The following is a 72089-nucleotide window of genomic DNA, read 5'->3' on the forward strand; positions in this document are numbered from 1 at the left end:
GACTCCCACACAATAATAGTGGGAGACTTTAACACTCCACTGTCAATACTAGACAGATCAACCAGACAGAAAATCAACAAGGATACCCAGGGATTGAACTCAGACCTGGAGCAAGCAAACCTGGTGGACATTTACAGAACTCTCCACCCCAAATCCACAGAATACACATTCTTCTCAGCACCACATCACACCTACTCTAAAATTGACCACATAATTGGAAGTAAAGCACTGCTCAACAAATGCAAAACAACTGAAATCATAACAAACAGCCTCTCAGACCATAGTGCAATCAAGTTAGAACTCAGAATTCAGAAACCGACCCAGAAACGCACAGCTTCATGGAAACTGAACAACTGGCTCTTGAATGTTGACTGGGTAAACAACGAAATGAAGGCAGAAATAAAGAAGTTCTTCGAAACCAATGAGAATGAAGACACAATGTGCCAGAACCTCTGGGACACATTTAAAGCAGTCTCTAGAGGAAAGTATATAGCAATAAGTGCCCATATGAGGAGAATGGAGAGATCCAAAATTGACACCCTATCATCAAAATTGAAAGAGCTAGAGGAGCAAGATCAAAAAAACTCAAAACCCAGCAGAAGACATGAAATTACTAAGATCAGAGCTGAGCTGAAGGAGATTGAGACACGAAAAACCCTTCAAAAAATCAATAAATCCAAGAGCTGGTTTTTTGAAAAGATCAACAAAATAGACAGACCACTAGCCAGATTGATTAAAAATAAAAGAGAGAACAACCAAATAGATGCAATAAAAAATGATAAAGGGGAAATCACCACAGATTCCACAGAAATTCAAACCATCATCAGAGAATATTACAAACAACTCTATGCACATAAACTAGTAAACCTGGAAGAAATGGATGAATTCCTGGACTCCTGTGTCCTCCCAAGCCTAAACCAGGAGGAAGCTGAAACTATGAATAGACCAATAACAAGGTCTGAAGTTGAGGCAGCAATTAAGAGCCCACCTCACAAAAAAAGCCCAGGTCCAGATGGGTTCACAGCTGAATTCTACCAGACACACAAGGAGGAGCTGGTACCATTCCTTCTAAAACTATTTCAAACAATCCAAAAAGAGGGAATCCTTCCCAAATCATTTTATGAGACCAACATCATCCTGATACCAAAACCCGGCAGAGACCCAACGAGAAAAGAAAACTTCAGGCCAATATCCATGATGAACATAGATGCAAAAATCTTCAATAAAATATTGGCAAGCCGATTGCAACAGCAAATCAAAAAACTTATTCATCATGATCAAGTAGGATTCATCCCAGGGATGCAAGGCTGGTTCAACATACGCAAGTCTATCAACGTAATTCACCACATAAACAGAACCAAAAACAAAAACCACATGATTATCTCAATTGACGCAGAGAAGGCATTTGACAAAATTCAACAGCCCTTTATGCTAAAAACCCTCAATAAACTCGGTATCGATGGAACGTATCTCAAAGTAATAAAAGCTATTTATGACAAACCAACAGCCAATATCATACTGAATGGGCAAAAACTGGAAGCATTCCCTTTGAAATCTGGTACTAGACAAGGATGCCCTCTCTCACCACTCCTATTCAATATAGTACTGGAAGTTCTAGCCAGAGCAATCAGGCAAGAAAAAGAAATAAAGGGTATTCAAATAGGAAAGGTGGAAGCCAAATTGTCTCTATTTGCAGACGACATGATAGTATACCTAGAAGACCCCATAGCCTCAGCCCAAAAACTCCTGAAACTGATAAACAACTTCAGCAAAGTCTCAGGATATAAAATCAATGTGCAAAAATCACAAGCATTCATCTACACCAATAACAGACTTAAAGAAAGCCAAATCAAGAGCGAACTGCCGTTCGCAATTGCTACAAAAAGAATAAAATACCTTGGAATACAACTCACAAGGAACGTAAGGGACCTCTTCAAGGAGAACTACAAACCACTGCTCAACGAAATCAGAGAGGACACAAACAGATGGAGAAACATTCCATGTTCATGGTTAGGAAGAATTAATATCGTGAAAATGGCTATACTGCCCAAAGTAATTTACAGAATCAACGCTATCCCCATCAAGCTACCATTGACCTTCTTCACAGAACTGGAAAAAACCACCATGAACTTCATATGGAACCAAAAGAGAGCCCGCATAGCCAAGTCAATTCTAAGCAAAAAGAACACAGCGGGGGGCATCACACTACCGGATTTCAAACTATACTACAAGGCTACAGTAATCAAAACAGCATGGTACTGGTACCAAAACAGAGATATAGACCAATGGAACAAAACAGAGGCACCGGAGGCAACACAACATACATACAACTATACAATCTTTGATAAACCTGACAAAAACAAGCAATGGGGCAAGGATTCCCTGTTTAACAAATGGTGTTGGGAAAACTGGCTAGCCATGTGCAGAAAGCAGAAACTGGACCCCTTCCTGACACCTTACACTAAAATTAACTCCAGATGGATTAAAGACTTAAACATAAGACCTGGCACCATAAAAACCCTAGAAGGAAATCTAGGCAAAACTATCCAGGACATAGGAGTAGGCAAGGACTTCATGAACAAAACACCAAGAGCATTGGCAACAAAAGCCAAAATAGACAAATGGGACCTAATGAAACTCCACAGCTTCTGCACGGCAAAAGAAACAGTCACTAGAGTGGATCGGCAACCAACAGAATGGGAAAAAATTTTCGCAGTCTACCCATCTGACAAAGGGCTGATATCCAGAATTTACAAACAACTCAAGCAGATTTACAGGAAAAAAACAAACAAGCCCATTCAAAAGTGGGCAAAGGATATGAACAGATACTTTACGAAAGAAGACATATATGAGGCCAACAATCATATGAAAAAATGCTCATCGTCACTGGTCATCTGAGAGATGCAAATCAAAACCACATTGAGATACCATCTCACGCCAGTTAGAATGGCGATCATTAAAAAATCTGGAGACAACAGATGCTGGAGAGGATGTGGAGAAAAAGGAACACTTTTACACTGTTGGTGGGAGTGTAAATTAGTTCAACCATTGTGGAAGACAGTGTGGCGATTCCTCAAGGCCTTAGAAATAGAAATTCCATTTGACCCAGCAATCCCATTACTGGGTATATATCCAAAAGACTATAAATCGTTCTACTATAAGGACACATGTACACGAATGTTCATTGCAGCACTGTTTACAATAGCAAAGACCTGGAATCAACCCAAATGCCCATTGATAATAGACTGGATTGGAAAAATGTGGCACATATACACCATGGAATATTATGCAGCAATCAGAAATGATGAGTTCGTGTCGTTTGTAGGGACATGGATGAATCTGGAAAACATCATCCTCAGCAAACTGACACAAGAACAGAAAATGAAACACCGCATATTCTCACTCATAGGTGGGTGATGAAAAATGAGAACACATGGACACAGAAAGGGGAGTACTAAACACTGGGGTCTATTGGGGGGAAAAGGGGAGGGCCAGTGGGAGGGGGAGGTGGGGAGGGATAGCCTGGGGAGAAATGCCAAATGTGGGTGAAGGGGAGAAGAAAAGCAAAGCACACTGCCATGTGTGTACCTACGCAACTGTCTTGCATGCTCTGCTCATTTACCCCCAAACCTATAATCCAATAAAAAATTAAAAAAAAAAAAAAAAAGAACTCATAGATAATTGGAACTAAAAATTCAGAAAGAGACCAAAGGGCCTATGAAAGTGTCATAGTGCATCCAGGCTGCTACAACAAAATATCTTAGACAGAGTGAAAATGAACAACAGAAATATATTTTTCACAGTTCTGGAGGCTGAACGTGCAAGATCAAAGCAGCAGCAAATTTGGTGTTTGGTGAGAGCCCTGTTCCCCATAGATGGTAACTTCTTGCACAAGGGACAAAGGCGTCCCCTTTAACCTCCTTTGAAAAGGCGTTTATTCCATTCATGAAGATGAAGCACTCTTGGCTTAATCACTCTCTCAAAGGCCAGATGCCTGATACTCTCCACATATGAATTTGAAAGGGGACCTAAACATTCAGGCCAGAGCAACAATTTAGTAAGCAATAGAAGCAACGTGGAGAGTGGCATCAGTAATACTTCAGGTGTAAAAATGTGATGCTCTTAACACAAAAATGATTTATTATTCATGGCATATAACAAAATAAAAGTCCAATGAAATTATATTTTTCATAAATATAAATATGTACGGCAAAAAATTAATTGTTGATAAGGTTAATTCTACAGGTGGTATCAGGATTTCCTAGGTTTCTGGGGATGGGCAAGGCTCCAGAGTTTTCTTCTGTGATGTTTTCCTGGAAGTTGCCAATGCTCTTATTCAATTTGAAAGCAGATTAAAATGTTTGTTTCTATTTCAACATTTACTAAATTTAAAATTATAAGACCAATTTATGCATAATTCTGAAACAATTATTCATCAGTGGTGCTGTGCTGAGGAAGACACAGACTCTCACACGCAAACACGGGTGCTTTTCAGTCAAATAGATTTTTCCCCATGCCAGAGTCACATAGCTTACACTTGATGAGAGGCCTACACAGGCAAGCATTGCTCTGCAGCCCTACCACAGACTTTAACCCTGAAAATCTGACCCAGAGAGTAATGGATAAACACCCACCCTAGTGTTCTGACCTACAGGAATCATTTCTTAAGAATCCCTTACAGGGATCTGGAATCTTTTCTGAATTCATCAGCCACACACAGCTAGACTTGAAAATTTGGAAGAAAGGTTTTATTCTCACTGGGACTCCTGCCCTGTCCTGCCAGCTTCTCTAGAAGTACACTTTTCTAATCACTCCTGAGAAATTCTAAGGAGTTATCTCTTTGTGTCAACATTATTGATCTCATAAAGTGGGATGAGAAATAGTTTAGAATCCAGCTATGCTGGGGCCTGTGTCCAGGATTCCTTACCTGACATGTTTCTGATTTACCTAAATATTGATAAATACAGATTTATCTTTAAAAGGTAGAAAAACTGAAGAAGAAATCACTCCTTTCAAATGCATATGTAGACTTCTCCAGGATGGGTTGTATATTAGATCTAAAATTGAATCAATAACAGAAGAAAAACTAGAAAATTTGCAAACTTGTATAAATTTAACAACATACTCTTAAACAACCAGTTCATAAAGAAAGACCTAATTGTTTCTAGATTGGGTCAAACTTAGTTTGACAGGAGTTCTGTGGCAAGCTCTTAGCTGACTTTAAAATCAGTGTAACCAGTAATAGTGTCAAGATGGCTATGAGTCCAAAAGCCAAAAGAATAGCTCTAGGTGGAGGCTAATCCTTTACTGAAGGCTCTAAATGTCAAAATCTAGATTTGATGGGCCTCAGGATGAATTGTACAATGCAAATCTCCCCAAATATTTTTACTAAACCTTAACTGGAAAGTAAGACTCCAGATTGTTCAACCCTGACAAAAAAATAAATTTCTGATCTTTTCACCTGGGATCTATGTGTGTGTGCTGGAGCCGCCTTTACCAACAGGCATGAAGTTACAACTCCCCTAGTGCCTCTACTTTGTACTTGTGCAGACTTTCAAATACAGAGGTAAGAGCTTAGGGTTTCCTGGTCTTTTGTGAAGCATGACCCTGAGCATCCCCATTTTCTTCTATTATTAGGACTATAAGTAGGGTCCTAATTCCCAGCAGCTTATTCTCCTAGAGCTTTTCAGTACGATTATTTTCAGGCCCAGTTGATACCTTTGTTCCTGGGGCACTGTGTAGTTCATTTCAAAGTAAATGCTTTTACAAACCTCTCAACCTATTAATTTAAGTTTTCTCTGCTTTTTAAATGAAGTAATTCTGCTGTTAGCTGTCCTTATAACTTGAGAGTTATAAAAAAAGAAAGTATAAATACTTCATACAAATATTTAAAATACAAATAACATAAAAAGAGACTGGGGATGACTATATTAATAGCAGACAAAATACACTAAAAATTACAAGAGAAAATAAGACATTATATAGTCATAAAATGTTCACTTGGCCAGAAGATAGTAATATTTTAAACAATTACATACCTAATAACAAAACATTAAGATATAGAAAGGGTAAGTTCATAGAATTGAAGGCACAAATAGACAGTTCTAAAATAATAGCTGAAGATGTTAATACTTCACTCAGAGTAGTGAATAGAATAATGAGACAGATGATAAATTAGAAAACAGAGAGCCTGACTAACATAACAAACCAAACTGATCTCACAGATATATACAAGATGCTCCCTCCAACAAAAGGGTACACACTCTTCTCAAATGCATATGTGGCATTCTTCAGGATGGGTTGTATATTAGATCTCAAATTAAATCAATAATAGAAAAAAACTAGAATATTTGCAAACTTGTATAAATTTAACAACAAACTCTTAACCAATAAGTAAAAGAAGAAATCACAAGGGAAGTAGAAAAATACAGAGGAAGAAAATGAAAACACAACATATCAAAAGTTATGGGAAGCAGCAAAAACAGTGCTAGGATAAGAAGTCTGCAGCTACAAAACCTTTAAAAAGTACAAAGACATTAAATCAATAATAACTCTGTCACCTATCAATTCAGAAAATTAATACCAAATTAGATTCAAAGAAAAAGTAAAATAATAAAACTTTTAGCAGAGATAAATGAAATAGAGATTATACAAACAACAGAATACCAAGAAACCAAAAGCTAGTTCTCAGTTCTTCAAAAAAGAATTAACAATTGGCAAATCTTCAGTTACACTAAAATAAATCAGAGTATTTACATAACAAAAAGAGAAATAAATATGAGACATTAATATAATCTCTAAAGGGTTAGAATGCTTTAAAAAGTGTACTATAAAGTATGAGAGGACAATAAATTGAAAAATCGAGATTAAATGGGCAGATTTCCATGTATACAAGACTTGATTACAAAGAATTACAAAATCTGAATATACCTACAACTATTAAGGAAATGGAATCAGTCATTAAAAAGTTGATGAAGAAAAGCCTTTGATTTGTTGGCTTCACTAGTGAATTATATCAAGCATTTATAGAACAAAAATTCTTTCCAAACTCTACCAAAACTACTCAGCCAAATCCTAGCTAGCCACATTAAGCAGCATACTGGCAAGATTTCACCCCATGACCCAGGAGAATTTATTATTGGAATGCAGAAAAGTTTTAGCATATGACTGGTTTCTGTGCAGTGCTGTTTATAACTGATTGATTGCAACCAGTTACAAATTTCTTTACTCCTTCTCCACTCCCACTGCTTCACTTAGCTAGCCTTTCTTAACAAACATTTCAGCATATAAAAATTAATCAATGCATACACCACATTAACAAATGTTTTTATAAAAATCTCATTAATACAGAAAAAGTAGTTTACAAAATTCAAAATATTTTTATAATAAATTAGGAATTTATTGTGTTTAAAGAAATAAAAGGAAACCATCTTTGTAAAATTCACATATAAAAACCCACAGCAAACAACATATTCCAAAGGGAAAGACCGAAAGGCTTTTCTCTAAGCTCAGAAGCAAGGCAAGAATGTCTGCTCTTGCCACTTTTATTCAACACAGTTTTGGAAGTTTTAATCAGAGAAATTAAAACAGAGAAATAAATAAACTGCATCAAAATATGGACAGAAAATATATCCTTATATGTAGAAAATCTTAAAGATTCCACACAAAAACTATTACAATTAACGAATTCGGCAGAGTAGAGCATTTAAAATCGACATAGAAAAATAAATTGTATTTTTAGTTGGCAACATAAATAATCTGAGAAGTAAACTATAAAAATAATTTAATTTACAATAGCATGAAAATAAGAAAGTACTTAGGAAGTAACCAAAAAGTAAAATTCCAATGACTTAGTGTGGACATTAAAAACAAATCAATTTTTAAGTTTCTGTGAAATCTCAAGGGACCCTAAATTGCAAAAGTAATTTTGAAAAAAAATTCCAAAGTTAGAGAAGTTACACTTACTGATTTCAGAACTCAGTATAAAAGTCTAAAATAGTATACTACAAATAGACCAACAGAATAACATGGAAAGCCAACATAAATAAACATGCTAAAGTGCAATGAAATATATATTACAAAAAAATTAAATATTTTAACATGTTTTTTAAAAAATTAAAAAATAAAAATGAACACGCATATATATGGTCAAATGATTTTTATGAGAAAGGAACTGTCCTTACAACTGGTGCTAGGAAATTGGGTACCCACATGTAAAAGAATGAAGCTGAACCCTAAGAAAAAAATTAACTAAGTTGATTAGAAACTTAAACATAAGAGCTAAAACCACATAATTCTTAGATTACAATATAGGTAAAACATGTTATAACATTGGATTTGGCAGTAATTTTTTTAACAGGACACCCAAAACTCAAGAAAAAACAAACAAAAAATAGACAAATAGAACTTTATCCAGAATACACAAAGAAAAATTCAGCAACCATGAAACGAACTACTTGTTTAAAATATAGGAAAAAAAGTTAAACAGACATTTCTCTAAAAATTATGTAAACTGGCTAATAAGCGCTGAAAAAACACAAATGTAATCCCAAATGACATATTACTTAATACCCATCAGCACAGCTACTACCAAAGGAAAAAGAAGCAAACAAACAACCGAATCACAAGTGTTGGTTAGGATGTGGCGCAATTGGAACATTTGTACACTGTTGGCAGAAATGTAAAATGCTGCAGCTGCTATAAAATAACAGCATAGTAGTTACTAAAAAAGTTTACACATAAAATTACCGTATGACCCAGCAATTTTACACCTGGGTATGTAGTAAAATATATGAAAGCAGAGACACAAAATAATACACGTACACCTAGATTTATTGCAGCATGACTCACATCACCCAAAAGGTGGAAGCAACCCAAATGTTATTTGAAACATCATTAAGAACAAACAGAAAAAAATGGGACTTATACATGCAGTGGAATATTATTCAGTTAAGTAAAGTAAGGAAATTCTGACACATGGTATATCATGCATAAACCTTAAGGAAATTGTGCAAAGTGGCATGAGCCAGTCATAAGGGACAAATACTGTATAATTCCACTTATGAGACACTTGGAGCAGTAAAATTCCAGAAACCCAAGTAGAAGAGCTGTTCCTAGGAGCTAGAGGAGGAGTAACAGGGAGCTGTTATTTAATGGATATAGAGTTTTGGTTTTGCAAGTTGAAAGAATGTCCTTATGCATGGGAATGATAGTTGTAATACAATGTGGATATACTTATTTTTTCTGAGCTGCACACCTAAAATAGTTAAAATGGTTAATTTTATGTATACTTTACCATAATGTGAAAAATAATTTTTTATTATACTTTAAGTTCTGGGGTACATGTGCAGAATGTGCAGGTTTACTACATAGGTATACACGTGCCATGGTGGTTTGCTGCACCCATCGACCTTTCATTCTACATTAGGTATTTTTCCTAATACTATCTTTTCCCTAGTCCCCATTCCCCTGCCAGCAGGCCCCAGAGTGTGATGTTCCCCTCCCTGTGCCCATGTGTTCTCATTGTTCAACTCCCACTTATGAGTGAGAACATGCAGTGTTGGTTTTCTGTTCTTGGGTTAGTTTGCTGAGATTGATGGTCTCCCGCTTCATCCATGTCCCTGCCAAAGACATAAACTCATTCTTTTTTTATAGCTGAATAGTATTCTATGGTGTATATGTGCCACATTTTCTGTATCCAGTTTATCATTGACGGGCTTTGGGTTGGTTCCATGTCTTTACTATTGTGAACAGTGCCACAATAGACATATATGTGCATGTGTATTTATAGTAGAAAAATTTAATGTCCTTTGGGTATATAGCCAGTAATGAATTTGTGGGATCAAATGGTATTTTTGTTTCTAGATCCCTGAGAAATTGCCACACTGTCTTCCATAATGGTTTAACTAATTTACACTCCACCAAAAGTGTACAAGCATTTCTATTTCTCCACATCATCTTCAGCATCTGTTGTTTCCTGACTTTTTAATGATCACCATTCTAACAGGCATGAGATGGTATCTCACTGTGGTTTTCATTTGCATTTCTCTAATGACTAGTGATAATAATCTCTTTTTTGTTATATATTTGTTGGCTGCATAAATGTTTTCCTTTTAAAAGTATCTGTTCATATCCTTGGCCCACTTCTTGATGGGGTTGTTTTTTTCTTGTAAATTTAAGCTCTTTGTAGATTCTGGATATTAGCCCTTTGTCAGATGGATAGAATGCAAATTTTTTCTCCCATTCTGTAGGTTGCCTGTTCACTCTGATGATAGCTTTTTTTTCTGTGCAGAAGCTCCTTAGTTTTCTTAGATCCCATTTGTCAATTTTGACTTTTGTTGCCATCGCTTTTGGTGTCTAGTCATAAAGTATTTGCCCATGCCTATGGCTTTAATAATATTGCCTAGGTTTTCTTCTAGGGTTTTAATAATTTTAAATCTTACATTTAAGTCGTTAATTCATCTTGAGTTAATTTTTGTATAAAGTGTAAGGAAGGGATTCAGTTTCAGTTTTCTGCAAATGGCTAGCTAGATTCTGAACACTGTTTGTACATAGGGAATCCTTTCCCCATTGCTTGCTTTTGTCTGGTTTGTCAAATATTAGATGTTTGTAGATGTGTGGTGTTATTTCTGAGTCCTCTGTTTGGTTTCATTGGTCTATAAACACCTCTATGCAAATAAACTAGAAAATCTAGAATAAATGGATAAATTCCTGGACATATACACCCTCTCAAGTCTAAACAAGGAAGAAGTTGAATCCCTGAATAGACCAATAACAAAATTGAGGCAGTCATTCTAAAATTGAGGCAGTAATTAATAACCTAGCAACAGAAAACAGTTAGGGACCAGATGGGTTCACACCTGAATTCTACCAGAGGTACAAAGAGGAGGTGGTACCATTCCTTCTGAAACTCTTCCAAACAATAGAAAAAGAGGGACTCCTTTTCTATCTCATTTTATGAGGCCAGCATCATCCTGATACCAAAATATAACAGAGACACCACCACAACAACAAAAATTTCAGGCCAATATCACTGATAAATGTCTATGCGAAAATCCTCAATGAAATTCTGGCACACTGAATCCTGCAGCAAATCAAAAAGCTTATCCATCTCGATCAAGTCTACTTTATCTCTGGGATACAAACCTGGTTCAACATATGCAAATCAATAAATGTAATCAATCACATAAACAGAACCAATGACAAAAACCACAGGATTATCTCAATAGATGCAGAAAAGGCCTTCAAGAAGATTCAACAGCCCTTCATGCTAAAAACTCCCAATAAACTAGGTATTCATGGAACATATCTCAAAATAATAAGCTCTATTTCTAACAAACTGAATGGGCAAAAATTTCAATATCATACTGAATGGGCAAAAACATTTCCTTTGAAAATTGGCACAAGACAAGGATGCCCTCTCTCACCACTCCTATTCAACAAAATATTGGAAATTCTGGCCAGGGCGATTAGGCAAGACAAAGAAATGAAGTGTATTCAAATAGAAAGAGAGGAAGTCAAATTGTCTCTGTTTGCAGATCACATGATTTTATATTTAGAAAACCCCATTATCTCAGCCCCAAACCTCCGGAAGCTGATGAGAAACTTCAGAAGTTTCAGAATTTAAAATCGATGTGGAAAAATTACAAGCATTTCTATACAACAATAACAGACAGAGAGCCAAATTATGAGCGAACTCCCATTCACAATTGCTATGAAGACAATAAAATACTTAGGAATACAATTAACTAGGGATGTGAAGGACCTCTTTAAGGAGAACTACAAACCACTGCTCAAGGAAATAAGAAAGGACACGAACAAATGGAAAAACATTCCGTGCTCATGAATAGGAAAAATAAATATTGTGAAAATGGTCATACTGCCCAAAGTAATGTATAGATTCGATGCTATCCTCAGTAAGCTACCATTGACTTTTTTCACAGAAAGAGCCCACATAAAAAATAATTTTTTAAATGAATAAACTATATCTATCTGCAATAGCATAAATATAATGTTGTATAAAAGAAAGTAGATGTAAAAGTGTGCATATTATATTTCACTTACATAAAATCCAAAAAGTGAACAAAACTGAGGTTCTGACTTCCAGTAATATTGAAGTAGTTTGTTGAATAACTATTTCACAGATAACTATAATAAAGCTTAATAAAATATTATATTTTGCTATATAGAAGTGCACATCTATGTAAAATACATATATAATAGGCATGTTAGGAATAACTGAATGAGGATTTCAACTATGTCACTGTAACAGATGTAAGAATTGAAGTTTGAATCTATTCAAATTAACTCCCTCTTAAAATAATAACAATTTTCAAAGATATACAACAGAATTCAGAGTCCCTGTAGTTCCTATTACACAATTTAAAAATTCATGAGATGTGTGAAGAAGCATGAAAGTGCAATCAATTCACAAGATAAAAAGTAGACAACAGAACCTATTCTCAACATGGCCAGGATGCTGTAATCAGTATATCAGTCTTGAAGAAAGCTATTGTAAGTATGTTCATTGGGTAAAGAAAAATATTATCACGACAAGTGAACAGATCTATAAGAATACACTCCCAGTCCTTTGGTCAGAGGGCTGCAGGACTACAATCCCAGCATGGACCGGGCTCAAGGACAATGTGCATTACTGGAGGAAGAGGCGAGGCTGTGTGCATGTCATTAGGCTTGCTGGGAGATGTAGTCTTATAATTACTCCCATCCCTTTTGTCACAGGGCTACAGGCTGATTCCACCACGCACCGGGTTAACAGACAGCGCACCTCTCTGGAAGAAAAGGGGAGAGGTTATAAGCACCTTTTGGGCTTGCTGGGAGATGTAGTCTTACAAACACTCCCAGCCATTTGGTCACAGGGCTGCAGCACCACAATTCCAGCATATACTGGAATCAGGAACAGTACACATCGCTGGAAAAAGAAATAGGGCTGTGAGTGAATTGCTGGGCTTACTGAAAAATGCCATCTCATGAACACTTCTTCAGGGATCGTGTGCATCACTGGAGGAAAAGGCGGGGCTCTGCATGCCTCGCTTTTCTTGCTAAGAGATGCAGTCTCATAAATACTCCAAGCCCTTTGGTCGCAGGGCTGCTGGACTACAATCCCAACGTGCACCCGGCTCAGGAATAGTGTGTGTGACTGGAGGAAGAGGCAGGGCTGTGCGTGCCTCCTTCATCTTGCTAGAAGGTGTAGTTTTATAAAAACTCCCAGCCCTTTCATTACAGGGCTGCAGGGCTACAATTCCCTTCTGTACCAAGATCAAGAATAGTGGGTGTCCCAGGAGAAAGAGGCGGAACGGCATGTGCCTCGCTTGGCCTGCTGGGAGATGTAGTAGTCTCATAAACACTTTCAGCCCTTTGGTCACAGGGCTGCAGCACCACAATGTCAGCATACACCGAGCTCAGGGACAATGTACATCAATGGAGGAAGAGGCGGGGCTGCGTACACCTCCTTGGTCTTGCTAGGTCACTCCCAGCCCTTTTGTCATACGACTGGAATACTTTAACACAGGGTCAGGGACAGTGCACGTCACTGGAGGAACAGAAAGCGCTGTGCACTTCTCACTATGCTTTTTGGGAGATGTAGTCTCATTAACACTCCAAGCTCTTTGGTTACAGTGTTCCAGAACTACAATCCCAACATTCACCCTGCTCAGGGACAGTGTACCAATCACTGGGGAAAGAGGCAGGGCTTTGTGAGCCTTGCTGGGCTTGCTGGGAGATGTAGTCTCATGGCCTCTCCCTTCAACTTTGGTCACAGAGCTGCAGCACCATAATCCTAGCATGTAGGGGGCTCAGGGACAGTTCTCTAGTCACTGGAAAAAGAGGCGAGGCTGTGCGCACCTGGCTGGTTTTGCTGGGAGATGCAGTTTCTTAAACACTCCCAGCCTTTTTACCACAAGGCTGCAGGAGTGCAATTCCAGCATGCACTCGGCTCAGGAACAGTGTGCATTACAGGAAGAAGCGGAAGAACAGTGAGTGCCTCCTTCTCCTTGCTGGAAGTTGTAGTTTTATAAAGACTCCCAGACCTTTGGTTAGAGGGCTGAAGGACTACAATCCCAGTATACACCTGGGCCAGTGATAGTGATCATCACTGGAGGAAGAGGCGGGACTGTGTGTGGCTCTCCCCAGGCTTTCTGGGAGATATATGCTCATAAACACTCCCAGCCCTTTGGTCACAGGGCTGCAGGACTACAATTCTAGCATGCACCAGTCTCAGGGACAAGGCAAGAGATGGGGTTGTGTGCGCCTCCCTAGGCTTGCTGGGAGATGTATGCTTATAAACGCTCCCAGCCCTTTGGTCAAGCAGCTGCAGGACTACAATCCCAGCATGCAACAGGCTCCAGGGCTTTGCGCAGCTCTGGAAAGAGGAGCAGAGTGGTCGCATCCCACCTAGTCATGTGCTGGGAGCTCTAGTTCCTTAACTGCTCTGAGCCTGTTTGTAGGTAGGCTTTAGAACTCTAATCCCACCATGTCCCAGGATCTGGAGTGCATAGCCCTGGAGGGAGGGGCAGACCGGTGTTGACTTCTTGGTGTACAAAGTACTGTTGGACTCTGAATCCTTGCCGACTCTTTGCCAAGGATAGTGAGTACAAATGTGGACGTTAAGGGAAGGTCTGGGCTGGGCACTGAGGAGGGCATTACCCTACAAAGATACCTTACCTTTGCCCAAATAGGGCGGGTTGTTCTCACCCGATTGGTCCTGTCCTGCTCGATTTTCTCTTTCACCTGCACCCAGGGTTCTTTCCAGAGCATTGCATCTTCTGCAGCTCAGGGCGCTGCCTTCTTTCCTAAACTGTTGGGGAAACTGTCCTGATATCCGAGACACTCTCCATTGTGCCACGACCCTCTTTTTCCTCTAGCCAGAGCGCATGCTCAACTGCTTTTGAGAGAAATCTTCCACCTGGCCTGATTATGAACAGCTTCAGAGCTCTGTAGAGCAGTGACCAGGACTGTGACTTCCTGGAAATGTCACTCTCAATGGCGGTTTTTTCATGAATGTGAAAGTCGAGGCATTAGGAAGGTTAAGTGTAGGGTTGCACAAAATCTGTTAAAAGTAAAGAAGAAAGCCCCATTTCTGAGGCAGGAGTCTTGTGAGCCATTTTTATTAACTCATTAGAGTGGACAAGCTCCAAAATGCAACCTGAAGCTGCTGACGACTTAGGCATTTTACAATTGAAATCATCGGTCCATCTCAAGTAGGGCGTGATTTGCCAGTGTCTCAGAGACACAATTGGGATCTGATCCTTCAGGAACAGACAGCTTTCCAGCTTTGTGGTAGCGACTTTTAAGATGTGGAGTAGTTGGGGGTCATTTGAAACCTGTCTTCCGTAGGGACTTTTACTTCTAGAGAGCACGTGCATTTTTATTTTACCTGTCCTCAAGCTGACGCTTTGCTCATTTTAATAATAAAAAACCCACTCTTGGGGGAAGATTTAAGATGCCAATGAGACAGGCAATGTATGCACAAATATGTAGAGCTGCTGCACATGTGCACAGAGAAGACCAGGCAGAACATGCTTAGTGTAACACTTCTTTCCACCTTCCTATGAATAATCATGTAAAACTCCCCATAAAGAGGGGTTCTCCACCAATAATTAATGCTATCTCACCCTTATGAGCAGGCAGCCCTGGAATTTCTTTATCAGAGTGTACTGTCTATTCTGCATTTAATTTTCAAAATATTCTTTTTTTCTTCAATAAATTACTCTATGCTATAATTCTTTTGCTGTGTGTCTTGTTTAAATTCTTTTAAACTAAGAAGATAAGAACCAAGGTATTACATCAGCCATCAATGTTTCTGGTGCCATGGCCCGGTGAGAGGTTTGTCAGCTTCATTAATTTCACTTTCCCTTTACTTGCAGTGAATACTATAGCAGTTCCAGACTACCCGGTTCACTATCACTGCTTGTTCCAGTGCCGTTTCAGTAAAGTTCCGAGGGAAAGGTTTTTAAGTCACCAATATTCCTTAGAGAGAGAATATAAGTTTGATCTCCTTCTAGCTGCTACTTCTGTACTATCCATAAATACACTAACCACACGGGTCACTCTCAGCATTTCATATTCGGGCTACATTGGTGCTTAGTTTCACATCTTTCTGGCCACACTTCAGACTCGGCTTACCGTTTGCTGTTCCTTCAGCAATACTCGATCGCCACCTAGTGGCTATTGTAATTTATTTTCTGATCAGGTTTTCTGTATACAAAATTTTTGTTTTGTTTTGAGGGGCAGAATAAGAGCACCCTGTCCCTTTGGGCTTTACGCATTTTCCAGCTCCTTAACATTGTTTTTCAACAGGCTTTCTTTGCTGAACAAAAAGTGCAGTCATGTAGATGCCCGGACGTGGGGATTGCATCTGAGCGTTCCAGGTATTAATAATTGAGCATCACAAATGGCAAACCAGTGAATTAAGAAAAGACTTGTCAGCCAGACATCTGCCCCAGAGCCAGCAGTGGGAGTCATCTCAGTAGGGCTGGAAATGTCCAGCACTGGTGAGAAGTAGGAAAGTGTGTGGCAAATGCCTATGACCTCCTAGAGCTTTAGTTAGTGGGTTTTGAAGGGATGCTCTGGACACCTTGGTGGTCCCACTTGGCTCATGGCGATGCCCGTGGCCTCCTAAACTTCAGTACATGTTCTGTCTTTGCTGGATTCTCTCAGCACTGTGGGGAGCCTTTACCTCTACTCTCATTGAAACACCACTGGGATATTACTGGAACGGCTTTTGGCTAGAGGAATTAAGAAAAGGCTTATATTCTTTTGTAACACTATTTAGCCTGTGTACAGATTAGCTAACAAAACATGACTGGAGAATTAGACTGTGAATTTTAATAGCATCCTACAGCAAGATCTTTTCTGTAGAAATCAGGGAAGATCGTCTGAAGTATCTTATGTGCAAGCCTTTATGGCTGAGAACAAAACCCAGCTCTATGCAGCACCTGTGGGCTAAAGCCTAGTAAAAAAGAAAGCCTCTCAGACCCATTAGAGGACCCATTCTTATTAAGGGGAAGAGACTCCAGATCTCAGAGCCTAACACCAGCTCCAGATAGGGGCTCTCAGGAGCCCATGTCTTTTTTAGAATCCCCACCATCCCACACACTATCAGAGCCTCCTGTAGAATCTAATCTTGTTTCACCTCCTTTTTACACTCTTCCTTAAAGGCCTTTGTCAGGTACAATAGAGACCAGCCCAGCTGCAATACTCACAGTGGGACTTCATACCATCCAGGGCCAGCAAAATTGCTTCTCCTACAGAAAGTCCCAAATGCAGAGAGGACCATCAGAGTGCATGTTCTATTCTCAATAAATGATCTAATCCAATGTAAAAAACAACTCTGATGGCTCTTAGAGAACTTCAGTGTGTTTACTGAAGACTTCTTTGTCCATCACTCAGCTTTATCATCCATAAACAGACCCAATTACTGCTGTCAACTTGGCTGCACAAAACTTTTGCTTATTGGCAAAAAAACAGAAAACACTAAAACTTTCACTGCATTCACCACTTTAATGCAAAATACTTTTTCAGCACAAATGTCACCATAAGGTGGAGCCTTGGGAATCTAGTATAAAAGATCTCAGGAAACCACAATGGCTTCCCAACAGCAGCAGAGGGACTCAGTAGACTTCAACAACGTCTGTGCTTGGTGGCCACTGTAGTCCTACAGACCAAAGAGCCTGGGATCTTCTCGCAGCCAGGCTGTGAGAAACATGTTTGTATCTAAAAGAAGAATGCTGTTTTTGAAATCAATTAGTCTAGTTCATTCCAAGAAAATAGTAATAATATCACCACCCAGACAGACAAAATTGAATCTCTACGAACTTTCACTGGAACATGAAAGCAATGTCTATTACCCGCCTTGCTGTCTTTAATAGAATCAGTCATTACTATACTTTCGGCTTTAACTTTTGTTCCAACTCTGTTTAAAATGTTAACTGATTTCTTGCTGTCTTACTTACAGCAGTTCCTTTTTTGTATGACGGTTTTGCGAGGCTTTCAACGTTTGGCTGCCAACATCTTACCGGCTGGTTCCATAAATGACATGGTTTACACCCTGTTAGATCACACAGGAAGAAACTCTAGGGCCCAGGCTTGGCAGAAGTAACACCCACTCAGCAGAAAACAGCTCCAGTAAAAATGACCTAGCCCCTCAACCTCCAGTGTGATTATGGCTCTAAGATCTCTTAAAGGGAAATTGAAGCAGAAAAGATAGTCAAGAAAATAGCCATGATCTCGGGATATAGAAACCGTGGTGACTGCACAGCCAACACAATAAGCCTTAGCACTCCCATCGGGCATACTCAAGCAAAGCTATCTTCATTAAGGACTCTCTGCTCTAGAGAACATGTGCGTTTTGATTTTGCCTGTCCTCAAACTTAACTTCTGCTTATTTTAATAGCAAAAACTGCAACCCCCAGTCAGGCACAGTGGCTCAGACCTGTACTCCCAGCACTTTGGAAGGCTGAGGAGGGTGAATCACTTGAAACCAGAAGCTCGAGACTAGACTGGCCAACATGATGAAACCCCATCTCTACTAAAGACACAAACACCAGCCGAGTATGGTGGTGCATGCCTGTAATCCCAGCTACTCAGGAGGCACAAGAATCGCTTGAACTCAGGAGATGGAGGTTGCAGTGAGCGGAGATTACTTCAGCCTGGGCAACAGAGTGAGACTCCATCTCAAACAAACAACAAACATACACTCCTGGGTGAAGATCTAAGATGCTGATGAGACACACAACATATGAAGAAGCATGTAAAGCTACTGCACATGTGCACTAAACTAAGAGAACCAGAACTGAGGTATCACATCAGCTGTCAACACAGCAACAAGTCAGTCTCTTTCCTGTGAACATAGCCCATGCAGAAAAGGAGAGTCACATCACCTATGTGCTGACCCAGAGAAATGTCACAATTTACCTTATGCACAAAGTTAAGGTCATAGAAGAGAGTCGTATTAAATAGTTTCTGGGCCCAGAGATATGTCACAATGCCGCCTGTGAGCAGAAATCAGGCAGAATAATTACATAACCAGTGTGCTGGACACAGCGATGTTATTCTTTCATCTGTGGGCATGACCCAGGAATGAAAGAAGAGTCACAGCATTTAGGTGATTGGTGCAGATGTGTGTAACAATCTCTCTTATGGGCAAAGCCCAGGTAAGAGAGGAGAGTCATCTCCAAGGTGATTAATGTAGAAATATGTTACAAGAAACTTTTTAGGTATAGCCCATGCAGAGTCTCCTTATCTTCCAGATGTTAGGTCCAGGGATATGTTAGAATGCCCAAAATACACAGGGCTTAGTCAAAAAAGGAGAGTCACATCACCTAGGTGCCGGGTCTAGACATATGTCACATCTGTTTCATGGGGAAAGCTCAGATAGGCCCAGAGATATGTTCCACTGCCTCCTGCTTGAAGTGTCTAGGCCAAAGACTCACATCACCTTGGTGCTAAGCCCATGTTTCTATGTAAACATTCAACCACAGTTGATAGGGTGACTCATTGTTTTTTCTTTTATTCTGAGACAGAGTCTCACTTCATCACCAGGTACCAGGCTGGAGTGCAGTGGCACAATCTCAGTTCACTGCAATCTCTGCCTTCTGGGTTCAAGCAATTCTCCTGCCTCAGCCTCCTGAGTAGCTGGGACTACAGGCACGTGCCACCATGCCCAGCTAATTTTTGTATTTTTTTAGTAGAGACGGGGTTTCACCATGTCGGCCAGGATGGTCTCGATTTCTTGACCTCATGATCTGCCTGCCTTGGCCTACCAAAGTGCTGGGATTACAGGCGTTAGCCAGGGTGACTCATTTCTAAACCCAGCTCACAGGCAAGAGAGAACTCTCCTATCTTGACCTAGTTAATTGTAGTGATGTTGACTCTCATACCCAAACTTAATGCCACAGGTACAATAATGAGTCCATACCAGCAGGAAGGTCTCAAAATTGATTGCAACTCTCATTCATACTGTATAAGGCACGGGATAGTATACAGAGTGTGCTAACCGGGCCAAGCACAACAGGTGAGATTGTGACACTCATATGCACACCCAGCCAACAGTAATTATTGTCATCCTCTGACATAAACACACATCACTGTTGAGGTTCTGAATCTCACACCTATAGTCAGTCAAAGACGCAATAATTGAGTCATACATAGATACATGTAGGTTGGTGACTCTCAGATCAAGATGCAGCACACCTGTGAGACTGTGACTTCCCTAAGGAGACACAGTCTGCACAGAAATTGATGCTGTCATGCACAAATCCAGTTGGCTGTTGAGCTGGTTACTCTGGGGCTTACACCCAACATACAGGAGGTATTGAATGCCATACTCAGTATTGAACTCAGTTGTGGGATTGTTCATCTCATTTCTGGGCCATTCTGCAGGTTTGACTGTGAAATCTGCCAGTGCTTAGCACCTGAGTGACTTGATGCTCTTGCATGGACCTAGCCCACAGATGGGATATTAACATATTGCTGGATCCAGCACCTTGAAGATGTAACTCTGTTCTTTTTCCTTGGCACTGCCCACAGTGAGCATTTTTACATATCACTAGACGTTGCAACCAGGTGATGTGAGTCTCCTTTCCTTTCTTGTCTCTGCCCTCAGAAAGCATTGTTGTATCTGGCTTTGCCTCACCCAGGTTATGTGACTCACCTGCTTGTGCACTTCCCATAAGGGACACTTTGGTATATCCAACACCCAGGCGATGTAACTCTACTCCCTGGGCCCTGCCTACAAGGGGCATTATGACATATCTCTGTGCTCATCACCAGGTAATGTGATTCTCTTCTCCTGCCTAGTCCCTTTGCACAGAAGGGATTTTGACATGTTACTGGGCTTAGCACCAAGTTGATGTGAATCTTCTGCCTGGATCGTTAACAGAAGACATTGTGATGTACCTCTGGGTTCATCACTTAGATGATGTGACTCTTCTCTCTTACCTGAATATTGTCCATAAGAGAGATGGTGACATATTTCTGGGTCTAGAACTGGGATAATGTGACTCTTCTCCCCTGTCCAAGTCATGCCCACTGAAAGAAGTGTGACTTATAACTGGGCACAGCACACAGGTGATGTGATTCTTCTTTCTGGCCCCTACTTACAGGGGTCACTTTCAAATACCTCTGGGCCCATCACTTAGACTGTGTGACTCTCTACTTCTTCCTATGGATTGCTCACAGTAAAGACTGTGACCTATTCATTTGCCCAGTACATACATGATGTGACTTTCCTCTCATGCCTGAGCCCCACCTTGCGTGGATCACCTGAAGTCAGGAGTTCAAGACTAGCCTGGCCAATATGGTAAAATCATGTCTCTACTAAAAGTACAAAAAATTAGCTGGGTGTGGTGATGGGCACCTGTAATCTGCAAGAGCAAAACTCTGTATAGAAAAAAACATTCTAGAGTCGTTATTTAATTTTCATGTATTTGTATAGTTTTGAGGGTTTCTTTTGGAGTGGATTTCCAGTTTTATTCCGTATTATGCCAGTTAGAATGGTGAACTTCAAGTTTGGCCATTTTTACGTAATCCTATATCCTTTCAGACTGTTTTATTTAGATTTTTTTCTTTATCATTTCTAATCAGTCTAATTTGAAAGACTTGTTTTTAGCTCTAAAATTATTTTTCCTACTTGTTCTAGTCTATTGTTGAAACTTTCCACAGCATTTTGTATTTCTCTGAATGTGATGTTTATTTTCATAGGTTCTGACTGGGTTTTCTTTGCAATGTCTATCTCTAGTAAGTTCTTCATTTATATGTTGGATTTTAAAAATTTCTTTATGTTTTCACCTTTCTCTGGTATTTTCTTGAGTAACTTAATAACCTTATGAATTCTTTATCTGGTAGTTTAAAGATTTCATCTTGGTTTGGATCCATTGTTGGGGAGCTCATGTGTTCTTTTAGGTGTGGTATAGAACCCCATTTTGTCATATTACTAGACTGACTTTTTTGGCTCTTTCTCTTTTGGATAGACTATTTCTTCAAACAGTTTTTGAATTTATTTTTTATTTGATGGTAATTAAAAAAATTTTTTTCTCTTAAGGATATGACTTTACTGTTCGTAGTTTATTACGATCTAACTTGATTCTTGGTGCTTTTAGGGGTTAAGGCTCTGTGTGAGTTTCTTTGTTATAGAGAGTCTTTGTGCACTGGATTTTCTAAATGCTGGTTATGTACTTGGTGTGTAGGCAAGTTTACTTTACTACCTCCTATGGGGATGAAATGTCAAGGATCTCTTGAAGCTTCTCTCATTCTACGATGGTGTACACTTTTTGAATTTATTTAATTTTCCCAGTATTTTATTTACTGAGTTGCCGATTGAGGCTTCAGGCCAATAGGGGAAGTATCCCTCGGTACACACCAGTTGTAGCTAAAGTAGATTGGTAGGTGTAATACCCAATGGAGGGCAGAGGTTCTAGCCTTGATAGAAGTGGCTGGGAGAGCTCTAAATTATATGTAGTGAGGTTTTATTAAGGTAAAGCATGGGAGCTACATCAGCTTTCCTGCCAGGCCAGCAAGAAAGCTATCTGCTCCCAGCCTCACTCCCATCCCAGTGTTCTAGCTGTTCGGATTAGACAGGCACCACGTTTCATCTCTAGAACTGTTGATGTTCAAGTAGGGAGAAATTGTGACTCTGCCTCTTGTGATAGCCTGAATCCAGGGAAGTGTCCTATGGGGATACAATTACCCCGAATTGTTCCGGGAAGGGTGTCTATAGCTACATCTGTGGTGTATTGCCATGGGAGCAGCTGCTGTTTAGTTTGCAGTGTTGTACCAGGGGTGAACAAGAACCCTTTCTCCCAGATCCTGTATGATCACGGAGGCTCTCTACCTGTTGGAGTGGAGATGCAGGCCCAGATCCTGTATGATCACAGAGGCTCTCTACCTGTTGGAGTAAAGATGCAGGCTTTTCCTACTGCCTCCAACACTGCAATTGTGTCTCTGCTGTAAGAACCTTCCTGCAAGTGAAAATACCTGAAACTCAAGGCCTGCCAGTCAGATTCATTTGTCCCATGGGGTGGTCCCTTGATACGGCGCTCTCTCCCTTCTCCTAGAAATGGGACTTCCTGAGAGCCAGATAACAGTGATTGTTATTGCTCCTCTGGGTCTAGCAACCTAGTGGTGCTACCAGACTCTGGGCTTGTGCTGGAGAATGTCTGCAAGAAATCCAGTGATGTGACCTGTCTCCAGGTCTCCCAGCTGGGATACTAGCACCATTTCTTATGGAGGTGGCAGGGGAGTGATGAAGACTCTGAGATTCCTTGATTGTAGATAGACTTCATGTGCTGGCTTTCATAAATTCTGGTTATAGTTGTAATAAACTTGTCATTTGGATAGACTCAGGACCTCTGGCTAGCCAGGGTGTTGTACCCAGTGGTAATAGATGAGATCACGGAGCCGTTGTCTCCTTCCTTGGTGCAGTGTTATTCTACTTAGAGGGACTGTAATGAATTGTGTTTATTGGCGTCCAACCAGGAGGTGGTACTTGCAAAAGAACACCAGCTGTGGTACTAGCAGTGGGACTTGAGCTTGCCCTAAGTTGCTCAGGGGAAGTGTTCTGATTCCTCAAGTAAGCAGGGGGCTATTAAGCTCCCAAAAGTTTGTGTCCTTTTTGTTAAGCTACTAGGGTGCGTGGAGGGCTACCACCAGGTGGGGAAAGGATGAGGTGGGTGTATGCTCTGACTCTCCTTGGGCAGGAAAGAACATCACCCCTGTGGTGGTTGCGATGTTGTTCTCAGGCCACTTTGGCAGTGTTCCAGAGGGCAGTAATACTGTCTCTGCTGCACTGGAGAGTTGGCAAAGTGTGTGGGGAGTAGTGGGTGGCAGTAAGCCTCACCCAGATTCCATGCAGTTGGTGAGACTGACCTCACTCTCACAGTGCTCTGCTAATAATGCAGGATTTAGATTCAGGTAGTCTGCACAGAGCTCAGACCTGCCCCAGGCCATAATCTTTCCTACAGGGATAGCAAGCACAAGTTTTAGGCCATGCCCCTCTCCATCTGCCAACAGAACCAGGTGCCTTGCTCCTGCACTAGTATCTGCAGCTGACTACCCACCCCTAATCCCCTTTTGCTGCTTTCTAATCACGGAAGCTTATCCCTATTGGAGATTATATCACAAAATTCAGTTAGGAGCTTCTTTTACCCTGTCACCCTGCCCTGAGCTTTTTGGCTGATTTCCCTGAGGGCCTCTGTTAGATACAGTCATAAATGACTTCCCTTAGTTAATGTTGGAGACTGGGAATACCTGCAGGGCACTTCCCATGGCTACTTTTACTTGTTTCTATTTTTCGAGACAGGGTCTTGCTTTGTCCCCCAGGCTGAAGTCCAGTGGTGCAATCTCAGCTTACCGAAATTTTGCCTCCTGGACTCTGGTGATCCCCCTTCCTCAGCCTCCTGAATAGCTGCGACTACAGGTATGCATCACCACAGCTGGCTGGTTTTTGTATTTTTTTGTAGACATTTTTTCACCCTGTTACCCAGACTGAACTGCTGCTTCTACTTTTATATTTCACACTACTCCCTGAAGCACTTCCAGCTCTGGGTAGGGTAAAGGCCTTCTCCCATGGCCTGAATTTTCAGATTCCCTAGTGGGGATGTGTACTCTGGAGGCAGACTCTCTATCTCTCACATTCTGGGGACTTCCAGTTTATTGCCTATCTCAGAAAGCAGGCTGTAGCCTGCTGCTTCTTTTAAAGGTTCTGTGGATTCTTTCAGTTTTTCTTTTGCGTTCCTGCATTTGTTCTTGGAAAGAAAATTCAGTGTGAATCTGTACACACTATTCTGTTCTTCCAAGTGGAAGAGGCACACTAACACTGCCTCCAATCTGTCAACTTAGAAAAAAAAGTTCTGTCTTTTTCTCCACTCTTTTTGTATTTTGTGTGTGTTTTTCTCTGATTTCTACAGATTTACCTTCAAGTTCACTGATACTTCCAATACAGTTGAGTCTGCTGATGAACTCATAAAAAGGTATTATTTATATCTATCAAGGTGTTTTATTTCTAGCATTTTCACATAAATTTCTTAGAGTTCCCGTCTCTCTGCTGAAATTAGTTATCTGGTCTTGCACATATTTCTATTGGGATTTTAACATATGCGTATTTTAAGTTCTGTATCAGATTATTGCAACATCTGTGTCACATGTGAGGCTGATTTCACAATTGCTCTCATCTTTGTCTTCTTTTGCCTCCCAAGATATCTTTATTCCTCTCTTTTTAAGCTTTGTAATTTTGGGGTTGAAATCTGGACATATTAGATGTCCATATAGAAACCAAGATAAGTAGATTTTATGTCTTAAAACTGAGATGCCTTTTCTTTTACTGGGCCTTTAGTATAGGTGTTTGTATTTCTCTGAGTAAAGCTGGGCTTGAGATGTGATTTTGCTAGATCGTGATTTTAACTACCGTATGGGATCTTTCTTTCTTTCTTTCTTTCTTTCTTTCTTTCTTTCTTTCTTTCTTTCTTTCTTTCTTTCTTTCTTTCTTCTTTTCTTTCTTCTTTCTTTCTTTCTTCTTTTTCTTTCTTTCCTTCTGTCTTTCTCCTTCCTTTTTTCCTTTCTTCTTTCTTTCTCTTTGTCTCTTTCTCTTTCTTTCTTCTTTATTTCTCTTTTTCTCTCTCTTTCTTTCTCTCTCTCATTCTTTCTCATTTCTTTCTTCCTCTCATTCTCTCTTTCTTTCCTTCTTTCTTTTTTCTTTCTCTTTCTTTCTTTCTTTATTTATTTTTGAGATGGTGTTCGGCTCTTGTTACCCAGGGTAGAGTGCAATGGTTTGTTCTCAGCTAACTGCAACCTCTCTCTTTTGGGTCTAAGCAATTCTCCTGCCTCTGCTTCCTGAGCAGCTGAGGTTACAGGCATGTACCACCACAGCCAGTTAATTTTGTATTTTAGTGAAAATGGCATTTCTCCATGTTGGTCAGGTTGGTCTTGAACTCCTGACCTCAGGTGATCCACTCACCTCAGCCTCCCAAAGTGCTGGGATTTCAAGCATGAGCCACAATGCTCAGTCTACTTTATGGGATTTGAATGCCTCTGGTAATACCTTATGTAGAGGGTAGGTGTTGGTTTGCCAGAGGATGTTTTTCTGGTGATAATTTTACCCTCAAACTTAAGTCTTCCTTCTGTTCTATCCCTAAGAAAGAGTATGTCTCTTGCAAATAATATGTATCTTGACAGCAGTTAGTCTTGTGATGAGGGTAGGTCAGAATTTTTTTATCTGATTGCCACTTTAAGGCAAGCACTGTGCCTCTGAGCCCCAGGGGTATGGCCTTCTTATTCTCTTCTTCTGACATGGCTCTGAATTCCTTGTGAATTTCTGCACATCCTCTAGGGTTTCAGGCTTTTTATGTATATTCCCTACTTCTGGCAGCAATGTGCATTCACCAGAGCCCAAAGAGAGTGCTTCTTGGTTCTTCAACCACAGATAAAGGCTCTTTTATTCTGTAGAGGAGAAAGGTCTGAGTAGAGTTTCTTGCCAGCATTGCTGCTGTTGCATCGCCCAGTTCTGTACCTTGAGAGAAATTTTCTTTTTTTAATTTTTTAATTATTTCAGATTATTATTATTATTATTTCTTTATTATTCTTATCTTTTTTATTGCATTTTAGGTTTTGGGGTACATGTGCAGAGCATGCAATACAGTTGCATAGGTACACACATGGCAGTGTGTTTTGTTTGCTTTCACTCCTTCACCCACATTTGGTGTTTCTCCCCAGATTATCCCTCCCCACCTCCCCCTCCCACTGGCCCTCCCCTTTTGCCCCAGTAGACCCCAGTGTTTAGTACTCCCCTCTCAGTGTCCATGTGTTCTCATTTTTGATCATCCGCCTATGAGTGAGAATATGCGGTGTTTCATTTTCTGCTCTTGTGTCACTTTGGTGAGAATGATGTTCTTCAGATTCATCCATGTCCCTAAAAACGACACGAACTCATCATTTCTGATTGCTGCATAATATTCCATGGTGTATATGTGCCACATTTTCCCAATCCAGTCTATCATCAATGGGCATTTGGGTTGATTCCAGGTCTTTGCTATTGTAAACAGTGCTGCAATAAACATTCGTGTGCATGTGTCCTTATATTAGAATGATTTATAGTCCTTTGGGTATATACCCAGTAATGGGATTGCTGGGTCAAATGGAATTTCTATTTCTAGGCCCTTGAGGAATCGCCAACTGTCTTCCACAATGGTTGGACAAATTTGCACTCCCAGCAACAGTGTAAAAGTGTTCCTTTTTCTCCACATCCTCTCCAGCATCTGTTGTCTCCAGATTTTTTAATGATCACCATTCTAACTGGCGTGAGATGGTATCTCAATGTGGTTTTGATTTGCATCTCTCTGATGACCAGTGACGATGAGCATTTTTTCATATGATTGTTGGCCTCATATATGTCTTCTTTCGTAAAGTGTCTGCTCAAATCCTTTGCCCACTTTTGAATGGGCTTGTTTTTTTCCTGTAAATCTGTTTGAGTCCTTTGTAAATTCTGGATATCAGCCCTTTGTCAGATGGGTAAACTGCAAACATTTTTTCCCATTCTGTTGGTTGCTGATTCACTCTAGTGACTGTTTCTTTTGCCGTGCAGAAGCTGTGGAGTTTGATTAGGTCCCATTTGTCTATTTTGGCTTTTGTTGCCAATGCTTTTGGTGTTTTGTTCATGAAGTCCTTGCCTACTCCTATGTCCTGGATGGTTTTGCCTAGATTTCCTTCTAGGGTTTTTATGGTGCCAGGTCTTATGTTTAAGTCTTTAATCCATCTGGAGTTAATTGTAGTGTAAGGTGTCAGGAAGGGGTCCAGTTTCTGCTTTCTGCACATGGCTAGCCAGTTTTCCCAACACCATTTGTTAAATAGGGAATCCTTTCCCCATTGCTTGTTTTTGTCAGGTTTATCAAAGATTGTATAGTTGTAGATATGTTGTGTTGCCTCCGGTGCCTCTGTTTTGTTCCATTGGTCTATATCTCTGTTTTGGTACCAGTACCATGCTGTTTTGATTACTGTAGCCTTGTAGTATAGTTTGAAATCCGGTAGTGTGATGCCCCCCGCTGTGTTCCTTTTGCTTAGAATTGATTTGGCTATGCGGGCTCCCTTTGGTTCCATATGAAGTTCATGGTGGTTTTTTCCAGTTCTGTGAAGAAAGTCAATGGTAGCTTGATGGGGATAGCGTTGATTCTGTAAATTACTTTGGGCAGTATACCCATTTTCACGATATTAATTCTTCCTAACCATGAACATGGAATGTTTCTCCATTTGTTTGTGTCCTCTCTGATTTCGTTGAGTAGTGGCTTGTAGTTCTCCTTGAAGAGGTCCCTTACGTTCCTCGTGAGTTGTATTCCTAGGTATTTTATTCTTTTTGTAGCAATTGTGAATGGCAGTTTGTTCTTGATTTAGCTTTCTTTAAGTCTGTTATTGGTGTAGACGAATGCTTGTGATTTTTGCACATTGATTTTATATCCTGAGACTTTGTTGAAGTTGCTTATCAGTTTCAGGAGTTTTTGGGCTGAGGCGATGGGGTCTTCTAGGTATACTATCATGTCGTCTGCAAATAGAGACAATTTGGCTTCCACCTTTCCTATTTGAATACACTTTATTTCTTTTTCTTGCCTGGTTGCTCTGGCTAGAACTTCCAGTACTATATTAAATAGGAGTGGTGAGAGAGGTCATTCTTGTCTAGTGCCAGATTTCAAAGGGAATGCTTCCAGTTTTTGCCCATTCAGTATGATATTGGCTATTGGTTTGTCATAAACAGCTTTTATTACTTTGAGATACGTTCCATTGATACCGAGTTTATTGAGGGTTTTTAGCATAAAGGGCTGTTGAAATTTGTCAAATGCCTTCTCTGCGTCAATTGAGATAATCCTGTGGTTTTCGTTTTTGGTTCTGTTTATGTGGTGAATTACATTTATAGACTTGCGTATGTTGAACCAGCCTTGCATCCCTGGGATGAATCCTACTTGATCGTGATGAATAAGTTTTTTGATTTGCTGTTGCAATCGGCTTGCCAATATTTTATTGAAGATTTTTGCATCTATTTTCATCATGGATATTGGCCTGAAGTTTTCTTTTCTTCTTGGGTCTCTGCCGGGTTTTGGTATCAGGATGATGGTGGTCTCATAAAATGATTTGGGAAGGATTCCCTCTTTTTGGATTATTTGGAATAGTTTTAGAAGGAATGGTACCAGCTCCTCCTTGTGTGTCTGGTAGAATTCGGCTGTGAACCCATCTGGACCTGGGCTTTTTTTGTGTGGTAGGCTCTTAATTGCTGCCTCGACTTCTGACCTTGTTATTGGTCTATTCATAGTTTCAGCTTCCTCCTGGTTTAGGCTTGGGAGGACACAGGAGTCCAGGAATTTATCCATTTCTTCTAGGTTTACTAGTTTATGTGCATAGAGTTGTTTGTAATACTCTCTGATGATGGTTTGAATTTCTGTGGAGTCTGTGGTGATTTCCTTTTTATCATTTTTTATTGCATCTATTTGGTTGTTCTCTCTTTTCTTTTTAATCAATCTGGCTAGTGGTCTGTCTATTTTGTTGATCTTTTCAAAAAACCAGCTCTTGGATTTATTGATTTTTTGAAGGGTTTTTCGTGTCTCAATCTCCTTCAGTTCAGCTCTGATCTTAGTAATTTCTTGTCTTCTGCTGTGTTTTGAGTTATTTTGATCTTGCTCCTCTAGCTCTTTCAGTTTTGACAATAGGATGTCAATTTTGGATCTTTACTTCCTTCTCATGCGGGCACTTACTGCTATATATTTTTCCTCTAGGGACTGCTTTAAATGTGTCCCAGAGATTCTGGTATGTTGTGTCTTCATTCTCATTGGTTTCAAAGAACATCTTTATTTCTGCCTTCATTTTATTGTGTATCCAGTCAACATTCAAGAGCCAGTTGTTCAGTTTCCCTGAAGCTGTGCGGTTCTGAGTTAGTTTTTGAATTCTGAGTTCTAACTTGATTGCACTATGATCTGAGATACTGTTTGTTATTATTTCTGTTCTTTTGCATTTGCTGAGGAGTGATTTACTTCCAATTATGCGGTCAATTTTAGAGTAGGTGTGATGTGGTGCTGAGAAGAATGTATATTCTGTGGATTTGGGGTTGAGAGTTCTGTAAATATCTATTAAGTTTGCTTGTTCCAAGTCTGAGTTCAAGTCCTGTATATCCTTGTTAATTTTCTGTGTGGTTGATCCGTCTAATATTGAAAATGGGGTGTTAAAGTCTCCCACTATTATTGTGTGGAAGTCTAAGTCTCTTTGAATGTCATTAAGAAATTGCCTTGTGTATCTGGGTGCTCCTATATTGGGTGCCTATATGTTTAGGATCGTTAGCTCTTCTTGTTGCATTGATTCTTTTACCATTATGTAATGTCCTTCTTTGTCTCTTTTAATATTTGTTGCTTTAAAGTCTATTTTATCAGAGATGAGAATTGCAACTCCTGCTTTTTTTTTGGCTCTCCATTTGCTTGGTAAATCTTCCTCCATCACTTTATTTTGAGCCTTTGTGGATCCTTGCATGTGAGATGGATTTCCTGGATACAGCACACCGATGGGTTTTGGCTTTTTATCCAACTTGCCAGTCTGTGTCTTTTGATTGGGGCATTTAGTCCATTTACATTTGGCGTTAATATTGTTATGTGTGAATTTGATCCTGCCATTTTGATTCTAGCTGGCTGTTTTGCCAGTTTGTTGATGCAGATTCTTCATTTTGTTTATGCTCTTTGCCATTTGGTATATTTTTGGAGTGGCTGATACTGGTTGTTCCTTTCTATGTTTAGTGCCTCTTTCAGGAGCTGTTGTGGAGCAGGTCTTGTGGTGACAAAATCTCTGAGTACTTGCTTGTTTGCAAAGGATTTTATTTTTCCTTCACTTTTGAAGCTTAGTTTGGCTGGATATGCAATTCTGGGTTGAAAGTTCTTTTCTCTAAGGATGTTGACCATCAGCCCCCACTTTCTTCTGGCTTGCAGGGTTTCTGCTGAGAGATCGTCTGTGGGCTTCCCTTTGTCGGTAACCTGATCTTTCTCTCTGACTGCCCTTAATATTTTTTCCTTCATTTCCACCCTGGTGAATCTGACGATTATGTGCCTTGGGGTTGCTCTTCTTGAGGAATATCTTTGTGGTGTTCTCTGTATTTCCTGGACTTGAATATTGGCCTGCCTTGCTAGGTTGAGGAAGTTCGCCTGGATAATATCCTGAAGAGTATTTTCCAGCTTGGATTCATCCTCTTCGTCACATTCAAGTGCACCTATCAAACGTAGATTAGGTCTTTTTACATAGTCCTATATTTCTTGGAACACTTTATGCTTTTTTTCTCTAGTCTTGCCTTCTCTTTTTATTTCATTGAGTTTATCCTCGACCTCTGATATTCTTTCTTCTGCTTGGTCAGTTCGGCTGTTGAAACTTGTCCATGCTTTGCGAAATTCTCATGTTGTGTTTTTCAGCTCCATTAATTCATTTATATTTCTCTCTAAGTTGTCCATTCTCATTAGCATTTTGTCAAATCTTTTTTCAATGTTCTCAGTTTCTTTGCATTGGCTTAGAACATGTTCTTTTAACTCACAGAAGTTTCTCATTACCCTTCTTCTTCTGAAGTCTGATTTTGTCATGTCATCACACTCATTCTCCATCCAGCCTCGTTCTCTTGCTGGTGAGAAACTGATTTCTTGTAGGAGGAGAGGTGTTCTGGTTTCGGGTGTTTTCCTCCTTTTTGTGCTGGTTTCTTCCCATTTTTGTGGATTTATCTACCTGTCGTCTTTGTAGTTGCTGATTTTCAGATTGGGTTTCTAAGTGGATGTCCAGTTGATGATGAAGTTATTTCTGTTTCTTATTTTTCCTTCGAACAGTCTGGCCCCTCTGCTGTAGGACTGCTGAGGTCCACTCCAGGCTCTCTTGCCTGGGGATCACCTGCAGCAGCTGCAGAACTGTAAGGGTTGCTACCAGTTTCTTCTTCTCTTATCTTTGTCCCAGAAGGATACCCACCAAATGTCAGTGTAATCTCTTCTTTATGAGGTGACTCTGGATATACGGGGTCAGGGAGCTGCTTGAGGAGACAGTCTGTCCTTTATAGGAGCTCAAGTGCTGAGCTGAGAGCTCCGTTGTTCATTCAGAGCTGCTGGGCATGTACGTTTAGGTCTGCTGCAGCAGAACTCATAAACCGCTTTTTGTTCCCAGGTGCTCTGTCCCACGGAGTTAGGGCTTTATTTATGAGATACCACTGTGCTGCTGCCTTTTCTTTATCAGGGCTGGCCTGCCCATCAAGGAGGCAGCCTAGTCACTGTCTGCCTGCAGAGACTTTGCTGAGGTGCTGCAGGCTCTTCCCAGATGCTGTGTAAACTTCCCTAAAGTCCTGTTTATATGGGGGTAGTTAGAACTGCCTCAGCCCCCCTCTGTGTTGGCGGACTCTCTCTCTGGTTCTGTTTATGTTGTGGATTACGTTTATAGACTTGTGTATGTTGAACCAGCCTTGCATCTCTGGTATAAAGCCTATTTGATTGTGATGGATGAGCTTTTTGATGTACTGTTGCAATCAGTTTTCCAGTATTTTATTGAAGATTTTTGCATTGATGTTCATCATGGATATTGGCCTGAGGTTTTCTTTTTTGTCGAGTCTCTGCTGGGTTTTCATATCAGGATGATGTTGGTCTCAAAATGATTTGGTAAGGATTCCCTCTATTTGTATTGTTTGGAATAGTTTCAGAAGGAATCGTGCCAGCTCCTGTTTATATGTCTGGTAGAATTTGGTTGTGAACCCATCTGGACGTGGACTTTTTTTGGGTGGTTAATTAATTGCTGCCTCAACTTCAGCCCTTGTTATTAGTCTGTTCAAGGTTTTAACTTCTTCCTGGTTTAGGCTTCGCAGGTTGCAAGTGTCCAGGAATTTGTCCATTTCCTCCAGCTTTACTGGTTTATGTGCATAGAGTTGTTTGTAGTAATCTCTGATGGTAGTTTGTATTTTTGTGGCATGGGTGGTGATATGCCCTTTATCATTCTTTATTGCATCTATTTGATTATTCTTTTTTCTGTTTTATTAATCTAGCTAGTGGTCTATTTTGTTGATCTTTTCAAAAAACCAACTCTTGGATTTATTAATTTTTTGAAGAATTTTTTTTTCTCCATCTCTTTCAGTTTTGCTCTGATCTTAGTTATTTATTGTCTTCTGCTAGTTTTTTAGTTTTTTTGATCTTACTCCTCTAGCTCTTTCAATTTTGATGATAGGGTGTTGATTTTATATCTTTTCTTACTTCTCTGGTGGGCATTTATTTCTATAAATTTTACTCTGGACACTGCTTTAAATGTGTCCCAGAGATTCTCGTACATTGTGTCTTCATTCTTGTTGGTTTCAAAGAACATCTCTATCTCTGCCTTCATTTCATTGTTTATCCAGTCGACAGGTTGTTCAATTTCCATGAAGTTGTGTGGTTCTGAATTAATTTCTGATTTCTGAGGTCTAATTTGATTGCACTTTGGTCTGAGAGACTTGTTGTTGATTTCTGTTCTTTTGTGCTTACTGAGGAGTGACTTCCAATTATGTGGTCAATTTTAGAGTAGGTGCAATGTGGTGCTGAGAATGTATATTCTGTGGACTTGGGGTGGAGAAGTCTGTAGATATCTATTAGGTCTGCTTGGTCTAGATCTGAGTTCACATCCTGGATGTTCTTGTTAATTATCTGTCGTTGATCTCTCTAATATTGACAGTGGAATGTTAAAGTTTCCCACTATTATTGTGTGGGAGTCTAAGTGTCTTTGTCTAAGAACTTGCTTTATGTACCTGCGTGCTCCTGTATTGAGTGTGTATATATTTAGGATCATTAACTCTTCTTGATGCATTGATCCTTTCACCATTATGTAATGCCCTTCTTTGTCTTTTCTGATATTTGTTGGTTTAAAGTCAATTTTATCAGAGACTAGGATTGCCTCCCAAATAGCTTGGATTATAGGCATATGCCATTGTGCCAGCTAATTTTTTGTAGTTAGTAGAGGAAGGGTTTCACCATGTTGGTCAGGCCTGTCTCAAACTCCTGACTTCAGGTGATCCACCCGCCGTGACCTCAGAAAGTGCTGGGTTTACAGGCGTGAGCCACCACATCTGGACTATCAGGTGTTTATATTGACATGACATCTCGCTTCATAAAATACACTGGAAAAAATTCCCTCCTCTTCTGTTGTGTAGAGAGTTTGTGTGAATTTTTCTTCAACTGCATGTTGATAGAATTCAGTAGTGAAACCAGCAGGGCCTGAAGATTTCTTTGTGGAAAGGTTTTTGACTAGAATTTCTTCAGAAGATATATGACTAGGTTTTGTATTTCCTGTTTTGTCATTTATATAATTTGCTTTTTTCAATAAAATTTATTTATTTTCGAGTTTGTTGCCAAAAGAGTAATTTCAAATTAATTGGCAAAATGTGTTTATAAATGTGTTTATAGTATTCTATTATAAATTTGATATCTGTGTTTTCCATAATGATATTTTCTCATTTCTGCTATGAGTAATTTGTGTTTTGGATGTTTTTATTAATCCAGCTAGGAGTTTATCAGTCTCATCAGTCTTTTCAAAGCAGCAAATTTTGCTAACTGAATTTTCTCTAAGAGCTGTTTATTTCCTGTTTCTTTGCTTTCTGTTTTTTTTTTTTTTTTGAGTTGGAATCTCACTCCGTCACCCAGGCTGGATTGCAGTGGCATGATTTTGGCTCACTGCAACCTCTGCCTCCCTAGTTCAAGGAATTCTTCTTGCTCGGTCTCCCAAGGAGCTTTAATTACAGGTGCCCACCAGCATGCCTGGCTAATTTTTGTATATTCAGTAGAGACAGGGTTTCACTATGTTGGTCAGGCTGGTCTCAAACTCCTGACCTCAGGTGATCCACCCACCTTGGCCTTTCAAAGTTCTGAGATTACAGGCATGAGCCAATGTGCCCAGCCAAGCTTTCTGCTTTTATCTTAATTTTTATATTTTTTGTTTTCTCTTGGGATTTCTGTCTTTTTACTCATTCCATATTCACACTTTCTTTTATGCCTCTGCACATTTATCATAGCTATTTTTAAATCTCTGTTAGCAGATTGAGCTCAGTGGCTCACACCTGTAATCTCAGACCTTTGGAGCCTAAGGCACAAGGATCGTTTGAGCTCAGGAGTTCAAGACCAGCCTGAACAAAATGGTGCGACCCTGTCTCTACCAAAAATACAAAAATTAGCTAGGTGTGGTGGATCACACCTGCAATCCCAGCACCATGGGAGGCTGAGGCAGGCAGATTATCTGTGGTCAGGACTTCAAAACCAGCCTGGTCAACATGGCGAAACACCATCTCTACAAAAAATGTAAAAATTAGCCAGGCATGGTGGTGCATGCTTATAGTCTCAGCTACTTGGGAGGCTGGGGCTGGAGAATGGCCCAGGTGATGGAGGTTGCAGTGAGCTGAGATGTCAGCTCACTGCAATCTCTGCCTCCTAAGTTCAAGTGATTCCCCTGCCTCAGCCTCCCAAGGAGCTGGGACTACAGGTACCTGCCACCATGCCTGGCTAATTTTTGTAGAGATGGGTTTTCACCTACTTGGCCGGGTTGGAGGTCTGAACTCCTGACCTCAAGAGATCCACTTGCCTCCCAGAGTGCTGGGATTATGGGTGTGAGCCACTGTGCCTTGCCAGTTAATAGGTTCTTATTTTATAAATGTACAAATTAAATGTAGACATCTGCTGAGCTGATTGTTGATGCTTCTACATTAACAACTTTCCTGCTGATTCATAATTCCTTTATTTTTACATAAACTAAAACATTTTTAAGTGTGTTAATTTGGATAAAACCGCATATATATTCCTCTTGGAGTAGTGTTAAGAACTCTGAAGTCTGCTGAGCTGTCATGGCAAAATGGTATTTAACGTGCTCATAGGTTTGGAGGGGTTGTATAATTTCCATTTTTTAAATAAAAGTGCTTAAAAATAAAAAATGAATTATGTTTAACTTTTTAAAAATGATCAGTAGGACAAAAGTCATACATGTGGAGACCAAATGATTAGTTGCCAGGGGTTAAGGAGGTTTTTGGACCTTGAGTGTTTCTGTAAAATGGCAACATGAGAAAATTTTGAGAGGGAAATGTTCTGTTCCTTGTTACATCAACGTCAATATTTTGGCTGTGATGTGTTATTATGGCGTTGCAAGGTGTTACCCTTGAGGAAACTGGCTGGAGTACCGAGGATCCCTCTGTATTATCACAACTGAATGGGAAGGCTACAATTACCTCAAAACACAAGAAAAACGTTTTAAAGAAAGGTTATATACTTTATGATTGTATTTTTATACTATTATGGATAAAGAAAAACTGTAGGATCAAAGAGAGATCAGTGGTTTCAATGCCTGGGGTACAGTCAGGCTTTGACTATTAAAAAAGCTTGAAGAAATGTGTGGAGTGGGTGGGTGGAAATATTCTACATCTCAATTGTAATGGCTACATAATTCAGTGATTTCAAAAGGAAATTCTACTTTTTTTTAAACAAAAGGAGTGAACTTCATAAATCACCAAAGATAAAAATAATTATGATACTTTAGTCTGTTTTAAAATGTTTATTATTTTATTACAACCATGAAAATTATATTGAATGACTGCTTAATAGTCCCTAAAAAATGATCAATAGGTAAATTTGAGTATAATATTGATGGATTGCTAATTTTCTAGAATGGTGTTATCAGTAGTAGATTTGATATCCCACAGGACTTCAGAGGCTATGTAACAAATTTGAAGTCAAAGTCATTTGATTTTATAAAAATTTCAAATTAATTTCGGTTTTCTCACATATGTAGAGAATCTCCAGCTGACAATCACTCAACTTCAATTTTTGGCCCTACGATAGTGCTGTTTTTCACTTTATTCAATAAATTGCATGAGACATTCAATACTTTATTTTACCATAATCTTTGTCTTAGTTGATTTTGCCCAACTGTAGGCTAATGTAAGTGCTCTGAGCACATGTAAGGCAGGCAAGGCTGGAGCAGAATGAAAAAATATTAAAGTTTTTTCCTTTTTCTTATAAAAGAAATAATTTGTATGTTAGAGTAATACATTAGAATTTCTTGTAGTATATTCTTAAATCCCTATTTCTCTTTATTTTTTTAATTTTTGAGACTGAGTTTCACTCTGTTGCCCAGGCTGGAGTGCAGTGGCAAGATCTCAGCTCTTTGCAACCTCTGCTTCCTGGGTTGAGGTAATTTTTGTGCCTCAGCCTTTGGAGTAGCTGGGACTACAAGGTTGTACCACCACAGCGAACTAATTTTGGTATTTTTTGTAGAGACAGAGTTTCACTATGCTGGACAGGCTGATCTCAAACTTCTGACACCAAGCAATTGGCTCACCTCAGCCTCCAAATGTGCTGGGATTATAGGCGTGAGCCACTGTGCCTGGCCGCTATTTTTTTTTTTTTTTTTTTTTTTTTTGAGGCAGAGTTTCGCTCTTGTTACCTAGGCTGGAGTGCAATGGTACGATCTTGGCTCACCGAAACATCTGCCTCCTAGGTTCAGGCAATTCTCCTCCGTCAGCCTCCTGAGTAGCTGGGATTATAGGCACACACCACCGTGCCCAGCTAATTTTTTGTATTTTTTTTTTAGTAGAGACGGGGTTTCACCATGTTGACCAGGATGGTCTCGATCTTTTGACCTCATGATCCAACCGCCTCGGCCTCCCAAAGTGCGGGGATTACAGGCTTATTTTTTTAAATTTAGAAACAAAGCCTCTTTAAGTGTGCTGAGGGATAGATTAACTTTCTTTATAAAAACAGTAACCAAATCTATGTGTTTGAATACAGACTTCTATTTTCACAGATTTACTTAATATATTTGCATCTTGTCCAAGTTATAATAATCAAATGATAATTCTAATTTCTTTGATATAATTTTCCTCTCAAATGACTTTTTTATTCATTAAAAAACTCCAAATTTTTTTAATTTAAGCAAAAAGAAAATAATATTCATTGTTTAACTACGTTTGAACATTTTGGTTTCAAATGTTAATCCAATCAGTTGGTGGACAGATTTACCCAACTGGGATTCACCTTTAATATTCTTTGTGTGGGTGTCAAACATCTCATTTGAACTATTTCTTCATTTTTTCCAATGTTCATTTCAACTTATCTTAAGCAGTGTAACACTCATGCTATTAATTCAAATATATCTTTATAATTACAATGATTTTTGTCATGGCCATATTATATATTTTTTGAATAAAGGGTATCACTCTGTTGCCCAGGCTGAAGTGCAATGGTGTGATCATGGCTCATGGTAGCCTCAACTTCCTACGTTCAAGCAGTCAACCCACCTCAGCTTCCCAAAGTGCTATATTAGAGGCATCAGCCACCACACCCAACCTGTGATAATTTTTAAAAATTGAAACATTTCTGTGCTCTTAAAAGTCTTTTTTTCTTTTCTTTTTTCTTTTACCAAGTTTCACTCTGTTACCCGACTGCAATGCTGTGACACCATCATGGCTCACTGCAACCTCTGCCTCCTGGCTTCAAGCATTTCTTCTGCCTCAGCAACCCGAGTAGCTGGGACTATAGGTGAGTGCCACCACACCCAGCAAGTTTTTGTATTTTTAGTAGATACAGGTTTTCACCATGTTAGCCCGGATAGTCTTGATCTCTTGAACTCATGATTCACCTTCTGTGGCCTCCCAAAGTGCTGGAATTACAGGCATGAGCCATGATGCCTGTCCACTGAGTGTATACTTTATTTCTCTGTTATGTTAATAACTGAGAGAATCAGGGCTAGCATGTACACTTTTAACACTACCCATCTTTGAAGTATTTAAGACCCTTTATTTATTTATTTTTTTGGATTTTAGGTTTTGGGGTACATGAGCAGAGCATGTAAGACAGTTGCGTAGGAACACACTTGGCAGTGTGCTTTTCTTTCCTTCTCCCCTTCACCCACATTTGGCATTTCCCCCAGGCTATCCCTCCCCACCTCCCCCTCCCACTGGCACTCCCCTTTTGCCCCCAATAGACCCCAGTGTTTAGTACTCCCCTTTCTGTGTCCATGTGTTCTCATTTTTCATCACCCACCTATGAGTGAGAATATGCGGTGTTTCATTTTCTGTTCTTGTGTAAGTTTGCTGAGGATGACGTTCTCCAGATTCATCCATGTCCCTACAAACGACACAAACTCATCATTTCTGATTGCTCCATAATATTCCATGGTGTATATGTGCCACATTTTTCCAATCCAGTCTATAATCAATGGGCATTTGGGTTGATTCCAGGTCTTTGCTATTGTAAACAGTGCTGCAATGAACATTCGTGTACATGTGTCCTTATAGTAGAACAATTTATAGTCTTTTGTATATATACCCAGTAATGGGATTGCTGGGTCAAATGGAATTTCTATTTCTAAGGCCTTGAGAAATCGCCACACTGTCTTCCACAATGGTTGAACTAATTTACACTCCCACCAACAGTGTAAAAGTGTTCCTTTTTCTCCACATCCTCTCCAGCATCTGTTGTCTCCAGATTTTTTAATGATCGCCATTCTAACTGGCGTGAGATGGTATCTCAATGTGGTTTTGATTTGCATCTCTCTGATGACCAGTGACGATGAGCATTTTTTCATATGATTGTTGGCCTCATATATGTCTTCTTTCGTAAAGTGTCTGTTCATATCCTTTGCCCACTTTTGAATGGACTTGTTTGTTTTTCTCCTGTAAATCCGTTTGAGTTCTTTGTAAATTCTGGATATCAGCCCTTTGTCAGATGGGTAAACTGCAAAATTTTTTTCCCGTTCTGTTGGTTGCCGATCCACTCTAGTGACTGTTTCTTTTGCTGTGCAGAAGCTGTGGAGTTTCATTAGGTCCCATTTGTCTATTTTGGCTTTTGTTGCCAATGCTTTTGGTGTTTTGTTCTTAAAGTCCTTGCCTACTCCTATGTCCTGGATAGTTTTGCCTAGATTTCCTTCTAGGGTTTTTATGGTGCCAGGTCTTATGTTTAAGTCTTTAATCCATCTGGAGTTAATTGTAGTGTAAGGTGTCAGGAAGGGGTCCAGTTTCTGCTTTCTGCACATGGCTAGCCAGTTTTCCCAACACCATTTGTTAAACAGGGAATCCTTTCCCCCTTGCTTGTTTTTGTCAGGTTTTTCAAAGATTGTATAGTTGTAGATATGTTGTGTTGCCTCCGGTGCCTCTGTTTTGTTCCATTGGTCTATATCTCTGTTTTGGTACCAGTACCATGCTGTTTTGATTACTGTAGCCTTGTAGTATAGTTTGAAATCCGGTAGTGTGATGCCCCCCGCTGTGTTCTTTTTGCTTAGAATTGACTTGGCTATGCAGGCTCTCTTTTGGTTCCATATGAAGTTCATGGTGGTTTTTTCCAGTTCTGTGAAGAAAGTCAATGGTAGCTTGATGGGGATAGCGTTGATTCTGTAAATTACTTTGGGCAGTATAGCCATTTTCACGATATTAATTCTTCCTAACCACGAACATGGAATGTTTCTCCATCTGTTTGTGTCCCCTCTGATTTCGTTGAGCAGTGGTTTGTAGTTCTCCTTGAAGAGGTTCCTTACGTTCCTTGTGAGTTGTATTCCAAGGTATTTTATTCTTTTTGTAGCAATTGTGAATGGCAGTTCGTTCTTGATTTGGCTCTCTTTAAGTCTGTTATTGGTGTAGACGAATGCTTGTGATTTTTGCACATTGATTTTATATCCTGAGACTTTGCTGAAGTTGCTTATCAGTTTCAGGAGTTTTTGGGCTGAGGTGATGGGGTCTTCTAGGTATACTATCATGTCTTCTGCAATTAGAGGCAATTTGGCTTCCACCTTTCCTATTTGAATACTCTTTATTTCTTTTTCCTGCCTGATTGCTCTGGCTAGAACTTCCAGAACTATATTGAATAGGAAGGGTGAAAGAGGGCATCCTTGTCTAGTGCCAGATTTCAAAGGGAATGCTTCCAGTTTTTGCCCATTCAGTATGATATTGGCTGTTGGTTTGTCCTAAATAGCTTTTATTACTTTGAGATACGTTCCATCGATACCGAGTTTATTGAGGGTTTTTAGCATAAAGGGCTCTTGAATTTTGTCAAATGCCTTCTCTGCGTCAATTGAGATAATCCTGTGGTTTTTGTTTTTGGTTCTGTTTATGTGGTGAATTACGTTTATAGACTTGCGTATGTTGAACCAGCCTTGCATCCCAGGGATGAATCCTACTTGATCATGGTGAATAAGTTTTTTGATTTGCTGTTGCATTCGGCTTGCCAATATTTTATTGAAGATTTTTGCATCTATGTTCATCATGGATATTGGCCTGAAGTTTTCTTTTCTTCTTGGGTCTCTGCCGGGTTTTGGTATAAGGATGATGTTGATCTCGTAAAATGATTTGGGAAGTATTCCCTCTTTTTGGATTGTTTGAAATAGTTTTAGAAGGAATGGTACCAGCTCCTTTTTGTGTGTCTGGTAGAATTCGGCTGTGAACCTGTCTGGACCTGGGCTTTTTTTGTGTGGTAGGTTCTTAATTGCTGCCTCGACTTCTGACCTTGTTATTGGTCTATTTATAGTTTCAGCTTCCTCCTGGTTTAGGCTTGGGAGGACACAGGAGTCCAGGAATTTATCCATTTCTTCCAGGTTTACTAGTTTATGTGCATAGAGTTGTTTGTAATATTCTCTGATGATGGTTTGAATTTCTGTGGAACCTGTGGTGATTTCCCCTTTATCACTTTTTATTGCATCTATTTGGTTGTTCTCTCTTTTATTTTTAATCAATCTGGCTAGTGGTCTATTTTGTTGATGTTTTCAAAAAACCAGCTCTTGGATTTATTGATATTTTGAAGGGTTTTTCGTGTCTCAATCTCCTTCAGTTCAGCTCTGATCTTAGTTATTTCTTGTCTTCTGCTGGGTTTTGAGTTTTTTGATCTTGCTCCTCTAGCTCTTTCAATTTTGATGATAGGGTGCCAATTTTGGATCTCTCCATTCTCCTCATATGGGCACTTATTGCTGTATACTTTCCTCTAGAGACTCCTTTAAATGTGTCCCAGAGGTTCTGGCATGTTGTGTTTTCGTTCTCATTGGTTTTGAACAACTTCTTTATTTCTGACTTCATTTCATTGTTTACCCAGTCAACATTCAAGAGCCAGTTGTTCAGTTTCCATGAAGCTGTGCGGTTCTGGGTTGGTTTCTGTATTCTGAGTTCTAACTTGATTGCACTATGATCTGAGAGGCTGTTTGTTATGATTTCAGTTGTTTTGCATTTGTTGAGCAGTGCTTTACTTCCAATTATGTGGTCAATTTTCGATTAGGTGTGATGTGGTGCTGAGAAGAATGTATATTCTGTGGATTTGGGGTGGAGAGTTCTGTAAATGTCTATCAGGTTTGCTTGCTCCAGGTCTGAGTTCAAGCCCTGGATATCGTTGTTGATTTTCTGTCTGGTTGATGTGTTCAATATTGACAGTGGGGTGTTAAAGTCTCCCACTATTATTGTGTGGGAGTCTAAGTCTCTTTGTAAGTCATTAAGAACTTGCCTTATGTATCTGGGTGCTGCTGCGTTGGGTCCATATATCCTTAGGATCGTTAGCTCTTTTTGTTGTATCGATCCTTTTACCATTATGTAATGGTCTTCTTTGTCTCTTTTGATCTTTATTGCTTTAAAGTCTATTTTATCCGAGATGAGAATTGCAACTCCTGCCTTTTTTTGCTCTCCATTATCTTGGTAAATCTTCCTCCATCCCTTTATTTTGAGCCTTTGTGTATCCTTGCATGTGAGATGGGTTTCCTGGATACAGCACCCTGATGGGTTTTGGATTTTTATCCAATTTGCCAGTCTGTGTCTTTTCATTGGTGCATTTAGTCCATTTACACTTAGGGTTAATATTGTTATGTGTGAATTTGATACTGCCATTTTGATGCTAAGTGGCTGTTTTGCCTGTTGGTTGTTGTAGATTCTTCATTATGTTGATGCTCTTTAACTTTTAGTGTTACTTTGGAATGGCTGGTACTGGTTGTTCCTTTCTATGTGTAGTGCCTCTTTTAGGAGCTCTTGTAAAGCAGGCCTGGTGGTGACAAAATCTGAGTACTTGCTTGTTCGCAAAGAATTTTATTTTTCCTTCACTTCTGAAGCTCAGTTTGGCTGGAGATGAAATTCTGGGTTGAAAGTTCTTTTCTTTAAGAATGTTGAATATTGGCCCCCACTCTCTTCTGGCTTGTAGTGTTTCTGCCGAGAGATCTGCTGCGAGTCTGATGGGCTTCCCTTTGTGGGTGACTCGACCTTTCTGTCTGGCTGCCCTTAGTATTTTCTCCTTTATTTCAACCTTGTTGAATCTGACGATTATGTACCTTGGGGTTGCTCTTCTTGCAGAAAATCTTTGTGGTTTTCTCTGTATTTCCTGCATTTGAGTGTTGGCCTGTCTTGCTAAGTGGGGGAAGTTTTCCTGGATGATGTCCTGAAGAGTATTTTCCAGCTGGGATTCATTCTCTTCGTCCCCTTCTGGTACACCTATCAAATGTAGGTTAGGACTTTTCACGTAGTCCCACATTTCCTGGAGACTTTGTTCATTCCTTTTTGCGCTTCTTTCTCTAATCTTGGTTTCCTTGTTTTATTTCATTGAGTTGGTCTTCGACTTCAGATATTCTATCTTCTCCTTGGTCAATTCGGCTATTGAAACTTGTGCATGCTTCGCAAAGTTCTCGTATTGTGTTTTTCAGCTCCTTTAATTCATTCATATTCCTGTCTAAGTTATCTATTCTTGTTATCATTTCCTCATATGTTTTTTTAAGTTCCTTAGTTTCTTTGCATTGATTTAATACATGTTCCTTTAGCTCACAAAAGTTTCTCATTATCCACCTTCTGAAGTCTAATTCCGTCATTTCGTCACAGTCATTCTCCGTCCAGCTTTGCTCCCTTGCTGGTGAGGGGTTTTGGTCCTTTCTAGGAGGCGAGGTGTTCTGGTTTCGGGTGTTTTCCTCCTTTTTTCGCTGTTTTTTTCCAATCTTTGTGGGTTTATCCGCTTGTCGTCTGCGTAGTTGCTGACTTTTCGATTGGGTCTCTGAGTGGACACCCAGATTGTTGATGATGAAGTATTTCTGTTACTTGGTTTTCCTTCTACCAGCCTAGCCTCTTTGCTGTATGACTGCTGAGGTCCACTCCAGGCCCTGTTTGTCTGGGGTGCACCTCTAGCAGCTGTGGCCCAGTGAGGGATGCTACCCGTTTCTTTTTCTGCTATCTTTGTCCCAGGATGATGCCTGCCAAATGTCAGTCTTTTGGATATAGAGGGGTCAGGGAGCTGCTTGAGGAGACAGTCTGTACTTTTTTGGAGCTCAATTTCTGAGCTGTGAGCTCTGTTGTTCATTCAGGGCTGTTAGGCTGCTATGTTTGATTCTGCTGCAACAGAGCTCATTAAAAAAAACCACTTTTTTTCTAAAATGCTCTGTGTTGGGGGGTTCGGGCTTTATTTTTCGATGTCCGTTGAGGTGTCATGCCCAGTTAGAAGGCAGACTAACCACTCTTTGGCTGCCGAGGCTCCGCCCTGCTGTTCTGTGATTCGCCCTGTTCCTGCAGGCTCTGCTGTGGTCTCCGCCACGCCCTGCGGCGGAGTCTCTTCATTGTAGCGTGTTGCCTCGGCAATGGCAGGCTGCGTCAGCAGTGGGCGTGTATCTCAGTAGGGATGTGTTGCCTCAGCAACGGCTGGCTGCATCAGCAGTGGGAATGTATCTCAGTTGGGGTGGGTTGCCTCGGTAGTGATGGACGCCCCTCCCCCACAGAGCATCTGGGACCGTCTGCTCGGGATAGTTTGAAATCGCGGTTTTGTTCGTCACACTGGGTATCCCAAACGATTTGTCCCTGCAATCCCCTGGGCTGGCCTACTGTCCAAGTCTCGTTCAGTCTCAAGTCCAGCCCTCTCAAGTCTCAGGTTGCCGGTTCAACAGGGCACCCGGACAAGCGCGCCCTGTGGGGATTGCTGGGTAGGGCCGGCCGCCGCTGCCCCGGCTGCCGGCTTCGCCAGGCAGACCTACTGCCTGGCGTCCCGTGTCTTTTTTATACTTGGGAGTTTCCCCGTTCTGTGGGCAACAAAGATCAGTCTGGAAATGCAGCTCTGACTCACCTGTTTGCGGATTCAACGAGAGCTCCAATCCTGGGTTGTTCTCACAGCGCCATCTTGAGTACTTCCCCCCTTTATTTATTTTTAAAATTAATATTATTTTTTATTTTTTTATTGCATTTTAGGTTTTGGGGTACATGTGCAGAACATGCAAGACATTTGCATAGGTACACACATCGCAATGTGTTTTGTTGCCTTCCTCCCCTTCACCCACATTTGGCATTTCTCCCCAGGCTATTTCTCCCCAGCACCCCCTCCCACTGGCCCTCCCCTCTTCCCCCCAATAGACCCCAGTGTTTGGTACTCCCTTCCCTGTGTCCATGTTTTCTCATTTTTCATCACCCACCTATGAGTGAGAATATGCAGTATTTCATTTTCTGTTCTTGTGTCAGTTTGCTGAGAATGATGTTCTCCAGATTCATCCATGTCCCTATAAACAACACGAACTCATCCTTTTTGATTGCTGCATAATATTCCATGGTGTATATGCGCCACATTTTCCCAATCCAGTCTATCATTGATGGGCATTTGGGTTGGTTCCAGGTCTTTGCTATTGTAAACAGTGCTGCAATGAACATTCGTGTGCATGTGTCCTTATAGTAGAACGATTTATAGTCCTTTGTATATATACCCAGTAATGGGATTGCTGGGTCAAATGGAATTTCTATTTCTAAGGCCTTGAGGAATTGCCACACTGTCTTCCACAATGGCTGAACTAGTTTACACTCCCACCAACAGTGTAAAAGTGTTCCTATTTCTCCACATCCTCTCCAGCATCTGTTGCCTCCAGATTTTTTTAATGATCACTATCCTAACTGGTGTGAGATGGTATCTCAATGTGGTTTTAGTTTGCATCTCTCTAATGACCAGTAATGATGAGCATTTTTTCATATGTTTGTTGGCCTCATGTATGTCTTCTTTTGTAAAGTGTCTGTTCATATCCTTTGCCAATTTTTGAATGGGCTTGTTTGTTTTTCTCCTGTAAATCCGTTTGAGTTCTTTGTAAATTCTTGATATCAGCCCTTTGTCAGATGGGTAAACTGCAAAAATTTTTTCCCATTCTGTTGGTTGCCGATTCACTCTAGTGACTGTTTCTTTTGCCGTGCAGAAGCTGTGGAGTTTGATTAGGTCCCATTTGTCTATTTTGGCTTTTGTTGCCAATGTTTTTGGTGTTTTGGTCATGAAGTCCTTCCCTACTCATATGTCCTGAATGGTTTTGGCTAGATTTTCTTCTAGGGTTTTTATGGTGCCAGGTCTTATGTTTAAGTCTTTAATCCATCTGGAGTTAATTGTAGTGTAATGTGTCAGGAAGGGGTCCAGTTTCTGCTTTCTGCACATGGCTAGCCAGTTTTCCCAACACCATTTATTAAACAGGAAATCCTTTCCCTGTTGCTTGTTTTTGTCAGGTTTATCAAATATTGTATGGTTGTAGGTATGTTGTGTTACCTCCGATGCCTCTGTTTTGTTCCATTGGTCTGTATCTCTGTTTTGGTACCAGTACCATGCTGTTTCGATTACTGTAGCCTTGTAGTATAGTTTGAAATCCGGTAGTGTGATGTTCCCCACTGTGGTCTTTTTGCTTAGAATTGACTTGGCTATGTGGGCTCTATTTTAGTTCCATATGAAGTTCATGATTTTTCCAGTTCTGTGAAGAAAGTCAATGGTAGCTTGATGGGGATAGCATTGATTCTGTAAATTACGTTGGGCAGTATAGCCAAATATTATTGTTAATTGAAGGATAGTAATTATATACATGTGTGGATACAACATGATGTTTTGATATATGTTTACCATGTGAAATGATTTAATCAAAAAAATTAACTTATCTGTTAAGTGGCTTACCTGTCATTTTTATAATGGGAAATTTGAAATTTACTCTTTTGATTATTTTGAAATATACAATACATTGACTATAGTCACAATGCTGTGTAATAGATCTAAAAAATTATTTCCCCTGTCTGTTTAAACTGTTAGTTTGCTAAGAATGGCCTCTAGCTCCATTCATGTTCCTGCAAAGGACATGATCGCTTTCATTTTCATGGCTGTGTAGTATTCCATGGTGTATATGTACCACATTTACTTTATCTAGTCTATCATTGATGAGAATTTAGGTTGATTCCATGTCTTTGCTATTGTGAATAGTAATAATAGTAAGCTCTGTTGGCTTGTTAAAAATGACGGCCTCCAGCTCTCTCTATGAGATCAAAGGACATGATCTCATTCTTTTGTTTTGGCTGAGAACGTACACCATGCTCTCGCTTACAACTGGGAGCTAAGTGTTGAGAACACATGGACACAAGAAAAGGAATAATAGACACTGGTGTCTACTCGAGGGTGCAGGTTTCGAGGAAGGAGAGAATCAGACAAAATAACTATTGGGTGCTATGCTTAGCACCTCAGTTACAAGATAATCTGTACAACAAACCCTCACAACATGAGTTTACCTATGTAACAAACCTCTGTGTGTACTCCCAAACCTAAAATAAAAGTAAAAAACAAAAACTGTACTTTTTGAGAAACAGCTCCTCATTTCTTCTCTCCCTGCTCCCCCAACCTCTGGTATCCAGTATTCCAAACTGAACCTACACAGACCTAGGTGATATAGCCTTCTACACACCTAGGTTATAGTCTTTTATTGTATGGCCTGTTGCTCCTGGGCTGCAAGCCTAGACAGCATGATACTGCACAGAATACTGTAGAATTCTAACACAATGGTACATATCTGTTTATCTATTTAAATTTATATATATATTTTTTGAGATGGAGTCTTACTCTTTCCCAGGCTGAAGTGCAGTGGCATGATCTTGACTCACTTCAATCTCTGCTTCTTGGGTTCAAGTTGTTCTCCCACCTCAGTTTCCCGAGTAGCTGGGACTGCAGTGCTGCATCACTATGCATGGCTGTATTTTTAATAGAGATGGGGTTTCAACATGTTGGGCTGGTCTCAAACTCCTGACCTCAAGTGATCCACTCACCTTTTTTTTTTCACCTTGGCCTCCCAAAGCGCTGGGATTACAGGCGTGAGCCACTATGCCTGGCCATATCTGTGTATCTAAACATGAAAAAAGGTACAGTATTAGACAGAAGTAATAGACACTGGGCCCTTTATAAGGGGGAAGGGTGAGAGGAGGTTGAGATTTGAACAATTACCTATTGAGTACAATGTTCACTGTTTGGTTGAGGTGCACACTGAAAGCCAAATTCTAGTATGCAATATATCTAAGTAACGAACCTGCACATAGATCCCCTCAATTCAGAAATTAAATATATAGAAGTATAAAAGGCTGGGCACAGAGGTTCATGTCTGTAATTCCAGCACTTTGGGAGGCAGAGATGACGGGCATATCACTGAGGTCAGGAGTTCGAGACCAGCATGGCCAATAAGACAAACCTCATCTCTACTAAAATACAAAATATTAACTAATGGTAGTGAGCACCTGTAATCCCAGCTACTTGGAAGGCTGAAGCAAAAGAATCACTTAAATCCGGGAGGCAGAGGTTGCAGTGAGCTGAGATCACACCACTGCACTCCAGCCTGGGTGACAGAGCAAGACTCAGTCTCAAAATACATACATACATACATGTTTAAATAAATAAAAATAACAAAAAGTAAAGGTACAGTATTATACTATTAAGGAAGCACCATCATATATCTGGCCCATCATTACTGAAATACTATTATGTGGTGCCTGACTGTCCCCGTTATTTTGTAATATATGTATATATCCTAATTGTTTTTTTCCGTTAATATTTAAGGCATTTGCTTTAGTGTGTTGGGGCTGGCATCACAAAATAGCATAGGCTGAGTGCTTTAAACAAAGGAAATTTATTTTCTTACAGCATCGGAGACTACAAGTCCAAGATCAAAGTGTCAGAAGATGTAGTTTCTTCTGAAATCTTTTTTCTTGTCTGGCAGATGACCTCCTTATCTCTGTGATTTCACATGGTGTTTCTACTGTTGTCTCCTGGCTGTCCACATTTTATTTTCTTTTAAGGATGCCAGTCAGTTTGAATTGGGCCCCACTGTAACAGTCTCATCTTTTTTTATTGATGCCCAGGCTAGAATGTCATGGCATGATCTTGGCTCACTGCAACCTCCACCTCCCATGTTCATGTAATTCTCCTGCCTCAGATTCCTGAGTAGCTGGGATTACAGGGGTGCACCACCATGCCTGGATAACTTTTGTATTTATACTAGAGATGGAGTTTCATCATGTTGGCCAGGCTGTTTTCAAACTCCTGATTTCTGGTGATGTGCCCACCTTGGCCTCCCAAAGGGTTTGGATTACAGGTGTGAGGCACCATGCCCAGCCCAGTCTCACTTTTTAATCACAGTAATGAAGGCTTTATCTCAGTTAAGGTCACATTCTGAAGTACTGGGGTTTAGGGCTTTAACATATAAATTTTTGATTGTAGGGGGAGACAATTCACATTTGATAGATTTCAACCTTGACTTACCTTCCAGATCATGGTCATTTGCCTGTAGAATGGCCCCTTTGGGGGTAAATTCCAAGACCCCCAGTGGATGTCTGAAATGATGCATAATACAGAACCTGATATATACTATGCTTTTTTCTTTTCTTTTCTTTTATGAGACAGAATCTCATTCTGTCACCCAGGCTCGAGTGCAGTGCCACGATCTCAGCTTACTGAAACTTCCACCTCCTGGGTTCAAGCAAATCTCCTGTCTCAGCCTATTGAGTAGCTTGGATTACAGGCATATGCCACCGTGCCTGACTAATTTTGTTTTTGTATAGTTAGTAGAGATGAAGCTTCACCATGTTAGCCAGGATGGTCTCCATCTCCTGACCTTGTTATATGCCTGCCTCGGCCTCCCAAAGTGCTGGGATTACAGGTGTGAGCCACTGTGTCTTGCCTACTATGTTTTTTTCTATGCATACTCACCTATGATAAAGTTTTATTTATAAATGAGAAGCAGTCTTTTTTTATTATTAGTTACTATTGTTAGTTTCTTAGGTTCACACTGAAGCTAGCAATAGTAAAAATAATAAAATAGAAAAATTATAAAAATACACTATTAAAAGTTATTTGAATGCTGTCTGTGCCCCTCAAAATATTTTTTTGTGGGAGAGGTTGTTTTTGTTGAACAGGCTGAGGCTGGAATGCAGTGGTGCAATCTTGACTCACTGAAACCTCTTTTTATTTTATCTTTATTTTAGAAAAGGTCTCACTCTGTTGGCCAGGCTGGAGTGAAGTGGCATGAACGAGACTCATGGCAGCCTTGAACTTCCAGACTCAAGGGATCCTCCCACCTCAGCTTTGAGTAGCTGGGACCACAGGCACATGCCCACACACCTGGCTAATTTTTAGGTTTTTGTAAAGGCGGGGGTCTTGCCATATTTCCTGTGCAGATATGGAAATTCTGGACTCAAGCACTCTGCTGTCTTCAGCCTTTCAAAGTGCTGGGATTACAGGCATGAGTCACTATGCCCTGCTTGTCTCTTTCTTTCCCTCCCTCCCTTCCTTCCTTCCTCTCTTTCTTCCTTCCTTTCTTTCTCTTTCTTTCCTTCCTTCCTCCTTCCCTCCCTACCTTCCTCCTTCCCTCTCCCCCTCCCTCCCTCTTTTCCTTCCTTCCTTCCTTCCTTCCTTCCTTCCTTCCTTCCTTCCTTCCTTCTTTCCTTCCTTCTCTTTCTTTAGATGGAGTTTTGCTCTTGTCCAGGCTGGAGTTCATTGGTGCAATCTCAGCTTGAATATACCTTAGGAGTTTTCTGGTCCTTACTGGAGAAAGTTTTATTTTTAGATATTAAAGTTTATACAATTTTGAGCATCTATGCTATAATATTACAGCCCTAGATTTGTTCATGGATTTCTTTTTTGTTTTTGAGACATGGAGTTCTGCTCTTGTCAATGAGGCTGATGTGCAATAGTGTAATCTCAGCTCATTGCAACCTCTGCCTCCCAGGTTCAAGCAATTCTCCTGCCTCAGCCTCCTGAGTTGCTAAAATTACAGGCATGCACCACTATACCTGGCTAATATTTATGTATTATTTGGAAAGACAGGGTTTTATCATGTTGTCTAGGCTGGCCTGGAACTCCTGACCTCAGGTGATCCACCGTTCTTGGCCTCCCAAAGTGCTAGGATTACATGCATGAACCATCACACCGGGCCTGTCCATGGATATTTTAAAAGATGTGCTTTGAGCACTCTAAAACAAAAGCAGTAGGCCTAAAATTTATATTTAGGTATTTCTACTATATTACAGATATTGTTTTTGTGGAGCTATAGTTTAATAAGGTTTTTAAAGGTAATAAGACATTGTATATTCTTGAATATTGTTATTTTCTAGAAAGTTTACTTAAATAAGCACAAATGCAAAAGACAGGAGTGATAGATAATATTGAAGCACTAGGAAAGAACTCTGTGGGTAAAAACTCAACATCAAATACACAAATACTGCAGTGAGCCTAAATTGCACCATTGCATTCCAGCCTGGGCAACAGAGTGAGACTCCGTCTCAAAATAAAATAAAAACAAAACAGGAATATGGTAACTGAAAATATTTATATTCTTTTCAAGTGGTCTTTGAAAAACAAAAGCAAATCTATCTGCAAACACATGTAGGTGGGGCAAGAGTGTGTGAAAATGGAACATTAATGAAGATTGATTGATGAAAAATGTGATCTAAAAAGTAGAAAAAATTTTTTTCCACCATTTTGATGAAAGATCTTCTATTTTGTCTTTTATCACTCAGGATAATAAGAAATAAAATTGCAAGTAAATCAGATACTTTAAGTTGTCCTATGATTTACGTTTTACTAATCCATATGTGTAGAAGTGTAAGGGATTTTTAAAAGAGAAACAAGGTTGAAATTCCTAAATCTGAATTCAGATAGAAGGTGAATCTTCAAAAGAATTGATAATTTTGGAAAATAATTTTAAAGAAAGGCATGCCAGTCAGTGATTATCTAGTTACACAATTTGTTGTCAGAGATTGTGAGGGCTTTACTATAAAAACTACAGGATGAACCATGAATCCTCAGTGCTGAGGTTTTGTTTGTCTTCTTTCTTAATAGGTGAACATTATACCACTGATTGCCAAAGGAGACACGGTTTCTTAAACGATTTCCAGACGTTTAAGGGGAAGTAACGAGTGAGTTGATTAGCATTGGCATTCAGATATATCAGTTCCCAACGGATGAACAAACTACTGCTCGAGTGAACTCCAATTATGATAAGCTTCAGTAACAATATCTGACAGATGGTATAGATGAGTTTTAACTAAAATCCAGTATGAAAGAAGTTTCATTTGTTGATTTCAAAAAACTTTTGCTGAGAATTGACACTTTGTATACAGATTTATTTAGATTAAATTTATACACCATATTTCTTAAGGATATTGGCCTATAAGTTTCTTCTCAGAAGTATATTTTCTTGCTTTGATATCAAGGGGAAGCTGGCCTTATAAAATGACTCTGAAAGTGTTACCTCTTTTTTCTATTTTTTCAAAGATGTTGAGTATGTTTTATATTAAATTTTCTTTGAATGTTTGGTAGAATTTACCCATGAAGTAATCTGGTCCTAGGCTATATTTTGGAGTTTGAAACATTACTTCTTCAGGTCCTCTATTTGTTATTGGTCTCCTTAAGCTCCCCATTTATTATTCATTCAATCTTGGTAGGTTATATGTTTCTACTACTTTTCTCATTTCTTCTAAATTGTCGAATTTGTTAGTGTATAACTGTTCTTAATAGTTTCTTGTAATTCTGTTTATTTCTGTAAGACAAGTTGTAATGTTGTCTCTTTCATTTCTTATATTAGTAACATATTCTCTTTTTCTGTTGTTAGTCTAGGTAAGGGCTTTGACTTTGATTTTTTTCAAAATCAGCTCTTAGCTTCATTGATTAAATTTTGTTTTGTTTTGAGACAGAGCCTCACTTTGTCACTCAGGCTGGAGTGCAGTGGAAATATTTTGGCTCACTGTGACCTCTACCTCCCAGGTTCAAGCAATTCTCCTGCCTCAAGCTCCCAAGTAGCTGGAATTACAGGTGCTGGCCACCACACCCATCTAATTTTTGTATTTTTAGTAGAAACAGGGTTTCACCATTTTGGTCAGGCTGGTCTCAAACTCCTGACCTCAAGAGATCCAACTGCCTTTGCTTCCCAAAGTGCTGGTATTCCAGGCATGAGCCAGTGGGCCCAGCCAATTAAAATGTTTTTTATTCTGTATTTCATTATTTATTCTCTAATCTTTGTTGTTTCTTTCCTTATGCTAATTATTGGTTTAGCCCCCCGCCTCATTTTTTCAGGTATAAAGTTAGGTTGTTTATTTGACATTTTTTGTTTGTTTGTTCTATGAGGGGGAATCTTCCTTTGTCCACCAGGCTGGAGTGCAGCATTGTAATCTTGGCTCACTGCAACTTCGACCTCCTGGGTTGAAGCAATTCTCCTGTCTCAGCCTCAGTGTCAGTCCAGAATAGCTGGGACTACAAGCATGCGCCATCACACCTGGCTAACTTTTTTGTATTTTTAGTAGAGATGGGGTTTCGCCATGTTATCCAGGCTGGTCTTTAACTCCCAACCTCAAGCAATCTGCCCACCTCAGTTTCCCAAAGTGCTGGGATTACAGGCATGAGCCATCACCTGGCTGAGATTTTTTTTCTAAGATGTATGTGTTTACTACTATAAACTTCCTGTTTTTTATTTTAGATTCAGAGGGTATATGTACACATTTGTCAAATAAATATATTGCATACTGGTGAGGTTTGGCTTCTAGTGAACCTGTCCCTGAAACAGTAAACATTGTGCTCAACAGATTTCTTTTTGAGACATTTTCTTGCTTTGTCACCCTAGCTGTTGTGTGGTGGCATGATCACAGCTCACTACCAATAGGTAATTTTTTGACCATCAACCTTTTGCCAATCTCTCCTTTTGGAGTCCCACTATCTATTGTTTCCATTTTTATATTCTGTTGTGCTCATTGTTTAGCTTTCGCTTGTAAGTGAGAACATGTGGTATTTGATTTTCTGTTTCTGAGTTATTTCACTTAGAATAATGGCCCCCAGATCCATCCATGTTACTGCATAGAGCATGGTTTCATTTTTTATGGCTTCATAGTATTCCATGGTGTACATACACCACACATATAAATCCAGTCCACTGCTAATTGACATTTAGGTTAATTCCAAGACTTTACTATTATGAGTAGGAATGTAATACACATATGAGTGAAAGTGACTTTTTAATATAATTATTTATTTTTTCTTTCAGGTAGATGCCCAGTAGTTTTATGATTGGGTTAAATAGTAGCTCTATTTTTAATGCTTTGAGAAATCTCTATATTGTTTTTTATAGCGGTTGTGCTCACTCATGTTCCCACCACCAGTGAATAGGCATTCATTTTTCTCTGCATCCTCAAAAACATCTGTTGTATTTGTAGTACTAGCCATTCTGTGTAAGATGATATCTTATTGCAGTTTGTTTGTTTTTGAGATGGAATCTCATTCTGTCCCTCACGCTGGAGTGCAGTGGTATGATTTTGGCTCACTGGGTTCAAGTGATTCTCTGAAACTAATCTCTGCCTCCTGGGTTCAGGTGATTCTCCTCCCTGAACCTCCTGAGTAGCTATGATTACAAGTGCCCACCACCACGTCCAGCTAATTTTTGGATGCTTTTTAGGTTCCATATGATATTTAGGATCATTTTTTTTTCTAATTTTATGAAAAATGACATTGGTAATTTGATTGGAATTGTGTTAAATATGTAGACTCCTTTGGTTAGTATGGTCTTTGAAATAATACTGATTCTTTCAATCCAAAAATTCTGGGATCCAAGATGGCTGATTAGGAGCAGCTCAGACTTGCAGCTCCCAGTGAAAGCACAGAGGGTGAGTAAATATTGCATTTCCAGATGGATTTTTATTGCCCACAGACCAGGAGATTCCCAGGTGGAGGAGCCCCACGGGTTGCCAGCATGGCTGTTTTGGTCCACACAGCTGTTTTGGCTGGCATCTCTGTTTTTGCTGGCACCCCAGCACTGCAGGTCTCCACACAAAATACACGGGTCTGGGAGCCATTTTAGCTGGTGATTGGAGCTTCTGAGAGACAAGGTCACTCATTCAACTGATAAAAAAGGGGACTGAAGCAGAGAGCCAGGCCAGAAGATTCCTGGGCAAAAAGGTGCCACAAATCTCAGCATGGCCCTTTCAGCTGGTTCAGTGGGACCATATTCTTTTCTTTTTTTAAGACAGAGTCTTGCTCCATCACCCACACTGGAATGCAATGGCACAATCTAGGCTCACTACAACCTTCACTTCATGGGTTAAAGCAAGTACCCTGCCTTAGCCTCCCATGTATCTGGAATTAACAGGCACCTGCCATAACCCCCACCTAATTTTTGTGTTTTTAGTAGAGACGGGGTTTTACCATGTTGGCCAGGCTGGTTTCAAACTCCTGGCCTCTGGTGATCAGCCCACCTAGGCCTACAAAGGTGATGGGATTATGGGGTGAGACACTGCACCCAGCCTGGTTACTTTATTCTAAAGGTCGTGTGTGTGCGTGTCTGTGTGTGTGTGTGTGTGTAAGAGCACCTTTCAAACAAATATTTTATTTTTCTTTTGTAAAAAGACATTATTTCCACATTGGGAGTTGAGTATTTGCATATTTGAGGTCGAACTTTTACCCACAAAATTTTTTCTTAGTTCTTTGATATGGTTACTCCTATCTTTTGCATTTGAACTTAAATATAAACTTTGTAGAAAAATAACAATATACAAGATTTAAAAGTGTTTTATTATTTAAAATATCTTAATTAAAGCTCCAATATAGTAGAAATACATAAATACAAATGTTAGGCAGAGTGCTTTTGTTTTAGATTGCTCAAAGCACATCTTTAAAAAAAAATTCATGAACAGGCCTTGAGTGGTGTCTCATGTCTGTAATCCCAGCACTTTCAGAGGCCAAGGTGGGTGGATCGCCTGAGGTCAGGAGTTTAAGACCAGCCTGGCCAAAATGATGAAACTACGTCTCTGCTAATACAAAAATTAGTCAGGTTTGGTGGCAGGTGCTTTTAATTTCAGCTACTCAGGAGGCAGAGGCAAAAGAATTGCTTGAACCTGGGAGGCAGAGGTTGCAGTGAGCCAAGATCACACCACTGCACTTCAGCCTGAGCAAGAAGAGCAAAATTTCATCTAAAAAAAAAAAAATCCATGGACAAATCCAGGGCTGTAATATTATAGCATAGGCGTTCAAAATTGTGAAAGCTTTAATATCCAAAACTAAAAGCTTCTCCAGTAAGGATCAGACAACTGCTAAAGTAGATTCAGGCCTAACATAAATGTTTGGGGTGATATTAATTAGAAAGCTGGAAAAGACATACTCCAGTGTGTTGGGTCCCTTTCAGCTCCCCCTGCCTTCTTTCTTTTCCTGACCAAAAATCACAGAGCGCCTTGGCCTCTCTGTGACCCAGCCAGCTGCAGAGTTTTCCCAGCAGGCTTGAACCAAAACCAGGTTATTGAACATTGCCAGCCACTAACCAACGTATCTAGATTGTTCCAAAAACACTGCAAGAGACTGGTCCCCAGCCCTGAGCCAAATTTCTTAAACCCTCATAAAAACTCCATAACCTGAATTTTGGAAAGCCAAGGAGGATTGCTTCAGGCTAGGAGTGTAATATCAGCCTGGCAGCATAGACCTTGTCTCTTCAAAAAATTTTTTTAAATTAGCCAGGTTTAGGGCCAAGCATGGTGACTCATGCCTGTAATCCCAGCACTTTGGGAAGCAAAGGCAAGTGGGTCACCTGAGTTCAGGAGTTTAATATCAGCCAGGCAAACATGGTGAAACCCTGTCTCCACTAAAAATATAAAAATTAGCTAGGTATGGTTATGGGTGCCTGTAATTTTAGCTACTTGGGAGGCTGAGGCAGGAGAATCACTTGCATCCTGGAGGTGGAGGTTGCAGTGAGCCATAATCATGCCAGTGCACTCCAGCCTGGGCAACAAGAGCAAAACTCCATCTGAAAAAAATAATTAGACAAGTGTGGTGGCAGCACCTGCAGCCCCAGCTACCCAGGTGCTTAGGTGGGAGGATCACTTGAGCCCAGGAAGTCGAGGCTGCAGTGAGCCATGATCTGATGAAAAACAAAAACAAACAAAAACCAAAGAACAACAAAAAACTCCATAATTTGAACTCGCTGTGAACAAAGCTTGATAGGAAACCTCTTTTCTCCCACTGTCCATCACGAGGACTGAGCAACACTTGTTAACTCCCTCATAAACACCTTGGAATGATTACCCTTACATTTTAGTACTTTGGCCTGTTCAATTCCAACAAGCCTCATCTCAGGACCATTTGAAATATTACCCTGTGGGAATTCCCCTGCTGCCACTTTTGGGGCAGCTCCAGCCAGGCTTGAAGTTGATATGACATAACATAGTGATGGTAAATCATTCGCAAACAGAAATGGAAACTTTTGGCTGGCTTGGCACAGTGCCTCAAACCTAGAATCCCAAAACCTTGGGAGGCCGAGGTGGGTGGATCACCTGAGATCAGGATTTGAGACCAGCCTCTCCAACATAATAAAACCCCATCTCTACTAAAAGTACAAAAACTAGCAGGGAATGGTGGCTCATGCCTGTAATTCCAGCTACTCAGGAGGCTGAGGCGGGAGAATTGCTTGAACCCAGGAGGTGAAGGTTGCAATGAGCCAAGATTTTGCCTGAACAACATAACTGCACTTCAGCTTGGTTGACAGAGAGAGACTCTGTCTTAAAAAAAAAAAAAAACGAAAGATATTGAAACTTCCTATGTCAATAATTCCTCAGATGTTCAGATTTAAGGGGAAGGCAATCATAGCAAGAACTGATCAACTTGAAAAAGAAGACAAGGAGTGTAAATTAGTTCAACCATTGTGGAAGACAGTGTGGCAATTCCTCAAGGCCTTAGAAATAGAAATTCCATTGGACCCAGCAATCCCATTACTGGGTATATATCCAAAGGACTATAAATCGTTCTACTATAAGGACACATGCACAAGAATGTTCATTGCAGCACTGTTTACAATAGAAAAGACCTGGAATCAACCAAAATGCCCATCGATGATAGACTGGATTGGAAAAATGTGGCACATATACACTATGGAATATTATGCAGCAATCAGAAATAATGAGTTCGTGTCGTTTGTAGGGACATGTATGGATCTGGAGAACATCATTCTCAGCAAACTGACACAAGAACGAAAAATGAAACACCGCATATTCTCACTCATAGGCGGGTGATGAAAAATGAGAACACATGGACACAGGGAGGGGAGTACTAAACACTGGGGTCTATTGGGGGGAAGAGGGAGGGCCAGCGAGAGGGGGAGGTGGGGAGGGATAGCCTGGGGAGAAATGCCAAATGTGGGTGAAGGGGAGAAAGGAAGCAAAACACACTTCCGTGTGTGTACCTATGCAACTCTCTTGCATGTTCTGCACATGTACCCCCAAACCTAAAATGCAATAAAAAATTAAAAAAAAAAGAAGAAGAAGACAACCAGGTGCAGTGGCTCACACCTGTAATTCAAGCACTTTGGAAGGCCATGGCAGGCAGATTGCCTGAAGTCAGGAGCTCGAGACCAGCCCAACCAACATGGTGAAATCTCATGTCTACTAAAAATACAAAATTAGTCAGGTGTGTTGGCAGGTGCCTGTAATTCCAGCTACTCAGGAGGCTGCAGAAGGAGACTCACTTGAACCCAAAAGGCAGAGGCTGCAGTGAGCCAAGATGGCATCATTGCACCACAGCCTGGGCAACAAGAGTAAAACTCCATCTCAAAAAAAGAAAAAGAATACAAGCAGGGCATAGTGGATCATGCCTGTAATCACAGCATTTTAAAGGCTAATTCCAGAAGATCACTTGAGCCCAGGAATTTCAGACCCACCATGACCATTTGGCAAGACCCCCATCTTTACAAAAAGTTAAAAATTAGCCAGGCATGTGGTCACAGACCCATAGTCCCACACACTGTGGTCCCAGCTACTTGAGGCTAAGGCGGGAGGATCCCTTGAGCCAGGATGGTTGAGGCTGCCATGAGCCTTGTTCATGCCACTACACTCCAGCCTGGGCAACAGAGTGAAACCTTGTTTCAAAAAAAGAAAAGAGAAAAAGACAGTAGCTACATACTCTTGCCTACATCTTTATATAATGGTCTTTATGAAAATTAGAGATTTTATATTTCAGGAAAATGGCTTGATAATAATAGATGGCCATAAAATTAGGAGTGTATATCCTTGACTATTGAATGTACTGCTAATTAAGTACTTGAAGCAACTCTTAATTTAATTTAACTAGAAATATAACTTATTTCAACTACTTCATGACATCTGAGATCATGTACAAAGTCTCTTTTCAGTTTGAACAATACATAGTAAAATTCGAGACTCCTTGGATAAAGGGAGCCCCACTTGGAACATATTCTCTCTTTAATTAAATAAATTTAAAGACTAAATGAAGTTGTCTTCAACTACGTAAAGCTGAAGACAGCATGTTTTATTAGGGATGAGTGCAGAATAGAATCTGATAATATAACAATTTTCTTTATATGCATCTTGGCCCTCTAGTTTAAAAAAAAAAGATACACTTTTAACCTTTTTTTTAGAGAGATGGTCTTGCTCTGTGGCCCTGTCTGTGGTGTGGCGTGTGGTCACAGCTCACTGCAGCTTCAACCTCCCAGACTGAAGCGATCCTCCAACATCATTCTCCTCAGTAGCTGGGACTACAGGCACATGCTGCCATGCCCAGCCATTTGTTTTTTATTTTTTTGTAGAGACAGGGCCTCACTATGCTGTTCAAGCTGGTCTCCAACTTCCAGGCTCAGGCAATCCTTCCTCCTCAGCTTTCCAAAATGCTGGGATTACAGGCATGAGCCACCATGTCTGGCCTTTCTAAATTTTTTATAAAAAATAATTTTAGACTTATGGAAGACTTGCATGAAGATTACAGAAAAAAAATTGAAGCATGATAAAATTCCCAAGGACACACAGCTAGCAAGTAATAGGGTCAGGTTTGTGAAAGCAGGCAGCTTGAACCCACTGCTAATTATTTTTTTGAGATGGAGTTTTGCTCTTGTTGCCCAGGCTTGATGGCAATGGCGTGATATTGGCTCACAGGAACCTCTGACTCCTGTGTTTAAGCAATTCCCCTGCCTCAGCCTCCAGAGTAGTTGGGATTACAGGCATCTGTCGCCACACCTGGATAATTTTGTATTTTTTTTAGTAGAGATGGGGTTTCACCATGTTGATCTGGCTGTTCTCAAACTCCTGACCTCAGATGATTCACCCACCACAGCCTCCCAAATTGCTGGGATTACAGGTGTGAGCCACTGTGCCTGGCCCTGCCCATGCTTTTAATCGCAGACGGTTCTAGACATTTATCCCAAGGTCACAGACACCTAGCAAGTGATACAGCAAATATTTAAAAGCCACTTCCACTGATAAGTCCTGTGACCTTTATATATAAAAAAATTAAAATTCTTTCTGTAAAGACAAAACTACAATATTGCATGTTCTGGATTTCATAGACATTCAACAGACATATTATGTACAATTAAACTGAACTACAAAAAACTGCTGAATAATTAGAAAAATTAATAAAATGAACAGAGTCTCATATCAGTTTTAAGATTTTGCTGAAACCATGGGGCTTAAGCAGCCTATTGAAAGGAAGTCCTCATGTGTCCCAAGTTTTATGCTTTTCTTATCTATTTGTATGTAACAAGATGTAGCTGCCTGCAGGCTCTTGAATTTTGAATCTTCTCTGATAGGATCTGCATCCAGGACCATAAACACCTTCTGTTTCACATCATCAGTGGTAATAGTCAAACGTCAGTGAGATTATTTTATAGCATCATATAGTAAATTTTATTTTAAAAATACAGGCATCCCCCATTATTAAGTTTCCCTTTATTTTTCTTTCCTTCTTCTTTATTCCTGCCTTACTTCCCTCTCTCCCTCACTCCCTTCCTCCTCCCCTCCTCCCTTCCTTCCTTTCCTTCCCTTTTCTTTCTTCCCTTCCCTATCTCCCTTCCTTCCCTCCCTCCTTCTTTCTTTCCTTCCTCCCACCCTCTGTTCCTCCCTCCCTTCCTCCCTTCCATCCCTTCTTCCCTCCTTCTATCCTTCCTCCTTCCTTCCCTCCCTCTCTTCCTTCCCTTTCTTTCTTCCTCTCTTCCCTTCCCTTCCTGCCCATCTCTCCTTTCCTTCCTTCTTTTTCCTCTCTCTTTCTTTCTTTTGGCAGGGACTTGCTGTATTTCCCAGGCTGACATGATGTTGAGTCGCAGCAGCCTCGAACTCCTGAGCTCAAGTGATCCTCCCACTTCAGCCTTCCCAGTAGCTGGGACTACAGGTGCACACCACCATCCCTGCTAATTTTTGTATTTTTTTTTAGAGATGGGGTCTCGCTACATTTCCCAGGCTGGTCTTGAACTCCTAAGCTCAAGCAATCCTCCTGCCTTGGCCTCCAAAGGTGCTGAGATTATACGCATGAGCCACAGAGCCCAGCCCACTTTTACTTTTCACAATTTTCCATAATCAACAGCAGTTCAAAAATATTAAATAAAAAATTCTAGAAATACACAATGTAAAAGTTTTAAATTGTATGCTATTCTAAGTATGGTGATGTCATGTCATGTCACCCCATCGCAGCCTGGATATGAATTATCACACTATTCCCTTCATTTTATCTCATAGGCATTGTGTTATCTCGCATAATCATAAGAAGAGTGAGCACAGTACAATAAGATATTTTGAGGCCAGGCATGGCAGCTCCAGACTGTGATCCCAGCATTTTGTGAAGCCGAGGCAGTTGGATCACCTGAGGTTAAGAGTTCAAGACCAGCCTGGCCAACATGGTGAAAATCTGTCTCTACTAAAAATACAAAAAATTAGCCAGGCATGGCAGAGAGCACCTGTAATCCCAGCTACTAGGGAGGCTGAGGCAGGAGAATCACTTGAACCCAAGAAGCAGAGGTTGCAGTGAGCTGAGATCACACAACTGTACTCTAGTCTGGGCAACTAGGGCAAAACTCTGTCTTAAAAAAAATATTTTGAGAGACGCTGACAACATTTACATAACTTTTAGTATAGTGTATTTTTATAATTGTTACTTTGTTATTAGTTACTATTGTTATCTTCAGTTTGCAGCTAAGAAGCTAACAATAGTAACTTATAATAAAAGAGAACTGCATCTCATTTATTAATAAAACTTTATCATAGGTAAGTATGCATAGAAAAAACATTGTACATACCAGGCTCTGCATCATGCAGGGTTTCAGACATCCACTGGGGGTCTTGGAACTTACCCCCAAGACAACTACTACCATAGGCAAATGGCCATAATCTGGAAGGTAAGTCAAGGTTGAAATCTATCAAATGTAAACCTCCTCCTCCCACAACCAAAAAATTTATGTTGAAACCCTAACCCCCAGTACCTCAGAGTGTGACTTTAACTGAGATTAAGCCTTTAAAGAGATGATTAAAATGTGAGACTGGGTCAGGTGTAATGGCTCACACTTGTAATCTCAGCACATTGGGAGGCCGATTAGGGCAGATCACTTGAGGTCAAGAGTTCAAGACCAACCTTGCCCAAATGGTGAAACCTTGTCTCTACTAAAAATACAAAAATTAGCTGGGTGTGTTGGTGCATTCCTGTAATCCCAGCTACTCAGGAGGCTGAGACAGGAGAATCACTTAAACCTGGGAGGCAGAGGTTGCAGTGAGCCAAGATCATGCCATGACACTACAGCCTGGGCATTAAAAAAAAAAAGAAAGAAAAGTGAGACTGTTATAGTGCAGCTCAATCCAAATTCACTGGCACCCTTATTAGAAGATAAAATGTGAACACACAGGAGACACCAGGAAAAACACCATGTGAGAACACAGACGTAAGGCCAGACAAGAAGAAAGATTTTTGTAGAAACCACATTTTCTGACATTTTGGTTTTGGACTTCTAGCTTTCAAGACTGTGAAAAAATAAATTTCCAGGGGACTGATTCCAGATGGCTGATTAGGAGCAGCTCAGGATTGCAGCTCCCAGCGAAAGTGCTGAGGGTGAGTGGACTCCACATTTCCAGATGGCTTTTTCTGGCCCACAGACCAGGAGATTCCCAGGTGGAAGAGCCCCATGGGTTGCGAGCATGGCTGTTTTGGCCAGGTGCAGCAGTTCTCCACACAAAATACACTGGTCTGGGCGCAGTTTTCACTGGCCCATTTTACTGATATAAAGGAGGATGAAAACAGGGAGCCAGGTCAGGAGATTCCTGGGCAAAAAAGCACCATGAATCTCAGTGTAGCTGTTTCAGCTGGTGCAGTGGGTCACCGTATGGGAAATCACACAGATCCCGGTGCCTTTTCAACAGGTGACTGGAACACCAAGGAGACAGAGTTGCCCATTCAACTAAATTTAAAAAAAAAAAGCTCTGAGACAGGGAGTCAGGTGATCAGGCTAGGCTGGTCCCACCCCCACAAAAAAACAGCAATCTCAAACGCTCTGGATTGAGAGTTTCACAGCAAGCACAGCTGAACCCAGGATGGTACAGCTCTGTGGGGGAGGGGCATCTGACATTAGTGAGGCAGTCCACCACTTTGGAGGTAGTCTGCCATTTCTGAGGCAGCCCACCATTGCCAAGGAAGTCCACCATTGCCAAGGCAGCCTGCCATTACAGAGAGAGTCTGACATTCAGAGGTGGGCCACCATTACACAGGTGGGCCACCATTGCTGAGGCAGTTCTAACTATACCCATATAAACAGGACTGCAGGGAAGTTTACAGGGCAGCTGGGTGGAGACCACAGCAGCTCAGCAAAGCCTCTGCAGGCAGACAGTGACTAGGCTGCCTCCTCACTGGGCAGGGCAGCACTGAAAAAAGGCAGCAACACAACATAAATTCATAAATAAAGCTCTAACTTCCCAGGACAGAGCACCTGGGGGAAAACAGGGGGGTTTATGAGTTCTACTGCAGCAGACTTAAATGTACCTGCCCAGTAGCTCTGAATGAACAATGTAACTCACAGCTTAGCACTTGAGCTCCTATAAAGAACAGACTCTTTTCTCAAGCAGCTCCCTGACCCCCATATATCCAAAGTCACCTCATAAAGGAGAGCTCAGACTGACATCTAGCTGGTGTCCTTCTGAAACAAAGATAGAAGAAGAAACTGGCAGCAACCCTTACTGTTCTGCAGCCACTGCAGGTTATTCCCAGGCAAGCAGGGCCTTGAGTGGACCTCAGCAGTTCTACAGCAGAGGGACCTGAATGTTAGAAGGCAAAATAAGAATCAGAAAAAAATAACTTCATCATCAACAAACTGGATGTCCACTCCGAGACCCAATCTGACAGTCAACAACTACAAAGATGACAGGTGGATAAATCCACAAATATGGAAAGAAACCAGTGCAAAACGGATGAAAACACCCAAAACCAGAACGCTTCTCCTCCTACAAGTAATCACAACTCCTCACCAGCAAGGGAACAAGGCTGGATGGAGAATGAGTGTGATGAACTGACAGAATCAGGCTTCAGAAGGTGGATAATAAGAAACTTCTGTGAGATAAAAAAAAATGTTCTAACTCAATGCAAATAAACTAAGAACCTTGAAAAAAGATGTGATGAAATGCTAGCAAGAATAAACAACTTAGAGAGGAATGTAAGTGAACTGATGGAGCTGAAAAACACAACACAAGAACTTCGCGAAGCATACACAAGTTTCAACAGCCGAACTGACCAAGCAGAAAAAAGGATATCGAGGTCGAAGATCAACTCAATGAAATAAAATGAGAAGGCAAGATTACAGAAAAAAGGGTATTAAAAAAAAGGAATGAACAAAGTCTTCAAGAAATATGGGACTATGTGAAGACCTAATCTATGTTTGTTAGGTGTACCTGAATGTGACAGAGAGAATAAATCCAAGCTGAAAAACCCACTTCAGGATACTACCTAGAGACGCTTTTCCAACCTAGAAAGGCAGGCTAATATTCAAGTCCAGGAAATGCAGAGGACACCACGAACATATTCCTCAAGAGCAACCCCAAGGCATATAATTGTCAGATTCACCAGGGTTGAAATTAAAGAGAAAATGCTAAGGGCAGACAGAGAGAAAAGGTCAGGTTATTTGCAAAGGGAAACCCATTAGACTCTCAGCAGAATTCCTAAAAGCCAGAAAAGAGTGGGGGCTAATATTCAACATCCTTTAAGAAAAGAACTTTCAACCCACAATTTCATATCCAGTCAAAATAAGCTTCATAAGTGAAGGAAAAATACAATACTTTACGAACAAGCAAGTACTCAGAGATTTTATCACCCCAGGCCTGCTTTAAAAGAGCTCCTGAAAGAGGCACTAAACATAGAAAGAAACAACCAGTACCAGCCACTCCAAAAACATACCAAATGGTGAAGAGCATCGACACAATGAAAAAACTGCATCAACTAACAGGCCAAACAGTCAGATAGCATCAAAACAGCAGGATCATATTCATATATAACAATATTAATTCTAAACGTAAATGGGCTAAACACCCCAATTAAAAAACACAGATGAGCAAATTGAATGAAAACCCAGAACCCATCGATGTGCTGTATCCAGGAAACCCATCTCACATGTAAGGATACACAAAGGCTCAAAACAAAAGAGATGGAGGAAGATTTACCAAGCAAATGGAGAGAGAAAAAAAAAAAGCAGATATTGCAATCCTCGTCTCTGATAAAATACATTTCAAACCAAGGAAGATCAAAAGAGACAAAGAAGGACATTACATAATGGTAAAAGGGTCAAATGCAACAAGAAGAGCTAATGATCCTAAATATATAAGCGCCCAATATAGGAGCACCCTAATACATAAAGCAAGATCTGTAAAGCAAATTCTTAATGACTTACAGAGAGACTTTGACTTCCACACAATAATAGTGGGAGACTCTAACACCCCATTGTCAATATTAGACAGATCAATAAGACAGAAAATTGACAAGCATATTCAGGACTTGAACTCAGACCTAGACCAATCAAACCTAACAGACACTTACCAAATTCTCCACGCCAAATCCACAGAATATACATTCTTCTCAGCACTACATTACACGTATTCTAAAATTGACCACACAATTGGAAGTAAATCACTCCTCAGCAAAGGTAAAAGAACAGAAATCATAACAAATGCTCTGTCAGACAACAGTGCAATCAAGTTAAAACTCAGAATTCAGAAACTAACTCAGAACCGCACAGCTTCATGAAAATTGAACAACAGGCTCTTGAATGTTGACTGGATAAGCAATGAAATGAAGGCAGAAATAGAAATGTTCTTCAAAACCAACGAGAACAGACACAACATACCAGAATCTCTGGGACACATTTGAATCAGTTGCTAGAGGAAAATATATAGCAATAAATGTCCACACGAGAAGCAAGGAAAGATCTAAAATCGACACCCTATCATCAAAATTGAGAGCTAGAGGAGCAAGATCAAAAAACTCAAAACCTAGCAGAAGACAAGAAGTAGCTAAGATCAGAGCAGAACTGAAGGAGATAGAGACAAGAAAAACCCTTCAAAAATCAATAAATTCAGGAGCTGGTTCTTCAAAAAGATCAATAAAATAGACAGACCACTAGCCAGATTAATAAAAAAGATAAGACATCATAATCAAATAGATGCAGTAAAAAACAATAATGAGAATATCACCACAGATTTTACAGAAATATAAACCACCATCAGAGATTATTACAAACAATTCTATGCACATAAACTAGTAAACCCAGAAGAAATGGATAAATTCCTGGACACTTGCAACCTCCCAAACCTAAACCAGGAAGAAGTCGAAACGCTGAATAGACCAATAAGTAGGCCTGAAGTTGAGGCAGAAATTAAGAGCCTACCACTTAAAAAAAGCCCAGGTCCGGATGGGTTCACAGCCAAATTCGATGAGACATATGAAGAGGAGTTGGAACCCTTCCTTCTGAAACTATTCTAAATAATACAAAAAGAGAGAATCCTTCCCAAATCATTTTATGAACCCAACATCATCAAGATACCAAAACCTGGCAGAGACTCAGCAAAAAACGAAAACTTCAGGCCAATATCCATGATGAACATAGATGCAAAAACCTTCAATAAAATACTGGCAAGCCGATTGCAGCAGCACATCAAAAAGCTTATCCACCATGATCAAATAGGCTTCATCCCCTGGATTCAAGGGTGGTTCAACATACACAAATCTACAAACGTAATTCACCACATAAACAGAACCAACGTCAAAAACCATATGATTAGCTCAATTGATGCAGAGAAGACTTTTGACAAAATTCAACAGCTCTTTATGCTTAAAACCCTCAATAAACTAGGGATTGACAGAATATATCTCAAAATAATAAAAGCTATTTACAACAAACCAACAGCAAATATCATACTGAATGGGCAAAAAACTGCAAGCATTCCCTTTGAAATCTAGCACTAAACAAGGATGCCCTCTCTCACCACTTCTATTCAGTACAGTGTTGGAAGTTCTAGCCAGAGCAATCATGCAAGAAAAAGAAATAAAGGTACTAAAACAGGAAAGGAAAAAGTCCAATTGTCCCTATTTGCAGACAACATGAGTGTATATTTAAAAGACCCCATCGTCTCAACCCAAAATCTGCTGAAACTGATAAGCGACTTCAGCAAAGTCTCAGGATATAAAATCAATGTGCAAAACCACAAGCATTTCTATACACCAATAACAGACTTAAAGAGAGTCAAATCAAGAATGAACTACCATTCACAAATGCTACAAAGAGAATAAAATACCTAGGAATACAGCTAACAAGGAACGTAAAAAACCTCTTCAAGGAGAACTACAAACCACTGCTCAACGAAATAAGAGAGGACACAAACAGATGGAGAAACATTCCATGTTCATGGTTTGGAAGAATCAATATCGTGAAAATGGCCATACTGCCCAAAGTAATTTACAGATTCAACGCTATTTCCATCAAGATACCAATGACCTTCACAGAACTGGAAAAAAACACCTTAAACTTCATATGGAACCAAAAGAGAGCCCACATAGCCAAGTCAATTCTAAGCAAAAAGTACAAAGCGGGAGGCATCACACAATCAGACTTCAAACTATACTACAAGGCTACAGTAATCAAAACAGCATGATATTGGTACCAAAACAGAGATATAGACCAATGGAACAAAACAGAGGCCTGGAAGGCAACACAACATATTTACAACCATCCAATCTTTGACAAACCTGACAAAAAGAAGCAATGGGAAAAGGATTCCCTGTTTAATAAATGGTGTTGAGAAAACTGGCTAGCCATGTGCAGAAAGCAGAAACTGGACCCCTTCCTGACACCTTACACTAAAATTAACTCCAGCTAAATTGGAGACTTAAACATAAGACCTAACACCATAAAAACCCTAAAAGAAAACCTAGGGAAAACCATTCAGGACATAGGAGTAGGCAAGGACTTCATGACCAAAACACCAAAAGTATTGGCAACAAAAGCCAAACTAGACAAATGGGATCTCATCAAACTCCACAGCTTCTGCAGAGCAAAAGAAACAGTCATTAGAATGAATCAGCAACCAACAGAATGGGATAAAATTTTTGCAGTTTACCCGTCTGACAAGGGGCTGATATTCAGAATTTACAAAGAACTAAAACAGATTTACAAGAACAAAACAAATAAGCTTATTTGAAAGTGGGCAAAGGATATGAACAGACACTTTACAAAAGAAGACATACATGAGGCCAACAAACAAATGAAAAAATGCTTATTATTACTTGTCATTAGAGAAATGCAAATCAAAAGTACATTGAGATACCATCTCACTCCAGTTAGAATGGCGATCATTAAAAAATCTGGAGACAACAGATGCCTGAGAGAATGCAGAGAATTAGAAACACCTTTACACTGTTGGTGGGAGTGTAAATTAGGTCAACCACTGTGGAGCACAGTGTGGCAATTTCTCAAGGACCTAGCAATAGAAATACCATTTGACCCAGCAATCCCATTACTTGGTATATATCCAAAGGATTATAAATCGTTCTACTATAAGAACCCATGCACACATATGTTCACTGCAGCACTGTTTACAATAGCAAAGACCTGGAACCAACCCAAATGCCCATCGATGATAGACTGGACAGGAAAAATGTGGCACATATACAACATGGAATACTACGCAGCCACAAAAAACGATGAGTTCGTGTCCTTTGTTCATCTGTCAGGAACGTGGATGAACCCGGAAACCATCATTCTCAGCAAACTGACACAAGAACAAAAAATCAAACACCACATGTTCTCACTCATAGGTGGGTGTTGAACAATGAGAATACATTGACACAGGGAGGGGAGCATCACACACTGGGATTTGTCTTGGGGAAATAGAGGCAGATGGGGATTTGGGGAGAAATGGCATGGGTAGAAATACCAGATATAGTTGATGGGGAAGAAGGCAGAAAATCACAGTGCCATGTTTGTATGTGTATGCAACAATCTTGCATGTTCTTCACATGTACCCCAAAATTTAAAATGCATTAAATAAAAAGAGGCTCTGTTTCTAAATATTAAAAGAAATAGGGGCCAGTCATGGTTGCTTACGCCTGTAATCCCAGCACTTTTGGAGGCCAAAGTGGGTGGATAGCTTGGGGACAGGGGTTCATGATCAGCCTGGCCAACATAGTGAAACGCTGTCCCTACTAAAAATATAAAATTTAGCTGAGCATGGTGGTTCGCTCTTGTAGTCCCAGCAACTCAGGAAGCTGAGGCATGAAAATCATTTGAACCGGAGAGGCAGAGGTTGCAATGAGCAGAAATTGCACAACTGAACTCCAGCGTGGGTGAAAAGTCAAACTCCATCTTGGATAAATAAATAGGGAATTAATGACATACTACAAGAAACTCTAATGTATTACTCCAACATAATAATTTATTTCTTCCCTAAGAAAAAAAGAATTTTAACATTTTTTCATTGTGCTCTTGCGTGTTAATATGTTGAGAAAATCTCACACATGTTAATCCAGATGCTTTGCAACTTATGATGAGGCTATGTCCCAGGAAACCCATCATAGGTTGAACATACTGTAAGTCAAAAACGCATTTAATACATCTAACATAACTGAACATTATAGTTCAGCCTTGCCTGCCTTAAATATTCTCACAATACATTAGTTTACTGTTAGGCAAAATCAACTAAGACAAAGCTTATGTTGTGATAAAGTGTTGAATATCTCATGCAATTTCTCAAATAAAATGAAAAACAGCACAATCGCAGAGTCAAAACTTTAAGTTGAATGACTGTAAGCTGAATATCCTCTACATATATATATCAGGAAACCTAAATCAATTTGAAATTTTAAAAAAACCAAATGACTGACTTCAAATTGGTTATATACCCTCTGAGGACTTGTGTTATATCAAAGAAAGCTACTATTATGACACCATTCTGGAAAATTAGAAATCCATCAATATTATACACAAAGTTACCAACTAATCATTTTCAAAAGGTTAAAAGATAATTCGTTTTTTATTTCTAAGCACTTTTATTTTAAAAATGGGAATTATATAACTCCTCCACACATACAGGCACATTAAATACCACTTTGCCATGACAGCTTAGCATACCTCACAGTTTTTAACACTATTCTATGAGGAATACAAAATGCCTTTTTATCCAAATTAACACACTTCAAACATATTTTAGCATATGTGAGAATAAAGAAATTCTGAATGAGTAGGAAAGTTGCTAAGGTGGAAGTAGCAACAATCAGCTAAGTACATGTTGTCCACGTTTATTTTGTACCTTTATAAAACAAGAGCATGCTAACCCACCAGGCACAGTGGTTCACACCTGTAATCCCAGCACTTTGGGAGACCAAGGCAAAAGAAGCACTTGATGTCAGGAGTTCGAGACCAACCTAGTCAACTTGGTGAAACCCTGTCTCTACTAAAAATACTAGCCGGGCATGGTGTCAGGTGCCTGCAATTTCAGCTACTCAGGAGGCTGAGGCAGGAGAATCACTTGAATCCAGGAGGCAGAGATCTCAGCTCACTGCAACCTCCATAACTCAGGCTCAAGCAGTTCTCCAGCCTCAGACTCCTGAGTAGGTAGGATTATAGGCATGCATCATGATGCCTGGCTAATTTTTGTATTTTTTGTAGAGAAGGGCTTTCACAATGTTGGCTAGGCTAGTCTCAAACTCCTAATCTCAGATAATCTGTCTGCCTTGGCATCCTAATGTGCTGGGATTACAGGAATGAGCCACCATGCTGGCTAATTTTTGTATTTTTGGTAGAGACAGGGTTGCACCATGTTGATTGGGCTGGTGTTGGACTACTGAGCTCAAATAATTCTGCCTTAGCCTCCAAAAGGCTGAGATTGCAGGTGTGAGCCACTGAGCCCAATCTACTAAAAAATTTTAAAACAGCAATCATAAATGTGCAGAGACATAAAGGAAAATATGCATATACAATAAGTAAAAGAGACAAAAATCTCAGGAGACAAACAAAAATTATAAAATGAAAATAGCAGCAGAAAACGTGGCCAGGCATGCTGGCTCATGTCTGTAATCCCAGCACGTTGAGACCAAGGAAGGTGGATCACCTGAGATTAGGAGTTCAAGACCAGCCTGGCCAACATAGTGAAACCCTGTCTCTACTAAATATACTCAAATTAGTCGGGCATAGGGGTGGGTGCCTGTAATCAGAGCTACTCATGAGGTTGGGGCAGGAGTATCCCTTGAACCAGGGAGAGAGAGTTTGCAGTGAGCTGAAATCGTGCCACTGCCCTCCAGCCTGTATGACAGAAGGAGGATCCATTTCAAAAAAAAAAAAAGCAGAAACTCCAGCTGAAATTTGCTGCTTTGCAAAGATAATTAAAACCTAGCTAGACTAATAAAAACACCCAAAACACAAATTACTTCCAGCAGAAATGAAAGAATATTACTGCAGCCCACACAGATATCAAAATTATAATAAACACATTTTGCCAATAAATTTGAAATAATTTTTTTGCCAACAAACTTGAAAATAGATAAATTTCATTGTAAAAAACAAATTATAAAAATGACACAATGGGAAACAGGCAA

General features: G+C 40.1%; 1 long non-coding RNA gene across 1 annotated transcript; it reads left to right on the forward strand.

Moving 5' to 3' along the window:
* Positions 1–14361: 14361 nt before the first annotated feature.
* LOC144579861 (uncharacterized) lies at positions 14362–52344 on the forward strand. The gene is made up of 3 exons (XR_013528320.1): positions 14362–14602; positions 38411–38525; positions 52074–52344. It is a non-coding gene; the product is annotated as an uncharacterized LOC144579861 (long non-coding RNA).
* Positions 52345–72089: the final 19745 nt, after the last annotated feature.

Source organism: Callithrix jacchus, chromosome 17 (genome assembly GCF_049354715.1).
Source record: "Callithrix jacchus isolate 240 chromosome 17, calJac240_pri, whole genome shotgun sequence".
NCBI classification, from domain to species: Eukaryota; Metazoa; Chordata; class Mammalia; order Primates; family Cebidae; genus Callithrix; species Callithrix jacchus.